This window comes from Pelodiscus sinensis, chromosome 4 (assembly GCF_049634645.1).
Source record: "Pelodiscus sinensis isolate JC-2024 chromosome 4, ASM4963464v1, whole genome shotgun sequence".
Lineage (NCBI taxonomy): Eukaryota > Metazoa > Chordata > Testudines > Trionychidae > Pelodiscus > Pelodiscus sinensis.
The window spans coordinates 132,357,202-132,428,711 of record NC_134714.1 but is presented as its reverse complement, the minus strand read 5'-3'; the positions used below and the strand labels follow the sequence as shown (position 1 = coordinate 132,428,711).

Below are 71,510 nucleotides of genomic sequence, written 5' to 3'. Positions count from 1 at the left end.
TCCAGAGGCAAGATTGAACCCATTGATTTTGGGCAGAGGCAGGGACTGTCTAAGAACCATGACTATTTCTAGCGGAGCTCTGTATTCACAGCACTGTGTCTTTCCTGAAGTAGCGGCTTCTAAAGCAGCTTCCATGAGCCCTTTCCCAGTAAGAAAGCAGTCTTCGCCTGAACACAGCATACCTTTTATAGACCAGGGGGGTAAGCTGTTCTTAAGTGACCAGCATGGGGCGTGTGTTCAGCATGAGAGGATGGGAGACGTAGAGAAATGAAAGCTCAGTTGACTCCAGTCCTGAATCTTTTCGGAGGAACGGGAAATCCCTGGATGGATGGTCCCTGGTGTGGGCGGGGGGGGACGACAACTCTCTGAAAAGGTTTACTGTGTTAGGGGAGTGCTATGTCATCTGTAAAGAAAACAGAGCAGCAAAGTGCCCTCCTGTATGGCTTGGCCCTGGTAAGAAAGGAACATCAGCAGGTGGCCTTCTTAGTCTGAAAAACAAAGGGATGTGCCCTCCATCGAGTAGAATTGGTGAACCTATCTGTCCGATTTCAGGGAGTGACATAGCAAGAGAAAGTCATAGAACATCACAGTCCCCAATGGATAGACGGACAGAGAGATCGGGAGGACTGCAATATATCTTGTAGGTCTCACACTCCATCAGTTGGGGACAATGAGGCAATTCTGAACCTAGGAATGCCTGAGAAGATGTCAGTGGTTTTCAATATGTCTCAGGCTTTTAATAAAGACCCATGTGATATAATTAGTGAGTTCCAGCTCTGTCTCACATTTGTTTCCTTTGGTTGCAAGTTTAGTGCTACAGCTGGTGGAAAAGTTTCTTGAAAAGATTTGATGGAAATGTTCAAGAAATTACCTTTTCCATCATAATACCAATCTTCCTCTCCCCTCAGACTGTGGCTGTGGGACTCTGGTGGTATTCCAGGACAGTTCAGCAAGAGGAGAGACCATCATGCATTGTGGGGGATGGAGTTCAGCCTGGAAGCCTGGCCCATGGCAGACAATATTGGGATGCAGTAGCTGAGACACATCTATGGTATTTTCAGCCAAAACCTCTCAGTCTGCACGAACAAAGCCTTTTCTGATCAGCTTGACACTGTCCCAGGAAAACAGGAAGATGAAATAAACACTCTGTATTTGCATGGAAGGGTACAGCAAAGTGCTCCACTTAGGAAGGAACAATCAGTTTCATACATACAGACTGGGAAGTGACTGTCTAGGAAAGAGTACGGCAGAAAGGGGCTTAGGGGTTTTAGAGGACCAGAGGCTGAATATGAGTCAGCAGTGTGATGCTGTTGCAAAAAAAGCAAACATGATTCTGGGATGCATTAACAGGTGTGTTGTGAGCAAGACCCGAGAAGTCCTTCTTCCGCTCTACTCTGCACTGGTTAGGCCTCAGTTGGAGGATTGTGTCCAGTTCTGGGCACTGCATTTCAAGAAAGATGTGGAAAAATTGGAGCGGGTCCAGAGAAGAGCAACAAGAATGATGAAAGGTCTAGAGAATATGGCCTATGAAGGAAGGCTGAAAGAATTGGGTTTGTGTAGTTTAGAAAAGAGAAGATTGAAGGGGGACATGATAGCAGTTTTCAGGTATCTAAAAGGGTGTTATAAGGAGGAGGGAGAAAACTTGTTCATCTTGGCCTCTGAGGATAGAACAAGAAGCAAGGGGCTTAAACTACAGCAAGGAAGGTTTAGGTTGGACATTAGGAAAAAGTTCCTATCTGTCAGAGTAGTCAAACACTGGAATAAATTGCCCAGGGAGGTCGTGGAATCTCCATCTCTGGAGATATTTAAGAGTAGGTTAGATAAATGTCTATCAGGGATGGTCTAGATAGTATTTGGTCCTGTCATGAGGGCAGGGGACTGGACTTGATGACCCCTCGAGGTCCCTTCCAGTCCTAGTATTCTATGATTCTACTGTGTTGTACAGTGTAACTCTGATAGAAATTGCATCATTTAGTAACACGGGATGAAAAAGTGCACCAAATTAATCCTCAGGGTATGAGTTACACCCAGGGTGACTTTGCTTCACTCAGTAGCTTAATTAGGTGTGGTGCCTCTCTGAGCTCTGTTATTCATGGTTACTTAAGGGATCATATCCCATGGATCACAGATCTAGGTATAAAACTTTATCAAACACTCAAAATTGGCATTTTCTTTCAATGGGGAAACAACACATCTCTCTCCTCTCAGCAGGTATGTGCTGTTGTCCTGCATCACAGTTACACACGCATATAGATACCATGGTGATCAGGAGATACAGAATTCATGACCTACACAACCAAAAGGATCAGCCCACCCCGAGCTAAACAAATAACTCACATAATTGGAAATAATACACAATTACATAGTCCCTGAAGCCTGTGGTTTCGAGTATTTCTCAGGATTTTATTAGAGAACTGTGTAAATGCTATTTCACAGGCAAAAAAGCTTAATTAGCACAGCACACAAACTTTACGCCAGACATGCTGATACACAGAACTCCCCTTGCCCAAAGAGGGTAGAGAGATTGACACTCATTTACTCTCACCCCTTTTTGAACTAAGCAATGGTCTCATCACACTGACATGTTTTCACCCTGATTCTCTCACAGCAGAGTCAAAAGTCACTGCTTGCTGCTCAGACTAGTGAATAAGAATTTGTGGCGCGATTAACCTGTGTGTCCTTGTATTTTGACAGAATGTGCATTGTATGGAACAACTGGAATGACCAGATGTGAACATCTGCCTCTCTGGACTAAGACCTTCATTGAGCTGGTACTAGTGCCATTAAAAAATCAATCTCAATTTTTCTTCATTTAAGTTGTTGGAGAGAAGGGTTAGGTTGACTGAGCCATCCACGGGCCCACACCACTGTAGCTGCCTGATCTCTGCTCAGAGGAGATGGAAGAGGGAAATCACTCTGTGGTGACTGAGTTCATTCTCTCAGGACTAACAGATCGTCCGGAGCTGCAAATCCCTCTGTTTGTGCTGTTCCTACTGATTTATCTTATCACCCTGGTTTGGAATGGGGGGATGATCTTGCTAATCATGATTGACCCCCAACTACACACACCCATGTACTTTCTCCTCCGGAATTTGTCGTTCTGTGATCTGTGCAGTTCCACAGTAATAGCCCCTAAGATGCTGCAGACTTTCTTAGCTGAGAGGAAAAGCATTTCGTACATTGCCTGTGCAGTGCAAATGTATTTCTTCCTTGTTTTTGTAGATGTTGAGTGTCTCTTGCTGGCTGTGATGGCGTACGACCGTTATGTGGCCATCTGTAACCCGCTGCTCTATATGGTTACTATGTCCAGGCAGCGCTGTAACCAGCTAGTGGCTGGATGCTATTTTGTGGGCTTGGTGGATGCATTGATACTCACATGTTGTACATTTCGGTTGTCATTCTGCCACTCCAACCTCATCAGGCATTTCTCCTGTGAAATCCCCCCTTTATTAGCGCTCTCCTGCTCTGAAACAAACATCAATGAGATTGTGCTGTTTGCTTCTATGTGCTACACTGTAGTAATCAGCATTGTGACCATCCTCCTGACCTATGTGTATATCATCTCCACCATCCTGCAGATCCGCTCTCCTGAGGGCCGGCGCAAAACCTTCTCCACCTGCACTTGTCACTTGACAGCAGTGGTCCTGTTTCATGGCACCCTCCTTTTCATCTATTTCCGACCCACCTCCAGCTATTCCTTGGACACAGACAAAATGGCCTCTGTGTTCTACACGCTGGTCATCCCCATGTTGAACCCCCTCATTTACAGTCTGAGGAACAAGGAGGTGAAGGACGCCATGAGGAAAATAATAAACTCCTAAGCAATTCTTGATTCAGTTCATCTCAGTGCTGGTTGAGCAATGGGGAGTGGAAACAGGTGAATTAATTTCCCAATCCATAGTGATGTCATTTTGGAAAGAGCATGGTAGAATGGATAATTATTGTAGGGTTCTTTTTATTAATTTCTTTGTATATCAATAAGACCTATAGGTCCCAACTTAGATCCGTGCTTCAGGGATTCACTCAGCTATTATCCCAGCAAAATTAAAGGAGGCACCAGTTTCACATATCTGAGCATATAAGTATTGGACATTTTCTTTGCGCCCATTGATCTGAATGTATCTGGTGAGAGGGGGACGGCATCAAATGTCCACTTGTTAGTAGCTGGCTTAGTTTCATTATGACATGTTTGATTTCTATGGCTGAAGCAAAGGGACTTGTTGTAGAGATTTTCCCCTGGATTCTCTCCATGCTGTATGAGGAAAAACATCATTTCCATCACAACGTCCTTCACTTCACCTTAAGGGAGCAACAAAACAAATAGGACCTGGGTGTCTAAGAGAAAGCATGGTGTGTGTGAATCCTCTTTGACAGTTTGCACTGAACAGAATGCAAAATAGCACCAAAAGTGTGAGTTTTCCCTACAACATAAATTAAACTCTAGATATTTATATATATTTAGTACGTTTGCTGTGAGTTCTTGCCCTTAGTTCTCCTGGGATGTATTACAGACTTGGGTTGTTAAATTGAGAGTAACTGATAAACTTGAATGGTCGATGCATTTTGCATCAACTACTTAATTAGCCGATAGCGGGCCTTCACCTTTGAAGTGTAGCAACCGCCCTAGGGTTGCTACACTTCAAAGGCAAAAGCACTGCATGGAGCCAGGGTCAGCTGTGGACTCCACTGACCCTGGGCTTTGTGCGGCACTGCCGCTTTGAAATGCCGCAGGGACACCCCAGCCGGCCCCAGGCTGTTCGCAGCATTTCAAAGTGGCAATGCTACATGGAGCCCGGGGTCTCGCTCCAGGGTCTATGCGGTGCTGGAGTTTTGAAGTACCCTGTCCTCTTCCTCCCCACTCCTTGCTGCCTCTTTCTGAGAGAGGCAGCAAGAGAAGGAAAGCGACTAGTCGACAAGCTTTTCGACTATCCAATAAGCATTTGCTTATCAGAGAATCGACTAGTCCTTCACATTCCTATTACAGCTTGTAAAATGTAGGAATTTGGGGATGGGTCCACAGAATGTGAATGAAGAAATGGAGGAAATCTGAAAATTGCCTAAACTTTTGGCAATATGATAACATTGACAAAAATGTCCTTTTGGGAGCAAGCAAACACTTGATGACCTCCTGAGGTCTCTTCCAGCTCCGTGATTCTATGATTCTATGATTTTACATGACCAGAAATGGTGCATGTCTTTTCCTTCCTCATTCTGCTTCAATGTAAATGGAAAGCCAGTGATGGGCTAGCCTGGCAAAATGGATGGGAGTGGAAGAGGCGGTGATGCTGCAGATTGCCACGTAGACTTCAATCCGGTGATCAGAGTACTCATGTGGGATGTGAGAGACATGGGTCAACACCTGTCTTGTGTACTGAAGCAATTTGAAAGTGTGTCTCCCACACTGCTGGGGTACGCCCTGGTGACTGGCTGTGTCATGTTGTGGATCTTCCTCAGGGCTGGGCAATGCTCACGGTGTATGTTGATTTAAGTTATGCTACTGCAAATTAATGTAGTTTAGTTTGACGTGCAGCCGTGCCCGCATCTTGTGCACACTGTGCTGTGTCAATAGGAGAGCTATGGAACTGAACCAATGTCACTTAGATCACCTGGCAGGATCAGTGTTCACCAGCCTTGGGAAATATCCTCTAAATGCCCTGGGTACAGATGTAGATGGACAACTGATGCCCCATTGATCTGATGTGTCTCCATCAGACGTGCCAGACAAACCTAGCTTCATTTCTGGCAACAGTGCTGATGTAGCCAGTCATGGCCTGCTGGAGCCGTGGTGTTCCTGAGAGCCCCAGGCAGAATCACAAGGCCAGGCAGACAGAATGATTCTGTTGATTAGTTGCCAGAGGCACCCACCTATGGTGTGTCTAGACTACATGACTCCTTCGACGGAGCCATGTAAAGTAGTTTACTTGGCATAGTCAAAGAAGTGGGAATTTAAATAATCCCCGCTTCATTAAAATGGCTGACAATCAGCTGATCTGGCACAGCACGGCAGTCTAGATGTGGCGCGGTCGATAAAGGAAGCCTTTGTCGACTGCTCCGGTAAACCAAAGCATGGCAGCCATTTTTATGTTAATGAAGTGGGGCCTATTTGAATCCCCACTTCTTTGACTATGCCGAGTAAACTATTTTACATGGCTACAGCAACAGAACCATGTCATCTAGATTTGTCATCTAGTTTGTGTGTTTTTGTATTCATAGTATCATAGAATCATAGAGCTGGAAGAGACCTTAGAGGGTCATCACGTCCAGCCCCCTGCCCTAGGCAGGACCAATCCCAATTAAATCAACCCAGCCAGGGCTTTGTCAAGCCGGGACTTAAATACTTCTAGGGATGAAGACTCCACTACTTCCCTAGGTAACCCATCCCAGTGCTTCACCACCCTCTTAGTGAAATAGTTTTTCCTAATATCCAACCTGGACCTCTCCCACCACAATTTTAGACCATTGTTCCTTGTTCTGCCATCTGTCACTACTGTGTATTGAAATATTTGGGAACATCTTGAGAAGAAGATTAGCACAGGCCATTTTCTATTAATAAAACGACAGACTTTATATGATCTGGTGTTGTCCAGGAAGGTGCTGGACAGTACCAGACACACATTCCATACAGCATCACTAGGCCCTGTGATCTAGTGCTCTCTGCTTTCAGGCTGAAAAGCTGCCAGAGTAGGAGCCCAGAGACTGAAGTACAACCTTGCAGTATGGTACAGCATGTGGGACTTGGCCTCACTCTCTTACCTATAGGTTTTGCAGCCCTGTTCCTCTATTGCCATGAGAAGGAAAAATGCTCTATAAGGAAGAGGAGTGTCTATCACAATTTGGGCTTTGTTCCTGGCTCAACCACAGGCCTCTTGTGTGATGCTGAATCAGCATGTTGACTCTCTCTGTGATGGAAGTTGTGACAATAAATAGAATAAACTTTGCAAGGTGTTCAGAGACGCTACATTGATGACATGTAATAGCCCTGAGAGTGACCTCCACCACGGCTTTTTAGGGAGTTTTGCTTATGTACAGTTTAATTGCTCTGCCTCATTAAAGGTAATGTTTAAGTCAGTAATTGGGACAACCAAAATGGAGTCTGTGACCCTGACCTAAGGATTCATGTGGGATCTCCTCAGGCAATGAGCACTCAGAGACCGGTCTAAACTAGATTTTCCGGCTAAATGCTCACAAGGTTTCCATTCCCCTCAGGCTTTCCCTGCCCTTGTGGCTTTGTAAGGGCTTTGTTGCTTCATCCTCAGCTGCTATCCGCCATAGTGGCAGCTCCACCCCCTGAGCACCAGGGGCAGCCACAGTCGCACCTTCAGGAGTGGGGGGGCAGGGTATTTTACTATCTGCACCCACACACAGCCTGCTTATAATACGTCCAGCCTGCGGGTCCTCTGAACCCCCCAGTGTGGGACAAGACATCATGAAGGGGAAAGGAGTCCAGGAGCGCAAGCAGTATTTAAAGAAGGCTTATTAAAGACACAGGCCGAAACCATCCCGATGCCCAGTAAGAAAAGCAAATATAGTAGGCGACCAGATTGGCTGACTGGGGACATCCTTGATGAGCTTAAACACAAAAAGGAAGCTTACAAGAAATGGAAACTTGGACAGATGACTAGGGAGGAGTATAAATATATTGCTTGAGAATACAGGGAAGTTATCAGGAAGGAGGAAACACAATTGGAATTGCAGCTAGCAAGGGATGTGATGAGTAACAAGAAAGGTTTCTATAGGCATGTTGGCAATAAGGGGTTGATCAGAGACGGTGTGGGGACCTTACTGGAGGAAGGGGGTAATCTAGTGACAGATGATGTGGGAAAAGCTGAAATACTCAATGATTTCTTTGCCTCTGCCGTCACAGACAAGGTCAGCTCCCAGACTACTGCACTAGACAACTCAGAGACACCTTTGCCTGGCCCTGCGTCATGGTTCAGGCAAACCACACACAGTTCTGGAAAATCGTTGCTGGTACAAGTGATGCAGGAACTGACCAGAGGCTGTGTGCAGCTTGACCTGCTGCTCACAAACAGGGGGGAATAAGTAGGGGAAGTAGAGGTGGGTGACAACCTGGGCAGCAGTGATCATGAGATGGTAGATTTCAGGTTCCTGAGAAAAAGAAGAAAGGAGAATAGCAAAATACACACCCTGACATTCAGAAAAGCAGATTTTGACTCCTTCAGAAAACTGATGGGCAGGATCTCCTGGGAGCTAACATAAGGGGAAAGGAGTCCAGGAGAGCCGACAGTATTTTAAAGAAACTTTATTAAAGACACAAGAAGAAACCATCCCAATGCGCGGTAAGAAAAGCAGGCGACCAGATTGGCTTACTGGGGAAATCCTTGGTGAGCTAAAACACAAAAAGGAAGCTTATGAGTGGAAACTTGGACAGACTCCTGAGGCCTCTGCCAGCCCTCTGATTCAATTATCCTCCTTAACAGCACAGGGTCTGCCTGATTGGAGGTGAGATAGTACTACGGTGTCCTGGAAAGCCACCTCTCAGCCTCCCCTTAGCTCCTCTAAATCAGCCACTCTATCTTCCAAAGCTTGTTCACTGTCTCTGAGGGCCAGGATCTCCTTGCACTGAATGCACACATATGCCGCCCACCCACAAGGCAGGTAATCATACATGTTATATTGGGTGCAATAAACAGGATAGCCCCAACTCTGCTGTTGGACTTCTGCCTACATGCTCTCCTATAGCTAATTAGGCTATTGATAGGGTTTTTATTTAAATCGGGTAGTTTTGGTTTTACTTCAGTTTAAAAGCTTTAAAGAATGACAAGAGTACCTGCCCCCCTTCCAACTCCCCTTCTAAATTCCCTCACAAAAATCCCTGTTAGCTATCCCTGGTCGCTTACTAACAGTAAGACTTGGTGGTATTTCTGAAGGGATCTATTGTGTTTTCAACCAAAAGCTTTCTGACTCCACAAACAAAGCTTTGCTGATCAGCTCGACACAGTCCCAGGGTTGAACTTCGAAAACAGGTAGATGAAATAGACGCCCTGTTGTACTGTGTAACTCTGATAGAAATTGCATCATTTAGTAACACAGGAGGAAAGAGTGCACCAAATTCATCACCAGTGTGATTTTGCATCACTCAGTAGCTTAATTAGATGTTGTGCCTCTTGAGATCACTTATTCCCAATTACTTCTGGGAGCATGTCCCATGGATCACAGTTCGGGGTATAAAACTTCCTGCATACTCAAAATTGGCACTTCTTTTTAATGGGGAAACACCACATCTCCCTCCTCATCAGGTATGTATTATTGTCCTTCATCAGTCACACACATACAGACCACCAGGGCGATTACCTACTATGGAATTCATGACCTACAACACTAAATGTCTCAGCCCTATCTTAGCTATAGAAACAACCACATGATTGGAAAATATAGGCAAGGGAATAGTCCCTGAAGTCCCTGGTTTCCACTATTTCTCAGGATTTTCTTACAGAACACCGTAAATGACATTTCAACTGCAAAAAGGCTTAATTAGCAGAGCACACAAGCTTGTCCCCAAACACACATGCTGAGCCACAGAGCTCCCCTGGCCCAAAGAGGGTTAAGACTGACACTACTCTCACCCTTCCATGAGCTAAGCAATACATTTTTCACACTAAGATGGTTTTCACCATGAATCTCCAAAAGCAGATCAAGAAGTCACTGTTTGATGCTCAGATCAGTGAAGAGGAGAATTTATGTGTGTGTGTCATGATTAACCTGAGTGTCCTTGTATGTGTAGTGTGTGCATTGTATGGAACAACTGGAATGACTAAGTGTGAACATCTAGCTCTGTCCACTAAGCCCATCCCCAGTTGAATACAGGTGCCCATTAAGAAACGGATCTCCACTTTGCTTCACTTACTTCATTACAGAGAAGGGACAGATTCTCAGAACCAACCGATCCACCCACATCCCTGATCTTGCCTCAGAGGAGATGGAAGAGGGAAATCACTCGGTGGTGACTGAGTTCATTCTCTCAGGACTGACAGATCGTCCGGAGCTCCAGGTTCCCCTGTTTTTGTTGTTCCTACTGATTTATGTTACCACTCTGGTCTGTAATGGTGGGATGATCTTGTTAATTACAATTGACCCACAACTTCACACCCCCATGTATTTTTTCCTCAAGACTTTGTCTTTCTGTGATCTCTGCTGTTCCACAGTAATAGCCCCTAAGATGCTGCAGACTTTCCTAGCTGAGAGGAAAGACATTTCGTACATTGCCTGCGCTGTGCAAATGTATTGCTTCCTTGTTTGTGTAGCTATTGAAAGCCTCTTGCTGGCTGTGATGGCGTATGACCGTTATGTGGCCATCTGTAACCCACTGCTCTATACAGTCACTATGTCCAGGCAGCGTTGCAACCTGTTGGTGGCTGGGGTGTTTGCTGTGGGGTTGGTGGATGCAACGATACTCACATGTTGTACATTTCAGCGGTCATACTGCCGCTCCAACATCATCAGGCATTTCTTCTGTGGCATCGCCCCATTGCTGCCACTCTCCTGCTCTGACACCCGCATCAATGAGATTGTGATGTTTGCTTCTACGTGTTACACAGTAGTGATCCCCACTGTGACTATCGTCCTTTCATATGTCTGTATCATCTCCGCCATCCTTCAGATCCGCTCTGCCGAGGGCCGGCTCAAAGCCTTCTCCACCTGCACTTCTCACTTGACTGCAGTGGGCATTTCTCATGGCACCCTCCTTTTTATATCCTTCCGGGCAACCTCCAGTAATTCCATGGACAGAGACAAAACAGCCTCATTGTTCTACACACTGATAATCCCCATGCTGAACCCCCTCATCTACAGCCTGAGGAACAGGGAAGTAAAGGACGCTCTGCGGAAAGCCATGAAAAAAGTCCCAAGGAATTCCTGACTTTGTTCATTCCTCTGCACGTTGACTGATGGGGAATGGAAACAGAGGAATTCAATTCCTAGCCCCATACTAATGTCATCTCGTAGAGCTCACAGTAGTATTGTTCATTATTACATTGATATTATTATTTGTTTGTTTATATCCCAAATGAAGTCTGTAGTCCCTAATTGAAATCAGTGCTTTGTTATGCTATTACTCCAGCAAAATTAAAGGAGGCAGCTGTTTCACATGTGTGGGTATGTAAATATACATAATTTGCTTTGAATCCACAGACCTTCTTGCATTTGCAGCGAAGTGGGGGGGATTCAAATGTCTCTCTTCTTTCTAGCTGGGTTGCTTTATTTGTAGCTAGCTTGGTTTCATTAGGATGTGTGTAATTTCTATGGCTGAAGGAAAAGGAGTTGTAGCAGAGTTTGTCTCCTGGTTTTTGTCCATGTACTATGAGGAAAAACATTATTTTCATCACAATGTCCTTCACTTCATCTTGAGGGAACAATAAGAGAAATAGGAGCACAGTGTATGTACATCCTCTGTGACAGTTTGCACTGAACAGAATACAAAATAGCACAAAAGAATGAATTTTCTCGACAACATAAATAAAATAGAGATAAAATCCGACACCAGATATTTACTTCCCATCAGCAGGTTAATTACGCATTCTTCCTCTTAGATCTCTTGGGATGTATTATAGACTGGGGAGGGTAGTGGTTCTGGAAATTTTATGGGTGTGGAGATTGTGCGGGAGAAATGGATGAAACTGCAAACATAAATGTTTTTTAGTTCACGGTTGCTTAGAAACTATTCACCTCTACCCGATCCTTATCTGAAAATTCCCTATACATTGAGCAAATTGAAAATATTTTTTGAAAAATAAAATATCTGTTGGTGGATCATTAACATCCGTAAGTCCTTATATAGCCCTCATTAACGGATTTCTGTATTATTTTGATTGTCATAACTTCAATGTTAGATCCATTTTACAAATGAGGGACAGAGAAATTAATGTCCTGCTGCAAGGTTACATCAGAGGTCTGCAGGAAACCCAGGAACTAAGGCCCAGATTAATGAATTCCAAATTAATGCTCTACCTACCATTAGATGATCTTTCCTATTCTTAACAATAAAGGAAGTGTATAATATTTATGTAAAAGAGTGACAAAACAGCTCTTTTTTTCTCTACACCAGCTCATAATCTGCTGATCATCATTGTTCTGGTAAAATGTGTGTGATAACATTATATGTAAAATGAGAAGATTCTGCTGCATGATGTATTGAACTGTTTCATGTTAAGAAAAACATGGATTAAGCAATTCCTCCGAGAAAAAAGGGAAATTGGTGCTTCAGCCAGGTGTCAACCAAGTTAAATGATATCTTGCCGGGCGAAGAGGCCATCCTTGGGCAGGAAGAAGGGTATGAGTGAGAGATCTATATTTTGGTAAGGAAATGGCTGAGTTTTGCTGTCTCCTCAGACATTGTCTCCAGAATCTCAGGCTGATGATGATTCTTTGCAATAGAGAATTGTTGAACAAAGGCAAATACCTGAAAGGTACCATCCATCCCTTTCTTTCTGGATTGAATGATTAGTTGACAAGCAAGCGAACATTTTACATGACCAGAAATAGCATGTCTTTCCTTCCTCATTTTCCTTCAGTGTAAAGGGCTAGCCTGGCTAAATGAATGGGCGTGGAGGAGGCGGTGATGCTGCAGCTTGCTGTGTAGTCTTCAACCTGTTGACCAGAGCACTCACGTGGGATGACATGGGTCAATCCCCCTCTGTCTGGTGTGTTGAAGCAACTTGGAAGTGGGGAGCATCTTAGTGACTGGCTGTGTCGTGTCCTGGGTTTTCCTTATCGCTGGGCAAGGCTCACACTGTGCATTGATTCCAGTTATGCTACTGCAAGTTCATGTAGCTTAGTTTGACGTGCAGCGCTGCCCACATCCTGTGCTCACCATGCTGTGTCAATGGGAGAGTTATGGAACTGAACCCATGTCACAGAGATCACCTGCCAGTATCAGTGTTCACCAGCCTTGGGACTGATCCTCTGCGCGCGCTGGGTACAGATGTCACTGGGCAATTGCTGCCCTATTGATCTGATCTGTCTCCACCAGACATGACAAACAAACTTGGCTTCATTTCTGGCAACAGTGTCCATGTTACCAGTGGTGCAGCTCTGGCCTCAGTCTCTCCTGCTGGAGCCGTGGTGTTCCTGAGAGCCCCAGGCAAAATCACAGGGCCAGACAGAGAGAATGATTCTATTGACTGGTTGCCAGGAGCACCCACCGAGAGGGGGAGCTGCTCAGTTTCCTGTCCGTGTTCCAATGGGTCTGTCATTTGTGTTAGACCATAGAACCACTTTGAAAGGAGAGATTGAGAGCGACCCAGACAGGAATAGCTCATTGCTCTGTGGCTGGGATTCTCTCTGGAAAGGCAGGAAACCAAAGTGCACATCTTTCCCTAGCTTTGAACAGACAGGGGTATTGAACATAGGTGTGTTACCTCACAGGGGAACACCCTGACTATTTGCCAAACAATTACAAAGCGAGAGTGCACCACTGCCTCCTTACTTCGGACTCAATGGGTAGGTCTAAACTACATGGCTCCGTCAATGGAGCCATGTAGATGAGAGTTGTAAGACATAGGAAAATGAAGTGGCGATTTAAATAATCGCCGCTTCATTTACATCAAAATGGCTGCCGCGCTGTGCCGATCAACTGTTTGTCAGCACAGCGCAGTAGTCTGGACCCGTGTATAGTGTAAGACATTAGCTTCAGAAAGTTAGTAAAAGTCTTGAGGACTATAATATCTAAGCAAATAAGCTTTCTTCAGACTTATAGAATAATGAAACCACCCCTTCCCCCCCGAGATATTTGAGAGTAGAAAAGAGAAATCAAGTACATTCGTAGATGTAATGTCTTTAATACAGACATTGTTCTGTGTGGACTGCTGGAAGAGGAGCTACAAAATAGGTAATCATCGTCATTATACGTGGTGAGGCTCACTAAGTGAAAGACTCTGGTTACCTACAGTAACCGATGGCCAATTTTGCTTGGTAACCAATCAATGTAGGTACCAATATGTCTCCCATGGAGTGTCCTGATACAAATCCAAATTTCTCTATTCCTCCAAAATATCCTAATTTTGATAGGGAACCAAGCTACTTCCCTTATTTCACTAGGATTACATTTAAAGACATTGTTAGCTCATAAAGAGATCCACTTCATAGTAATTACTAATGATATGTATAAAGCAAAAAAAGCTATTTCCCCAATTAATAAAGGAAGTTAATGAGTTTTTCTCAGTCCCTGATGTGGATGATAGATTTGTATCCTGGAATCATGAGAATAATCTCAATAAATCCCTGAACTATAACCCATTTTTACAATCCAACAGGTATAAGCAAAGATCTGGACAGATACCATACTATATCTATATCTATACCTACATCTATATCTATGGAACACAACCCAGAAATATAGCAAGAGTATCATCTGTATGGGTATGTCTACACTACCCCGCTAGTTCGAACTAGCGGGGTAGTGTAGACATACCCTATGATACTCCTCCTCTACTCCAAATTTGGGAAAAATATTGATGAAACCATCCCTACAAATGTTGGGTCAATTACATCCGTAGCAGTGTGAAAGGGTTCATTTTACATTTTACCCCATCAAAGGGGTGGGTTTCCTATAGGGCTAACCTCCTTGCTTGCTATAGATATATAAATGTATGATTTCCTTATGGGTTTGATTATATCTTCATTATAATAAGTTCCAGTAGGTTTATATTGGCAGTTTGGGACTTACAGGCCACATCCTATATGTTGAGCTAAAGCCAAGCTAGCCTGCACATGCCTGGGGCCTTTCACCTAGATTGCAAAGTCAATGAACATATATTCAAGCCATTTCACATAAATAAAACAATCTTCAGTGGCATACGGGCTTCCAAGAAAGTCTTCAAACTTAGCAGATACCTCATTACTTAGAAAAACTCAAAATAACCAGTTAAGACCAGATCAAATAACCAGGTATAATTGACACATAAGATAATAAGTTGAAATCAATGATATAATCCACTAAATTCCCTTGATTATTTCAAACATCAGTACTGGGAATTATGACAGACACAAGGAGAACCTGAAAAAGGCTGCATTACAGTACAGAATGAGGGACTGGGTTGCTATTTCTTACCTCTATGGCTGTGTCTAGACTGGCAAGTTTTTCCGCAAAATCATCTGCTTTTGCAGAAAAACTTGCCAGCTGTCTACACTGGTCGCTTGAATTTCTGCAAAAGCACTGACGATCTCATGTAAGATTGTCAGTGCTTTTGCGGAAATACTATGCTGCTCCCATTTGGGCAAAAGTCTTTTTCCGAAAAACTTTTGTGCAAAAGGGCCAGTGTAGACAGCAGAGATTTCTTTTCCGCAAAAACGCCCCGATCGCGAAAATGGCAATCGGGGCTTTTTTGCGGAAAAGCACGTCTAGATTGGCCACGGACGCTTTTCTGCAAAAAGTGCTTTTGCGGAAAAGCGTCCTGCCAATCTAGACACGCTTTTCCGAAAATGCTTTTAGAGGAAAACTTTTCCGTTAAAAGCATTTCCGGAAAATCATGCCAGTGAAGACATAGCCTATAGGTTTTGCACCGCTGTTCCTCTATTGCCACGAAAAGGAAAAATGCCCTATAAGGTAGAGCACTCGTCTAGTGCTCTATAATTTGGGGCATTGGTCCTAGCTCAACAATGGGCCTCTTGAATCAATACGTTTACTTTCTCTGGGATAGCAGTTGTGACGATAGATAGAATAAAGTTTGCAAAGTGCTCAGAGATCCTACTCTGATGACCTGTAATGGAGCTAAGGCTGATCCCATGTTAGCTCCTGCTGGGATTTAACTCTCCAACAGGGCACCTTGCTCAGATGGTGCCTCGCCACCGTCACTTCTGCTCCATACCATGACCCATATTATTCTCCAAACCACAGTGACCTTTTCTGGGCACAGTGCCCCACCCCGTTAGCTTCCCCCTTCTAGGGCAGCAGCAGTTCTAACGCCCATCACTTGCCTCAAGGGACAACTGCAGTCTAACGTTCAGTCCCAGACTTCCGGGGTATGATGAAGTCTGGATACCAGCCACTCTCCTCATTTTCAAGTGGGGTGAAAAGAAGGAGGAACTCAGGCCTGCCTGCCACGCTGAATTGCAACTGAGGGACATTATAATCACCAACCAGCCACTGACCCAAAATCTTCCTGATTTCTTGCATCATCTACCCGTAGCCTAAATCCCTTCTGTCTCTCTCTATCAGGGCTTCAGTCTGTCAGCTACTTCGGCAGTAGCTCCCCTTTGCTCCCTTGACTCCATAGACCCCTGCTTTGGCTGTGGTGCTCCTATCCAGGCAACCAATCCAGGCAACATTCCACGGGGCCTTCTGTTCAACATTCCTTCTTATATGTTCCAGCCTGGCCCTGATTGGCTGCTCCACGGGTTGGCTCAGTAAGTCCTCTTCCAATTGGCTGGGTTCTCTCCAAGGCTGCCTTCACCAATCTTCCCCTGTGTGGCTCAAGGACATGTCAGCATTTACAAACATTCATGAACCCTATCGAAAGGCACCTGAGGAGGGTCACTCCCATTCAGAGATGCGCAGACAGCGAAGAAAGAATTTAAGACCCACATTTTCACAGGAGTCCATAGGCTCACGGAATTAGTGAATGCTTTGGAAAATGCTGCTTCCAGGGGCATGGAATGAGAAGAGGCCACTACAGACCCTTTCAGAATGGCCATTTCTAGCTTTCCAGGGAAAGGCCCAATTAACAATGGAGAACAGATGTCTGTGGTCACTTCCTATGGTCTCCATCAAGCACAATGAGTGCACATATGTGGCCTATTTCAGGGAGTGACATAGCCAGAAAAGGACATAGAATATCATTGTGATTGGTCTGCAATAGAGAGAAATTGCATCACTTAACACCGTAGGAAAGAGTGCAGCAAATTAATCCCCAGGGCATAAGTAACACCAGGGAGACATTGGTTCACTCCGCTCATTAATTAGGTGTGGTGCTTCTCTGCGCTCAGTTATTCCTACTTACTTCAGGGAACATTCCCCAAGGATCAGTTCTCAGTATAAAACTTCTGGAATGCTCAAAATAGGCAATTTCTGTCGATGGGGAAACCCCACCACATCTCCCTCTTCTCAGCAGGTAGGTGCTCCTGTCGTGCATCACCGCCATACTCAGACAGCCCTCCATGGTGATCAGAACATTTTTCATTCATGGTCTCTAATGCTAAAAACTTCTGTCCAGAACCTACCCTTTGAGGTACAGACACACCATCTTAGGCAATTATGTAGCCATTGAGGCGGCTGGTTTCTGGGTATCTCTCAAGGTTTTCTTACAGACCAATGGAAATGCCATATCAGATGGCGGGGGGGTGGGGGGAAGTACAGAAAGCATGTTTTACCCCCAACTGACATGCTCAGCTAGAGAACTCCCCTTGCGCAAAGAGGGGAGAGAGCATGAAATTCATTTACTCTCACCCCTTCCTGAGCTAAGCAATCATCTCTTCAATCTGAGATGACTTTCAGCCTGATTCTTTCACAACAAAACCACAAGTCTCTGTTTGCTACTCAGATTAGTGAAGAGGAGTGTTTGTCAGTGTGGCACGATTAACCTCCATGTCTTTGTAGATATACAGTACGTGGATTGCACGGGACAACTGACGTAACCAGTGTGAACATCTAGCTCTGTGGACTAAGCTCTTCCCTGATCCTGTACTGATGACCATTAAGAAGCTGCATTTTTCTTCCTTTAATTTGTGACAGAGAAGGGATAATTTCCCTGTGCCATCCGCCTGCCCACTTCACTGTAGCTGCCTGATCTCAGCTCAGAGGAGATGGAAGAGGGAAATCACTCGGAGGTGACTGAGTTCATTCTCTCAGGACTGACAGATCGTCCAGAGCTGCAGCTCTCCCTATTTTGTGTGTTCCTATTGATTTATGTTGTCACCCTGGTAGGGAATGGAGGGATGATCTTGTTAATCATGATTGACCCCCGACTCCACACCCCCATGTACTTTTTCCTTGGTCATTTGTCTTTTTGTGATCTCTGCTATTCCACAACAATTTCCCCCAAGATGCTGCTGAATTTCTTAGTGGAGAGGAAAAGCATTTCCTACACTGCCTGCGCTGCGCAAATGTATTTCTTCATCGCTTTTGCAGACCTTGAGTGTCTCTTGCTGGCTGTGATGGCGTATGACCGTTATGTGGCCATCTGTAACCCACTGCTCTATATGGTCACTATGTCTAGGCAGCGCTGTAACCAGCTGGTGGCTGGGGTGTGTACTGTGGTGTTGTTGGAATCAATGATACACACATGTCTGATATTGCGGCTGTCATTCTGCCGCTTCAATATCATCAATCATTTCTTTTGTGATTTTCCTGCACTGCTGGCGCTCTCCTGCTCTGACATCCACCTCAATGAGATTGTGATGTTTGCCTTTACATGTTTCATTACTTTGAATAGCGCTCTGATCATTCTCTTCTCCTATGTCTGTATCTTCTCCACCATCCTGCGGATCCATTCTGCTGAGGGCCGGCGCAAAGCCTTTTCCACCTGTGCCTTCCACTTGATTGCAGTGGTCATATTATATAGCACTCTCCTTTTCATCTATTTCCGACCTACCGCCAGCCAATCCATGGACACAGACAAAATGGCCTCCGTATTTTATACACTGGTGATCCCCATGTTGAATCCCCTCATCTACAGCCTGAGGAACAGGGAGGTGAAGGACGCCCTGAAGAAAGCCATGAACAAACTCCTAACCCATTCCTGAATCTGTTCATTTCAACAAAGGGGAGCGGAAACAGGTGAATTCGTTTTGCACAGCTCGTGGTATTTTTGCTCATTATTATACTGTTCTCATTATTAATTTGTTTACATATCAATAAGTCCCCCAGTCCTCCACTGAGCTCTATTATCGTATGACTGCAGCAACATTAAAGGAGACACCTGTTTCACATATGTCACTAGCTTTTAAGCATGGAGCTGTTTGTACTTTGAAAGTACAGGGGGACCTCAAATGTCCCTCTTCTTTGTAGGTGGGTTGGTTTAATTATGACATGTGTGATTCCTATGGCTGAAGCGAAGGGATCTGTTGTAGAGATTGTCCCCTGGTTTGTATTCGTGCACTAGAAGGAAAAATATCATTTCCATCATGACGTCCTTCACATCATCTTAAAGGAACAACAAGGCAAACAGGAGCATGATGGCTAAGAGAGAGGACGATGCGTGTGCATCCTCTGTGACACTCCGCACTGCACACAATACAAAATAGCACCAAAAACGCGAGCTTACTCTGCAACATGAGTTAAAACAGAGATAAAATCAGACTCTAGTTATTTACACCTCATTAGTAGGTTACCTGTGTGTTCCTGTCTTAGTTCCCATGAAATGTGTTATAGACTCTAAAGTATAGGGATTCTGAGACTTGTATGGCTCCGAGGACTGTCAGTGAGAAATGGAGGAAGTTTTGCCCATAACTGACTTTTTATATCATGGCTCCCTATAAAATATGTATCTCACCTTGATCCAAATCTGAAAATTCCCTAAATATTTGGAATAATTGAAAACATGGAGCATAATGTCCTTTATAGAGGGGAGAAAACTTTTTACATGACCAGAAATGGCACGAGTTTTCCTGTCTTTTTCTGCTTCAGTGTAACCACAAAGCCAATGCAGGGCTAAACTACCAAAATGGACGGGAGTGGAAGAGGCGGTGCTGCTGCTGTTTTCTTTGTAGGCGTCAATCCCATGCTCAGAGCACTCACGTGGGTATGTGCGAGATACAGGTCAATCCCCTTCTGTCTGGCATGTTGAAACAATTTGAAAGTGGGTCTCCCACACTGCTGGGGGGCGCCCTGGTGAATGGCCATGTTGTTTTCTGGATCCTCCTTAGCACAGGTCAATGCTCATGCTGCACGTTGATTTACATTATGCTACAGCAAGCTGGTGTAGCTTATTATGACTTACAGTGACGCCTGCACACTGTGCACACTGTGCTGTCAATGAGAGACCTGTGGAAGTGAACCCATATAATTTAGATCACCTGCCAGTATCAATGTTCATCTTGGGATAGATCCTCTGAGTGCTCTGGGTACAGACGTCGCTGGGCAATCGCTGCCCCATTGATCTGATGTGTCTTCACCAGACATGCCAAACAAACCTGGCTTCATTTCTGGCAACAGTGTCCATGTTACCAGTGGTGCAGCTCTGGCCTCAGTCTCTCCTGCTGGAGCCGTGGTATTCCTGAGAGCCCCGGGCAGAATCATAGAGACAGACAGAGAGAATGATTCTATTGACTGGCTGCCAGTGGCGCCCACGGAGAGAGAGAGCTGCTCAACTTCCTATCCCTGTTCCAATGGGTCTGTCATTTGTGTTACACAGTAGAACCACTTTGAAAGGAGGGATTGAGAGTGACCCAGACAGGAATAGCTCATTGCTCTGTGGCTGGGATTCTCTCTGGAAAGGCAGGAAATCTAAGTGCAGATCTGTGCCCAGTATTGTGCTTCAGTCTGTCAGTCACTCAGGCTGTAGCTCCCTTTCCCTCCCCAGACCTTATCCACCACTGCTTTATCTGTGGTGCTCCTATCCAGGCAACCAATCCAGGCAACATTCCAGGGAGCATTCTGTTCACCAGCCCTTCTTGTATGTGCCAGTCTGTGTGGGTCAGCCATACCACTACAAGGCCATAATAGGACTTCCAATATCCTTACATTTTTTTTATAAGGCACATAATTAGGGTTACTCCCATTCAGAGATGGGCAAACAGAGGCAGAAAGAATTTAAAGGCCCCCTTTTTCAAATAGGTCCATAGGCTCGCAGAATTAGTTAATGCTTTTAAAAATGCTGCCTCTGGAGAGACCCTTTCAATGGGTTCATTTCCGCTATGCAGAGAAGCAAGGAAATTAATAATGGAGATCAGATGTTTGTGGTCATGTGCTGAGCTTCTCTGGTCACCATGGGTATGCCTACACAGCAGCATTATTTCAGAAGAATTGACATTATTTCGAAATTATATTGTGTGCGTCTACACTGTAAGCCTTTACTTCAAAATAATACCAAATTCAAGGACTTCTTACTCAAACTCCTGTAACCCTCATTTCACGAGGGGCAAGGGAAGGTGAAGGAAACGTGTGCTTCCCTTGACTTCCTGCTGTGTAGACAGCACCAAAAGCCAAATTAGGCTATTTCAACTTCAGCTTCGCAATTGAAGTTACATATCTTAATTCAACTTTTGCTCTGCAGTGTAGATGTACCCCATGTGTCTTCTATCAAACAAAATCAGTGAACCAATCTGTCCTATTTTGGGGAGTGACATAGCAAGGGAAAGGCATATCATAGGCTCCATCAAGACTGCAAGCCTATTTCGAGAAAGCATCTAAACTGCAACCAGTACTTTCAAAAAAGCAAGGAGCTTTTTCAAAAGAGAGCACCCAAGCAGTTTGGATGCTCTCTTTTGAAAAAGCAGTTTTCATTATATAGCGCCTTTTTTCGAAAGAGCACTTTCAGAAAAAAGGCATTTTTCCTTGTAAAACAAAGTTTTCCACGGTCGAAAAAACTACCACGTTCTTTCGATTTACTTTTGAAAGAATGCAGCAGCAGTCTAGATGCAGGGGAAGCTTTTTCGAAAAAAAGACCACTTTTTTTAAAAAACCCTGTAGTCTAGACACGCCGATAGATAGATAGATAGATAGATAGATAGATAGATAGATAGATAGATAGATAGATAGATAGATAGATAGATAGATAGATAGATAGATCAGGAGGACTCCAATATATCCTACAGATTTCACGTGCCACCTGTTGCGGACAATGGGGTGATTCTGAACCTAGGAATGTCCGTGGTTCCCTGTCAATGGTTCCCAGTATGTCTTGGACTTTTCATACAGACTAAAGTAATGTAATTAGTGAGCTTCAGCTCCATCACACATTCTGTTCCTTTAACTGTGTGGTTTTTGTTGTTGTTGTTGTTGTTTTGTTAAAGTTGGTAGAGAAGGTTCCTGAAAACATGTTAATGGGATTTTTCAAGCAATTATATTTTTCATTGACTTTGTAATCTTTCCATCAAAATACCAATCACCCTCCCCCCTCCTCAAACTCTGTCTGTGGGACTCTGGTGATATTTCAGGGCAGTTCAGCAAGGGAAGAGTCTATCGTGCATCATGGGGGATGGAGTCCAGCCGGGGATCCTGACAATATTGGACTGTGGTGACTGAGGCATCTCCGTGGTATTTCTGAGGGGATCTACTGTGTTTTCAGCCATAAGCTTTCAGTCTCCACAAACAAAGACTTTGCTGCTCAGCTCGACACAGTCCCAAGGTTGAACTTTGAAAACAGTAAGATGAATTAAACACTCTGTTGTACTGTGTACCTCTGATAGAAATTGCATCATTTAGTGACACAGGAGAAAAGTGTGCGCCAAACTAATCCCCAGGGAATGAGTTACACTCAGCACCGTAATTAGGCTTTCTGCTGCTCTGAGCTCAGTTATTGCTAGTTACTTCAGGGAGCATGTCCCATGGATCGAAGATCTGACTATAAGTTATCAAACGCCAAAAATTGGCACTTTCTTTTGATGGGGAAACACCACCACATCACTCTCTCCTCAGCAGGTACGTGCTGTTGTCCTTCATTACAGTCACACACTCATGCAGACACCATGGTGAACAGCAGGTACTGAATTCATGACCAACAATACCACAAAGTCACAGCCCAACCTGAGCTATAGAAACAAACCACATAATGGGAAAAAATAGGCAATTAGATAGTCCCTGAAGCCTGTGGTTTCCATTATTTCTCAGGATTTCCATATAGAATCATGTAAATACCATTTCACAGGTAAAAAAAAATCTTACTTAGCTTAAGACGGGGTGAGAGTAAATGGGTGACAATCTTTCCACTCTCTTTGGGCAAGGGGAGCCCTGTGGCTTGGCATGTGTGTTTGGGGTAACACTTGTGTATTGTGCTAAGGAATAGCCCTCCTCACACTGAGATGATTCTCTCACAGCAGTGTCACAAGTCAGTGCTTGTGTGTGTGTGGCACAAATAACTTGTGTGTCTCTGTATTTGTGTAGTGTGTGCATTGTATGGAACAACTGGAGTGACCAGCTGTGAACATCTGGTTCTGTTAACTAAGCCCATCACCAATTTTATTGTGGTGCCCATTAAGAAACTGATCTGCATTTTTCTTCACTTAATTTGTTAGTGAGAAAGGACATGTTGCACGAGCCATCTACTTTCCCACTTCACTGTAGCTGCCTGATCTCGATTCAGAGGAGATGGAAGAGGGAAATCACTCCGTGGTGACTGAGTTCATTCTCTCAGGACTGACAGATCGGCCAGAGATGCAGGTCACCCTGTTTGCATTGTTCTTACTGATTTATGTTACGACCCTTATCTGTAATGGGGGGATGATCTTGTTAATCACAATTGACCCCCGACTCCACACCCCCATGTACTTTTTCCTCCGGAACTTGTCTTTCTGTGATCTCTGCTGTTCCACAGTAATCGCCCCTAAGATGCTGCAGAATTTCTTAGAAGAGAGGAAGAGCATTTCCTACACTGCCTGTGCTGTGCAAATGTATTTCTTTTTTGTTTGCGCAGACACTGAGAGTCTCTTGCTGGCTGTGATGGCGTATGACCGTTATGTGGCCATCTGTAACCCACTGCTCTATATGGTCAATATGTCTAGGCAGCGCTGTAACCAGCTGGTGTCTGGGGTATGTGCTGTGGCGTTGGTGGATGCAATGATACTCACCTGTTGTACATTTCGGCTGTCATTCTGCAGCTCCAACATCATCAGGCATTTCTACTGTGAAATGCCCTCTCTGATGGCACTCTCCTGCTCTGACACACACATCAATGAGATGGTGATGGTTGCTTCTTTGTGCTACACCGTAGTGATCACCACTGTGACTATCCTCCTCTCCTATGTCTACATCATCTCCACTATCTTGCAGATCCACTCTGCAGAGGGTCGGCGCAAAACCTTCTCCACCTGCGCTTCCCACTTGACTGCAGTGATACTGTTTCACAGCACTCTCATTTTCATGTGTTTACAACCCACCCCCAGCGATTCCATGGGCACTGACACAGACAAAATAGCCTCCTTGTTCTACACGCTGGTGATCCCCATGTTGAACCCCCTCATCTACAGCCTGAGGAACAGGGAGGTGAAGGACGCCCTGAGGAAAGCCACGAACAAACTCCTCAGCAAGTCTTGAATCTGTTCATCCCAGTGCTGGTTGAGTGATGGGGATTCGAAACCAAAATTAAATTCCCAGCCCATAGTGATGTCGTCTTATAGAGCTCGTGGTAGTATTGTTCATTATTACATTGATATTAGTATGTGTTTGTTTGTATTCCAACAAGGCCTGCTGGCCCCAACTGAGATCGGGGGTTTTTTAATGCTATTATTCCAGCCAAAATAAAGGAGACACCTGATTCACATGTGTGAGTATGTAAATATACATTATTTGCTTTAAAACCATGGATCTGTTTGTATTTGGAAGGAAGTAGGGTGGGAATCAAATGTCCCTTTTCATTCTAGCTGGGTTGGTTTCATTATGATGCATGTGATTTCTATTGGAAAGGGAGTTGAAGAAGTTGTCCATGCATCATTTTCATCACATCATCCCTTACTTCATCATAAGGGAAAAACAAAACAAATAGGAAGCTGATGTCAAAGGCTGTGTCTATACTGTAAAGAAAAGTCAGAAAAAGATACTCAAATTGCGAATCTTTTTCCTATTTTCTTTCAGAAGAGGCTTTTCTGAAATTTGGTGGGTCTGCATGGTGCCACATTTAAAAAAAAAGTCCTCTTTTGGCACATCCCTTCTTCCTTGTACAACGAGATTTACAGAGATGGCAAAACAGCACGTCCACTTTTCCAAAAAAATGTTTTGGAAAAGTGGACACATTCCTTGGGTATCTACGGTATCCTGGAGCTGCAGTGCAGACATAGCCTAAGAGAGAGCATGGTGTGTGTGCATCCTCTGTCACAGTCTGCACTGAATAGAATATGAAAGAGCATAAAAATGTGAATTTCCTCTACAATATGAATTAAACAGAGATAAAATCAAACACCAAATATTTACACCTCATGAGCGAGTGAGCTATGCGTTCTTGCTCTTCATTTTCTTTGGATGTATTATAGACTGTGAAGGGTAGTAGTTGTGGTAACTGTATAGCTCCAGGGTCTTTCAGTGAGAAACGGAGGAAGCTGTGCCCAAAATTGATTTTTTCGTTGATGGCTTATTAGAAAGTATTCATCTCAATCTGATCCAAACCTGAAAATTGCTTCAACATTTAACAAACTAAAAACATTGACCAAAATGTTATTTGAGGAGGAAAGGAGGATTTTGCATGGCCAAAAATGCTACGTCTTTTCCTGACTCCTTCTGCTTCAATGTAAATGCAATGACAAGGAGGGGATAGGCTGGCTAAATGGATGGGAGCGGAAGAGGTGATGATGCTGCTGTTTGCCTTGTAGGCTTCAATCCAGTGCTCAGAGCACTCATGTGGGATGGGAGATTCGGGTCAATCCCCGTCTGTCTGGTGTGTTGAAGCAATTTGAAAGTGGGTCTCCCACACTGCTGGGAAGCACGCTGGAGACTATCTGTGTCACCTCCTGGGTCTTCCTTAGGGCTGGGCAATGCTCACACTGAATGTTGATTCAAGTTATGCTACTGCAAATTGATGTAGCTTAGTTTGACGTGCAGCGCTGCCCACATCCTACACACACCATGCTGTGTCAATGAGAGAACTATGGAACCGAACCATTGTAACTTAGATCATCTGCCAGTATCAGTGTTCACCAGCCTTGAGACAGATCCTCTGCGGGCGCTGGGTATAGACATCGATGAGCAATTGCTGCCTCATTGATCTGATGTGTCTCCACCACATGACAAACAAACCCGGCTTCATGTCTGGCAACAGTATCAATGTTACTAGTGGTGCAGCTCTGGCCTCAGTGTCTCCTGCTGGAGCTGTGGCATTCCTGAGAGCCCCAGACAGAATCTCAGGGCCAGGCAGAGAGAATGATTCTATTGACTGGTTGCCAGACGCACCCACCTAAAGAGGAAGATGCTCAACTTCCTGTCCCTGTTTCCATGGGTTGGTCATTTGTGTTACACAGTAGAACCACTTGGAAGGAGAGATTGAGAGCGACCCAGACAGGACTAGCTCATTGCTCTGTGGCTGGGATTCTTTCTGGAAAGTCAGGAAACCCAAGAGCACATCTGAGCCCAGTATTGAGCAGACAAGGGAATTGAACCTGGATCTCCCACCTCACTGTTGAACAGCCTGACTACTGGCCAATATATCACAAAAGGCACCTCTGACTTCTTATTTTGGCTACATTTGTCCAGAACCGAAATCCTTCCCCAAAGACATGCTCATGGTTTTGGGACAAAGCTTTCTTGAGAATTTCTAACATATTTGTGAATCGTTTCAAGTGATCCAAAGATTCATTTTTTTACAATAATTTATTAGTCCATAAGAAATTCAGCCCTTTCCAGAGACATTTGTGTAATGGTCACCGCACTGAATGTTGGCATTGAAAAGACTGGGTTATGGAGCCACTGATTTCAAGGCCTTGTCTGTACGCTGGTATCAATAGACTAAGGGAGTGGAGCCTCATAACTCCGGGTATGTCTAGACTACATGGCTCCGTCGATGGAGCCATGTAGATTTTTTTTTTTTGGCAAAGGCAAATGAAGCCGCGATTTAAATGATCGCATCTTCATTTAAATTTACGTGGCTGCCCTGCTGAGCCAACAAACAGCTGATCAGCTTTGATGTCGGCAGGGGAGCGTCCAGACTAGCACACTGAGCGGACAAACAGCTGATCAGCTGTTTGTCGGCTCAGCGCAGCAGCCATGTAAATTTAAATGAAGACGCGATCATTTAAATCGCGGCTTCATTTGCCTTTGTCTACAACCCTCATCTACATGGCTCCATCGATGGAGCCATGTAGTCTAGACAGAGCCTCCCTGACTAGGTGATCTTAGTTTCCATAGGCAACATTAACAAACTGATAACATGCTCCACTCTTTGCTGATAATCACAATAAAGACAAATAGATACTTCAAACCCAAGCTCTCCCATTATTCCACACACTATAAATAAACAATGAAATAACAACCGTATGGGTCAGCAACTTGATTTTCACTTTTCATGTTCCATGATGAAAAAATTAAAGATATCTTTTGAGAATGCGGGGATTCTTTGAAATATGAAACACCTATCAGTATGTACAATAATGATTGTTTTCCCCATTCCAATTATTCGGAAGCAGGATTTTCAGAAACTTTCACTTATTCAGGGTGTCTGTGGACCAGTATGAAAATATGGATCTTTAATTCTCTCTGTGCCCACCTCTGAATTTGAGTACTCATACTTGCCTGCCATGTACAAAATTTATTAAAATTTGTAGGTCCTTATATACACCTCTTCAACAGTCTACCTCTGAGCACCTGAAAAACTTTGTTTTGATTGTCATAACTTCCATTTTAGGTAGCATGATATTATCTCCATTTCAGAAATGATGAGCTGAGGCACAGAGAAAGTTCATGTCTTGCTTCAAGGTCAGACAAGAGGTCTGCAGTAAAGCCAGGAACTAAGCCCCAAATTATAGAGTTCTAAGGTAATGCTCTACCTACTAGATAATGCTTCTCATGCCAATAGAGAAACAGTTGTGTAAAACCATTGTGTAAAAGAGTTGTGACACAGCTTCTCTTTCTCTGAAGAAAGCTCATAATCTGCTGATCATCATTGTTCTGGTAAACTGTGTGTAGCAACATTCTATATAAAATTGTAAGATTCTACTGTAAAATGAATTGAGCTGTTGTGACTTCAGAAAAGCAGGGACAAAGCGTTTTCTTAGAGTCAAATATCAAATTGGTGCCTCGGCCAGGGGTCAACCAGGTTCAATGATATATCGCCTGGTGAAGAAGAAGGGTTTGAGTGAGAAATCTACATTTTGACTAACAGGCAGCTAGAGTTTTCTTTCCATTCAGACATTGTCTTAAGAACCTCAAGCTGAAGATGTTTCTTGCAAAAGAGAAATGACCATGAGAAGCAAACGCACATACCTGAAATGTACTATCCCTTCCTATCTCTATGCTCACAACATCAAAAACAATCTGGAGTAAAGGATTTGGACTGTAACATTGGACTAGAGAGTGCTGGTTGAAAGGCATTCAACTGGTGTTGCAGCAGTAGGTAGTGAGAGAAATCTTTGCTCTGAATTCCTTTAGCCTGTTGATTTAGTAGTTAGTTGCATTTTACCTTGTATTCCTTTGTATCCAATTCTGTGCCTCATTATTTGCAATCACTTTAAAATATTTCTGTAGTCAGTAAATCTGTGTTATTGTTTAATGGACGCCTGTGTAGTCTTGTATTGAAATATTTAAGAATCTACTTGAGAAGAGTACATGCCATGCTATATTAATAAAATGACAGACTTTATATGAGCTGGTGTTGTCCAGGGAGATGCTGGACAGTCCAAGGCACATAGTCCTCTCTGCATCACTAGGCCTAGAGGTGAGGTGTGAGTTATTTCCAGGTAATGAGGAAAAGGAACAGCGGAACAAAGTTTACATAATAAGTACAGAACGGAAAGTGTGAAAGTCACAGTGGCACACACAGCATTTATAATCTATAGCTCTCAAAGCACTTTACAGCTGCCTGATCATTTCATATTATTCATTGTCCTAGTAGAGTTCCTCACATAGAAGGGTTTTAAGGGATTTGCATAGAATTGCTCAGTTGGGGGTCTGTCTACACTAGCCTCCTAGTTCGCACTAGGGAGGCTAATGTAGGCATTCGAAATTGCAAATGAAGCCCAGGATTTAAATATCCCGGGCTTTGTTTGCATGTTCCCATCCGGTTGCCATTTTGAAATTCCACTAGCCCGAAGTAACTGCCTTAGTTCGAATTAACTGTTACTCCTCCTGGAATGAGGTGTGGTTTTGAGAGCTGAATCCAAATCTTATTCACAAGGGTCTGGTACGTGATTCAGTGGGTATGTTATGGGCAGGAGTGGCCCAAGCCAGGCTGAGGCAGCTGGTGCCCCAGGCGGAACGCGCAATCTGCATCCCCGCCTGCACGGCCATCGATGGGCCGTCAGTGGGGTGACGTCATCATGGGGCGCTGTTGAAGGCGATGCCCTAGGCGACGGCCAAGTCGGCCTATAGCCATGGGCTGCCCCTGGTTGTGGAATGGTCTGATTCTGAGCTAGTTTACAACAGGCTCCAGATGAACTCTTATGGCATTATTAGCATTCCTCTGGAGTGATACCAGTGAAACTGTGTTTTCTGGACATTTAATAATTATTGCTGCTCTTCCCTGGACCATCTCCAATTCATCCTGAATTAATCCTGAATTGGAGTGCTACCAGAAATGGACACAACACTGTAGTTGAGGCCTATTCAGCCCAGAGCAGAGTGGAGGAATTACTTCTCATGTCTTACTTAGAACACTGCTGTAAATACATCCCAGAATCATGTTTGGGCTTTTTTTTCCAGCAGAGTCACACTGTTAACTCATATTTAGCTTGTTGTCCTCTATGATGTATAGGTCCCTTTCTGCAGTACTCCTTCGTAGGCCGCCATTTCCCATTTTATATGTGTGTAACTGATTATTCCTTTCTAAGGATATGTCTATACAGCAACATTATTTCAAAATAACCAGTGTTATTTCGAAATAACTTAGTCCGCATCTACACAGCAGGCAGTTATTTCAAAATAATGTCAAAAAACGGTCAAGCTGGAGGAGTTCTTACTCCAACTCCTGTAACCCTCATTGTACAAGGAGTAAGGGTACGTCTATACTGCATTTTTATTTCGGGTTACCAGAAGTATCCTGAAATAGCAATGCCACCTCTTTAAAAGCACCCACTATTAGACAGTGCCAAATTTCAAAATAAGCTCTTTCGACTTAGACTTGGAATAAGCTATGCAATTTGCATAGTGCAAATTGAGTAGCTTATTCCGACACAAGGGCTGTGTCTAGACTGGCAAGTTTTTCCAGAAAATCAGCAGCTTTTCCGGAAAAACTTGCCAGCTGTCTACACTGGCTGCTTGAATTTCCGCAAAAGCACTGACAATCTCATGTAAAATCATCAGTTCTTTTCCGGAAAAACTATGCTGCTCCCATTCGGGCAAAAGTCTTTTTCTGAAAGACTTTTGCCCCAAAGGGCCAGTGTAAACAGCATAGTTCTGTTTTCCACAAAAAAGCCCCGATCGCGAAAATGGCGATCGGGGCTTTTTTGTGGAAAAGCGCGTCTAGATTGGCCACGGACGCTTTTCTGCAAAAAGTGCTTTTCCGGAAAAGCATCCTGCCAATCTAGACGTGCTTTTCCGAAAATGCTTTTAACGGAAAACTTTTCTGTTAAAAGCATTTTCGGTAATTCATGCCAGTCTAGACGTAGCTAAGGTGTCTAGACGCACCCTAAGTGAGGTACTTTGCATTTGTCCTTCTTGAATTTCATCTTATTTACCTCAAACCATTCCCAGTTCTCTGATTCTGTGAATGGCCCATTCTTGTTTCAATTGAGGGGCAAAAACCTTTCAGACTATCCCATTTGCCCATGAATTGGGTGGTACATCTTTGTTTTTCCTTCCATCATCTTCAATGAGTTCAGAAGGATGGAAGCAGAACCAAGTGAGAAACCTAAAATCAGCTTCGGAGTCAAACCTTTCCCTGTTTGCTCATCATGCCCTTGTTACCCTTGGAGCCGCTGCCTGAGGGAGCTGAGGTTAAATTTGCCTTTGATTGCTCTCAGCTTTGCTCCCTGGAGCATCTTTGCTCCCAGGACAACAGTTGTGCAGAGGACATGCCATTAATGTTGTTGCCACATCTTTCCTTGTGGATATCAAGCACAGAGGACAAGATCTCCAGATGGTGTAGAGCACTGTAACCCACATCAGGGCATTTGAATATGGGACAAAAATGAGGTCAACGGAGTCCACTTTTTTGGTTGGCTGCTTTCACCAGAGGAAGGCCAATCCTTTCAGCAGAGTTAATCTGGAGTCTGTTGCAGCCTAGCTCAGAATCAGACTAACAACATACCTAGTGTATCGTTGTGCATAAAATGTGGGACCTGTTCTCAACATAGCTGCTCCCCAACTAGCTATTTTGGGCTAATCCCTTAATCTGAGGAACTCTATTAGGACAGTGGATTATATGAAATTAACAGACAGCTGTATAGTGCTTTGAAAGCTATATATTATTAATACTATGTGCTACTGCAACTCTTTCACACTTTCAGTTCTGCGCCTATTGTGTAAAATTTCTTCACAGTTTCTTGTCTGCTTCACCTTCAAATAACTCACACTTCAGTCACTGGGATCTACCTATGGTAGCTTCCTGACAAAAGAATCCCCAGCTGCTTTTCAACACAGAGCACTAATCTCTAGGTCACAGGTTCTAGTGTTGTGTCTGCTAGGCTACGTCTACACTGGCCCCAAATTCCAGAAAAGTGATGCAAAGCAGGTAAGTCAGAATAGGGAAATCCGCGGGGGATTTAAATATCCCCCGCGGATTTAAATAAACATGTCCGCCGATTTTTTTCCGGCTTGGGGAAAAGCCGGAAAAAAGCGTCTAGACTGGCGCGATCCTCCGGAATAAAGCCCTTTTCCGGAGGATCTCTTACTCTTACTTTCAGCTCAGTACTTTATACAATAAAGTGTTTTAATATTCCATATAATGCTGCCATACATTTTTAACCAGAACGATGATGATCAGCAGATTATGAGCTTTCTGAAGAGAAAGTGGGGCTGTATAGTCATTCTTTTACATAAAGGTTTTACTTAATTATTTCTCTATTGTTATGAAAAGGAAAGACTGTCCAGAAGGTAGAGCATTAGCATAGAACCTATAGCTTTGGGCTTAGTTCCTGGCTTTAATGCAGACTTCTTGTGTGGCCTTGAAACAGGTCATTAACTTTCTCTGTGCCTCAGCTCATCATTTCTGAAATGGAGATAATAAAGCAGTACCTAACACGGAAGTTCTGATAAAACAATAATGATTTTGAGGTGCTTAGAGGCAGTATGTATATGGGGACTTACCTGCGTTATGGCAAAGTTCATTAAAGTTTGTAAGTACTGTATGATTATTTCCATTTAGAGGTGGGCAGAGAGAATTAAAGAGCCATATTTTCATTCTGGACTATAGCCTCCCTGAATTAGTGAAGGCTTGTAAAAATATTGCTTCCATATAACTGGAATGACAAATGCAACTACATATTGAACACAGAGGCCAATGTTTCATATTTCAAAAAATCCCAACCCTCTTAAAGGATATCTTTAATTTTTTCATCATGGAACATGGAAAGTGAAAATCAAGTTGCTGACCCATACGGTTGTTACTTCATTGTGTATTTATTGTGTGTAGAATAATGAGAGAGTTTGGGTTTGAAGTATCTATCTGTCTTTATTGTGATTATCAGCAAAGAGTGGAGCTTGTTATCAGTTCGTTAATGTTGCCTATGGAATTTAAGATCAGCCAGTGTAGGGATTATGACACTCCACTCCCTTAGCCCTTTGTGATCAAAGGACTATACAAAGGGCCCTGAAATCAATGGCTCCATAACCCAGTCTTCCCATAGTCAACTTTCACTGTGGCGACCATTATACAAATGTGTCTAGAAATTTCTAGTGGACAGATATTTTATTATTCATAACAGTGTGAGCATTGCCGAGCCGTGAGGAAGACCACGACATGACACGGCCAGTCACCAGGGTGCTCCCCAGCAGTGTGAGAAGCCCAATTTCAAATTGCTTCAACACACCAGACAGAGGGGGATTGACCCGTGTCTGCCACATTGCATGCGAGTGCTCTGATCACTGGATTGAAGCCGATAAGGGACGCAGCATCATCACCCCCTCTTCCTCTCCCATCCATAAGAACGGCCGTACTGAGTCAGACCAAAGGTGCATCTAGCTCAGTAGCCTGTCTGCTGACAGTCCCCAGGTGCCCCAGAGAGGGCAGACCAAAGACAATGATCAAGCGATTTGTCTCCTGCCATCCCTCTCCAGCCTCTGATAAACAGAGGCCAAGGACACCATTTTATCCCCTGGCTAATAATTTCATGGAGGTTAGGTTCATAAAAGACTATCTAGCTTCTCTTTAAACTCTATTATAGTCCTAGTCTTCACAGCCTCCTCTGGCAACGAGTTCCACAGGTTGACTACATACTCCAATTTGCCAGTCTAGCCCTTCATTGGCGTAGAGTTTACATTGAAACATAACAAGGAAAGAAAAGACATTTGCCATTTCTGGACATGTAAAATGTTTACTTTTGGTCAATGTTTACAATTTGCCAAATGTTTACGGAATTTTCAGACTTAGATTTCATTGAGATGAACATTTTCTAAGCAGCCGTGAATTTAAAACATCAGTTGTTGATGCAGATTCATGAATTTCTCACCCACAGTCCTCTGAGCCATAGAATTCCCCAAATCCCTACACCTCAGATTCTGTAATACATTCCAAGAGAAGAGCAAGACACAAAGCAAACCTGCTGATAAGATGCAAATACCTAGTGTCTGTTTTTATCTCTGCATTTACTTTAAGTTGTAGAGAAAACTCACACTTTCTATGCTATTTTGTATTCCATTTAGTGCAGACTGTCACAGATATACACACACACCTCGTGCTCTCTATTACAAACCACACTCCTATTTGTTATGTTGTTCCCTTAAGTGAAGGACATTGTGAGAAGAATCATGTTGTTCCTCATGGTACCTGGACACAAAACTAGGGGATAATCTCTGCAAAACCCTCCTTGGGTTCAGCCATAGAAATCACACACATCATAATGAAATCAACCCATGAACCAAGAAACCAACCCAGCAGGAAATACAAATAGCTCCATGGTTTCAAAGCAAATGACATATATTTATTACTCACGCATGTGAACCAGGTACCTCCTTTAACGTTGCTGGAGTAATAGTATAATACAGCCCTGATCTCAGTTAGGGCCTACAGGACTTATTGGAATATATACAAATTAATAATAAGAACAATATAACCATGAACAAAACCACCATGAGTTTTGCAACATGACATTGTTATGGGCTTGGAAATGAGTTCACCTTTTTACACACAGACACACAAACAGATGAACTGATTCAAGCATGGGTCAGGAGTTTATTCCTGGCTTTTCTCAGAGCATCTTTCACCTCCCTGTTCCTTAGGCTGTAGATGAGGGGGTTCAACAGGGGGATCACCAGCGAGTAAAAAACTGAAGCTATTTTGTCTGTGTCCATGGAATAGCTGGAAGTGGGTCGCAAATATATAAAAAGGAGGGTGCCATAAAATATGACCACTGCTGTCAAGTGGCAAGCGCAGGTGGAGAAGGCTTTGTGCTGGCCCTCGGCAGAGCGGATCTGCAGGATGGTGGGAATGATATAGACATAGGAGAGAAGGACAATCACAACACTGCTGACTATAATGATGCATGTGCAGGCAAACATCACAATCTCATTGATGCGTATGTCAGAGCAGGAGAGCGCCAGTAGTGGGGGGATGTCACAGAAAAAATGACTGATGATATTTGAGTGGCAGAATGACAGCCGAAATGTCAGACACGTGTGTATCATTGAATCCACCAGACCCATGGCACACACCCCAGCCACCAGCTGGCTACAAAGCTGTCGGGACATGGTGACCGTATAGAGCAGCGGGTTACAGATGGCAACATAACGGTCATATGCCATCACAGCCAGCAAGAGACACTCAATATCTGTAAGAGAGACAGAGAAATACATTTGCACAGCACAGGCAGTGCGAGAAATGCTTTTCCTCTTCGCTAAGAAATTCTGCAGCATCTTAGGGGCAACAGTTGAGGAATAGCAGAGATCACAGAAGGACAAATTACAAAGGAAAAAGTACATGGGGGTGTGAAGTCGGTGGTCATTCATGATTAACAAGATCATCCCCCCGTTCCACATCAGAGTGGTAACATAAATCAGTAGGAACAACACAAACAGGGGAATCTGCAGCTCTGGACGATCTGTCAGTCCTGAGAGAATGAATTCAGTCACCACGGAGTGATTTCCCTCTTCCATCTCCTCTGATCTGAGATCAGGCAGCTATAGTAATGTGAGGAGGTGGATGGCTTGGGGAAATTATCCCTTCTCTGTAACAAATTAAGGGAAGAAAACTGGAGATCAATTTCTTAATGGACACCAATTCAGGATCAAAGAAGAGCTTAGTCCACAGAGCCAGATGTTCACAGTTGGTCATGTCGGGTGTCCCATTCACTGCACACATTGTACGCATACAAGGACACCAGGTTAATGGTGTCCCACTCCTCTTCAATAATCTGAGCAACAAAAAGTGACTTGTGAGTTTCTTGTGAGAGAATCAGGCTAAACACCATCTCGGATTGCTTAGCTCAGGAAGGGGTGACAGTAAGGGTATGTCTAAACTACATGGCTCCGTCAACGGAGCCATGTAGATTTGTTGTTTTGGCAAAGGCAAATGAAGCCGCGATTTAAATGTCTCTATGAAAACCGTAAGAGACACTGGAAACCACCCACCTCAGTGACTATGTAATTGCCTAATGTGTTGTGTCTTTAGCTCAAAGGATGGGATCCGAACAGAGGCTTTTAATGCTGGAGACCGTGAATGAAAAATCTTCTGGTCACTGTGGGGTCTGTCCGAGTGTGCCGGTGATGCAGGACAGCAGCACCTACCTGCTGAGGAGGAGATGTGGTGGGGTTTCCCCATCGAAAGAAAGTGCCTCTTTTGAGGGCTCAATAAGTTTTATACAGAGATCTGTGCTCTCTGGGACATAGTCTCTAAAGTAAGTGGGAATAACTGAGCTCGGAGATGCACAGCACCTAATTAGAGAGATCAGTGATCCAAAGTCACCCTTGGTGTAACTCATGACCTGGGGATTAATTGGCAGCACTCTTTCCTCTTGTGTTCTTAAATTATGCAATTTCTATCTGTTGCAGACCATTCACTATGATGTTCTATGTCCTTCTCTAGCTACGTCACTCTCGCAAAAAGGCCAAACAGTCTCACTCACCTGCTCTCTATTTTTAATTGGGCATTTTTCTGTAAAGTTGAGAGGACCTATAGTGGCCTCTTCATATTCCACATGTTTGCCAGCAGCATTTTCCAAAGCATCCACTAATTCAGTGAGCCTATGGGCTAAAAAGAAAAGGTGGGTCCTAAATTCTTTCTGCCTCTGTTTGCCCATCCTGGAATGGGAGTAACCCTGCTTATGTGCATTTCAGTAGGCTTCATGAATATTTGTAAATCTCGATATGGCCTTGTGGTGGGGGTGCCCGAGCCTCATCGGTTAAAGCAGCCTTAGAGATAACCCAGCCAATCAGAACAGGTCTTACTGAGCCAACCTGTAGGGGGAAGGCTTAGTGCAACAGCCAATCAGGGCCAGGCTGGCCCACATAAGAAAGACTGAAGCCTTGAGACAGGGATAAAGAAGGGGCTGAGACCATGAGGAAGTGGCTCAAGGCAACTGGAAGATGTTGGAAAAAGGTCAGTTTGTGGCTGACATTTATAGGTTAACTGAGTCACAATCCAGAGAAGCAGGCAGGCCTGGTTCCCCCCTCGTTTGCATGCCACTTGCAAATGAGGAGAGTGGCTGGTATCTGCTCAATTTTGCCTTTGTAGTAAGTTGAGAGTCAGTAACATGGAGTCAGGAGGCCTAAATAGAGGCCTGTAACATGAAAACAGCAACAGGCCTGCAATCTAGTGAGCAAGACTTTGGTTCAGTAACACAGGAGCCAAGAAAGAGGCCCTACTGATAATTGTGTGATTGTGTAAGTTAGGTAGAGCATGGAAGGATACAGGGAGGCACTGGGTTCAGACTGTAAGCAAAAGTGGAGTAACAGAACATCTTAATAAGAAATGTCTTGGTACAAAGACTCTCTAAAAACTAATGCACATACCGACCTAGGTTCAGGACCAGGTCGAAATTGACAGCATGAAAGATAGTAAGTAAGCCCCCTTTCCGTAAGGTGAGGGGTGGTAACTAGGCAACAGAGGGTGGTAACCTGGTACGTAAAGAAGTGGGCTACGTCTAGACTGGCCCCTTCTTCGGAATAGGCATGCTAATTTCGAACTTTGGAATAGGGAAATCCACGGGGGATTTAAATATCCCCCGCGGGATTTAAATAAACATGGCCGCTGCTTTTTTTCCGGCTTGGGGAAAAGCTGGAAAAGAGTGTCCAGACTGGCGCGATCCTCCAGAATAAAGCCCTATTATTTAAATCCCCGCTTCATTGACTATATCAAGTAAACTACTGTACATGGCTCCATCGATGGAGACATGTAATCTAGACACACTGTAGGAGGGTTGGGATATGTTGGAGGGTAGGGAAATGATCCAGAGTGACCTAGCTAAATTGGAGGATTGGGCCAAAAGCAATCTGATGAGACTCAAAAAGGACAAGTGTAGACTCCTGCACGTGGGACGGAAGAATCCCAAGAACTGTTACAGGCTGGGGACCGACTGGCTAAGTAGCAGTTTGGCAGAAAAGAACCTGGGGATTACAGTGGATGAGAAGTTGGATATGAGTCAACAGTGTACCATCATAGCCAAGAAGGTTAATGATATATTAGGGTGCATTAAGAGGAGCATTTCCAGAAGATCTAGAGGAATGATTATTCCCCTTTATTCGACACTGGTGAGGCCATGTTTGGAGTATTACATCTAATTCTGCCCACTCCCGCCATTACAGAAAAGATGTGGATGCATTGGAGAAAGTCCAGCAGGGGGCAACAGAAATGCTCAGGAGGCTGGAGCACATGACCTAGGAGGAGAGGCTGAGGGATTTGGACTTGATTAGTCTATGGAAGAGAAGAGTGAGGGGGGATTTGATAGAAGCCTTTCGCTACCCAAAGGGGGGTTTCAAGGAAGATGGCGAGAGGCTGTTCTCAGTAGTGGCAGATGGCAGGATGAGGAGCAATGATCTCAAGTTGCAGTGAGGGATGTCGAGGTTGGATATTAGGAAAATCTACTTCCCTAAGAGGATGGTGAAACACTGGGATGGGTTCCCTAGGGAGGAGGTGGAATCTCCATCCCCAGACATTTTTAAGTCTGAGCTTGACAAAGCCCTGGCTGGGATGATTGAGTTGGGGTTGGTCCTGCTTTGGATAGGGGGCTGAACTTGATGACCTCCTGAGATCTCTTCCAGCCCTGTGTTTCTATGACTCTATGAATTAGTGAACGCTTTAGAAAACACTGCCTCCGGACAGAGCATTTCAACAGGTTCATTTCCACTTTACCGAGAAGCACCCAATGAACAATGGAGACTAGATGTTTGTGATCACGTGCTGAATTTCTCTGGTTACCATGTGTCGTCCATCAAGTAAAATCAGTGAACCTATGTGTTCTATTTTTTGGATTGACATAGCAAGAGAAAGACAAAGAATATCATAGTCTGTGATGGATTGATAGAGAGAGAGAGAAAGAGAGAGAGGCCTCCAATATATCATACAGGTTTCGCATTCCACCTGTTGGGGACAATGAGGCGATTCTGAACCTAGAAATGTCTGAGAAGATGTCAGTGGTTTCCAGCATGTCTCAGGCTTGTTATATAGACCCGTGTAATATAATTAGTGAGCTTCAGCTCCATTTCACATTCTGTTCCTTTAGCAAAACTACTGCTAAAGCTGGTGGAAAAGTTTCTTGAAAAGATTTTTATGGAATTTTCCATGACATTATCTTTTCCATGGAAATGTTCATCTTTCCATCAAACTACCAAACTCTCCCCTCCCAAACTGTGGCTTTAGGACTCTGGTGATGTTCCAGTGCCGTTCAACCTTGCTCATGGCAGAAAATATTGGGCTGTGTTTTCAGCCAAGCTTTCAGCTGCTACAAATGAAGCCTTTGTTTCTCAGCTCAACACAGTCCCAGGGTTGAACTTTGAAAACAGGAAGCTGAACTATACGCCCCGTGTAACTCAGGTAGAAATTGCACCATTCAGTAACACAGGAGGAAAGAGCACACCACATTAATTCCCAGAGTATAAGTCACACCAACAGTAACTTTGCTTCACTCAGTAGCTTAATTAGGTGTTGTGCCTCTTGAGATCAGTTATTCCTGGTTACTTCAGGGAGCATGTCCCATGGATCTGGCTATAAAACTTCCTGAACATTCAAAATTGGAACTTTCTCTTGATGGAGAAACACCACATCTCTCTTCTCAGCAGGTACGTGCTGTTGTTTTGCATCGCAGGCACACACACCTACAGACTCCATAGTGAACAGCAGGTATTGAATTCATGACTAACAGCACCAAAAGTCACCGCCCAACCTGAGCTATAGAAACACAACACATAATTGGGAAAAAAAGGCAACTACATAGTCCCTGAAGCCTGTGTTTCCATTATTTCTCAGGATTTCCACATAGAATCATGTAAATGCCATTTCACAGGCAAAAAAGCTTAATTAGCAGAGCACACAAGCCTTTCCCCAAACACACAAGCTGAGCCACAGAGCTCCCCTTGCCCAAAGAGGGTGGAAAGATTGACACTCATCTACTTTCACCCCGTGCAGCTAAGGAATGTTTCCACCCTGATTCTCTCTCAGCAGAGTCACAAGTCAGTTTGCTGTTCGGATTAATGAAAAGGAGTGTTTGTGTGTGTGTCACGAATATCCTGTGTGTCCTTGTATGTGTACTGTGTGTGCATTGTATGGAACAACTGGAATGAGCAGCTGTGAACATCTAGCTCTGTACACTAAGCCCATCCCTAGTTTTATACAGGTGCGCATTCAGAAACTGATCTGCATTTTTCTTCCCTTAATTTGTTAGGGTGAAAGGACATGTCACCTGAGCCATCTTCCTGCCAATTTCATTGTAGCTGCCTGATCTCGACTCAGAGGAGATGGAAGAGGGAAATCACTCGGTGGTGACTGAGTTCATTCTCTCAGGACTGACAGATCGTCTGGAACTGCAGGTCCCTCTGTTTGGGATGTTCCTACTGATTTATGTTATCATCCTGATCTGTAATGGGGGGATGATCTTGTTAATCACAATTGACCCCCGACTCCACACCCCCATGTACTTTTTCCTCGGGAATTTGTCCTTTTGTGATTTCTGCTGTTCCACTGTAATAGCCCCTAAGATGCTGCAGAATTTCTTGGCTGAGAAGAAAAGCATTTCCTACACTGCTTGTGCTGTGCAAATGTATTTCTTTCTTGTTTGTGCAGATATTGAGAGTCTCTTGCTGGCTGTGATGGCGTACGACCGTTATGTGGCCATCTGTAACCCCCTGCTCTATACTGTCGTCATGTCTAGGCAGCGTTGTAACCAGCTGGTATCTGGGGTATATTCTGTGGCATTGGTGGATGCATTGATGCTCACCTGTTGTACATTTCGGCTGTCATTCTGCCGCTCCAACATTATCAGGCATTTCTCTTGTGAAATCCCTTCTTTGATGGCACTCTCCTGCTCTGACACCCGCATCACTGAGATTGTGATGTTTGCTTCGACTTGCTACACAGTAGTGATCACCAGTGTGACCATCCTCCTCTCCTATGTCTTCATCATCTCCACCATCCTGCAGATCCGCTCTGCCGAGGGCCGGCGCAAAGCCTTCTCCACCTGCACTTGTCACCTGATTGCCGTCATCCTGTTTCACGGCACACTCCTTTTTATGTGTTTCCAACCCACCTCCAGCGATTCCATGGGCACAGACAAAATAGCCTCAGTGTTCTACACACTGGTGATCCCCATGTTGAACCCCCTCATCTACAGCCTGAGAAATAGGGAAGTGAAGGATGCCCTGATAAAAGCAATGAATAAATGCCTAGCCAATTACTGAATCTGTTCATTTCAATGAAGGCTGAGTGATGGGGAGCAGAAACAGGTGAATTCAATTCCCACCCTATTTCAATGTTATTTTGCAGTGCTCATGCTTGTATTGTTCATTATTACATGGATATTATTATTTGTTTGTTTGTATTTCAAGAAGGCCTACAGGCCCCAAGTGAAATCAGAGGTTTTTATGCTATTACTCTAGCAAAATTAAAGGAAGCAACTGTTTCACATGTGTGAGTATATAAATATATGTCATTTGCTTTGAATCCATGGATCAGTTTGTATTTGCAATGAAGGGGAAGTAGGAGTAACAAATATCTCTCTTTGTAGCAGAGTTGTTTCTTTGTACCTGCTTGGATTCCTTTTGATGTGCATGATTACTGTGGCTGAAGCAAATGGTGTAGTTGCAGAAATTGTTGTCTGGTTTGAGTCCTTGCACTAAGAGGAAAAACATCATTTCTATCACAATGTCCTTCACTTCATCTTAAGGGACCAATGAAATGAAGAGGACCATGTTGTCTAAAAGAGAACATGGTGTGTATCCTCTGATCATCTGAACTGATCTGAATATAAAGTAGCACAAAAAGCGTGAATTTTCTTTACAACATAAATTAAACAGAAAGGTAAAATCAGACACTAGCTATTTCCATTTCATCAGCAGTTTTGCTATGCGTTCTTGCTCTTAATTCTCTTGGGATGTATTATAGATAGCCAAGGGTTGGGATTTAGGGAATTGTATTGCTCCAGGGACTGTGAAGGAGAAATGGAGGAAACTGTGCCCATAATTGATGTTTTAGTTCGTAGTTGCTTAGGAAATATTCATTGCAACCTGATCCAAGTCTGAAAAATCCCTAAATGCTTAGGGAATGGCAAACATTGACCAAAATGTCCTTTGAGAAGGATGGAAGGATTTTACATTCAACACCAATGAGAAGACTGAGTTATGGAGCCATTTATTTCAAGGCCTTATAGCTAGGTTGTTACCAAATGTTTATGGGAGTGGAGGCTCATAACTCCTAGACTGGGTGATCTTAGCTTCTATAAGTAACATTAATGAATTGGTAAGATGCTCCAGTATTTCCTGATGCTCACATTAAAGGAAGATGGATAGTTCAAAGCCAGGCTCTCTCATTCCATTCATTATAAATACACAATAAAAAAAATAACCAAATGTGTTAGCAACTTCCATGTTGGATGGCACAATATTATCTCCATTTCACAAATGATGAGATGAGGCACAGATAAAGTTAATATCCTGCTTCAAGGCCACACAAGAGGACTGCAGTAAAGCCAGGGACTAAACCTAAGCCCCAAACTACAAAGTTCTATGCTAATACTCTGCCTACTGGAGAATTTGTCTTGTGACAATACAGGAACAGTTGTGTAAATACAGCCCCTCTTTCTTTACATAAAAGCTCATAATCTGCTGATCATTGTTGTTCAGGTAAAATGTGTGTGACAACATATGTAAAATTCTAACATTGTACTGTATAATGTATTGCTCTGTTCTGAGTTTAGAAAAGCAGGAATAAAGCAGTTCATTAGAAACAAAAGGCAAAAGTGATGTGTCAGCCAGGGGTCAGCCAAGTTAAATCACGTCTCGCCTGGTGAAGAGGCCATTCTTGACCAGGAAGAAGGGTGTGAGTGAGAAATCTACTTTTTGAGAAACAAAGAGCTGGGGTTTTCTGTCCACTTGGATGTTGTCTCCAGAACCTCAAACTGGAGACGATTCTTACAAAAGTGAAATGACCATGAGAAGCAAAGGCAAATACCTGAAAGCTACTATCCCTCCTTTTCTCTCTGCTCACAACATCAAAAACAATCTGGAGTAAAGTGAAGGAAGCATTAAACTGGAGGGTCCTGCCAATAACACTGCAGCTGCCGGGGGTGAGAGAAATCTTTGCTTTGAAATCCTATACCTTAGAATCATAGAATAATAGGACTGGAAGGGACCGCAAGAGGTCATCGAGTCCAGCCCCCCGCCCTCAAGGCAGGACCAAGCTCCGTCTACACCATCCCTGACAGATGTCTATCTAACCTGTTCTTAAATATCTCCAGAGAGGGAGATTCCACCACCTCCCTTGGCAATTTATTCCAATATTTGACCACCCTGACAGTTAGGAATTTTTTCCTAATGTCCAATCTAAACCTCCCCTGCTGCACTTTAAGCCCTTGTCTCCTTGTCCTGTCCTCAGTAACCAAGAGGAACAAATTTTCTTCTTCCTCCTTGTGACACCCTTTTAGATATTTGAAAACCGCTATCATGTCCCCCCTTAATCTTCTTTTTTCCAAACTAAACAAGCCCAGTTCATGAAGCCTGGCTTCATAGGTCATGTTCTCTAAACCTTTAATCATTCTTGTCGCTCTTCTCTGTACCCTTGTTAAGTTAGGCATGAGTTGTATTTTACCTTTTATTTCTTTGTAGCCAATTCTCTGCTTACTTTGTTCTGTAATCAGTAAATGTGTTTTATTGTTTAATTGAGGCACACTTTTTTGTATTGAAATATTTGGGAATCTCTACTTGGGAAGAAGTCTTGCACATGCCATTGTCTAAAAGGAGAGCCAATACATGAAGTGACGTAGTCCATCGGGGGCTAGACAGTACCAGACACACATTCCATTCAGCATCACTAGGCACTATCGCCTAGTGCTTAGTACTCTGTGTTGTCAGGTTAAAAAGCTGCCAGAGGTAGAGCCCAGAGTTTTAGGTGCAAGTTAATTGCTGGGAAAGAGGAAAAGAAACTGTGCAGAAAAGTTTACACACCAGGTGCAGAACTGAAAGTATGAAATGTAATCAGGAATAGTCAACATGGATTCACCAAGGGCAAATCATGCCTTACCAATCTGATTAGCTTCTATGATGAGGTAACTGGCTCTGTGGACATGGGAAAGTCAGTGGATGTGATATACCTTTACTTTAGCAAGGCTTTTGATACAGTCTCACATAATAGTCTTGCCAGCAAGTTAAGGAAGTCTGGATTAGATAAATGGACTGGAAGGTGGATAGAAGATTGGCCAGATTGTTGGGCCAACAGGCAGTGATCAACAGCTCAATGTCTGGCTGGAGGTCAGTTTCAAATGGAGCATCCCAAGGATCGGTTCTAGAGCCGGTTTTGTTCAACACCATTATCAATTACCTTGATGAGTGAATGGATTACACCCTCAGCAAATTTGCGGATAACACTAAACTGGGGTAGAGGTAGATAAGTTGGAGGATGGGGATAGGATCCAAAGTGAGCTAGCTAAATTGGAGGATTGGGCCAAAAGCAATCTGATGAGGCTCAACAAGGACAAGTGTAGAGTCCTGAACTTGGGACAGAAGTAACCCAAGCATTGTTACAGGCTGGGGACCGACTGGCTAAGGAGCAGTTCAGCATAAAAGGAACAGGGAATTACAGTGGATGAGAAGCTGGATATGAGTCAACAGTGTGCCCTTGTAGCCAGGAAGGTTAATTACATATTAGGGTGCATTAAGAAGAGCATTTCCAGCAGATCTAGAAAAATTATTATTCCCCTTTATTCGACACTGGTGAGGCCACGTTTGGAGTATTACATCTAATTCTGCCCACCCCCGCCATTACAGAAAAGATGTGGATGCATTGGAGAAAGTCCAGCAGAGGGCAACAGAAATGCTTAGGAGGCTAGAGCACATGACCTAGGAGGAGAGGCTGAGGGATTTGGGCTTGATTGGTCTATGGAAGAGAAGAGTGAGGGGGGATTTGATAGAAGCCTTTTCACTCAAAGGGGGTGTCAAGGAGGATGGTAAGAGGCTGTTCGCAGTGGTGGCAGATGGCAGGATGAGGAGCAATGATCTCAAGTTGCAGTGGGGGAGGTCTCGGTTGGATATTAGGAAACTCTATTTCCTTTTGGGGATGGTGAAACACTGGGATGGGTTCCCTACGGAGGAGGTGGAATCTCCATCCCCAGACATTTTTAAGTCTGAGCTTGACAAACCTGGGCTGGGATGATTGAGTTGGGGTTGGTTCTGCTTTGGGCAGGGGGCTGAACTTGATGACCTCCTGAGATCTCTTCCAGCCCTGGGCTTCTATGACTGTATGAATTAGTGAACGCTTTAGAAAACACTGCCTCCGGACAGAGTATTTCAACAGGTTCATTTCCACTTTACAGGGAAGAACCCAACTAACAATGGAGACTAGATGTTTGTGATCAAGTGCTGAGTTTCTCTGGTCACCATGTGTCCTCCATCAAGTAAAATCAGTGAACCTATCTATTCTATTATGGGGAGTAACATAGCAAGAGGAAGACAAAGAATATCATAGTCTATGATAGATCGATCGATAGATCGATAGATCTATAGAAAGATCGATAGATCGATAGATAGATAGATCGATAGATAGATCAGGAGATCTCCAATATATTGTACACGTTTCACATTCCACCTGTTGGGACAATGAGGTGATTCTGAACCTAGGAATGTCCGAGAAAATGTCAGTGGTTTTCAGTATGTCTCAAGTTTTTTATACAGACCCGTGTAATATAATTAGTGAGCTTCAGCTCCATTTCTCATTCTGTTAATTCAGCAAATTTATTTCATGAAATTATCTTTTCCATGGAAATTTTCATTTTCCACCAAACTCTTTCCCCGCCCCCTCCGTCAAACTGTGGCTGTGGGGCTCTGGTGATGGTCCAGGCCAGTTCAGCAAGAGGAGAGTCCATCATGCATCGTGGGGACGGAGTTCAGCTGGGGAGCATGGCCCATGGCAGACATTAATGGGCTGTGGTAACTGAGGCACCTCTGAGGTATTTCTGAGGGGATCTATTGTGTGTTCAGCCAAAAGCTTTCAGAGTCCACAAACAAAGCCTTTGCTGCTCAGCTCGACACAGTCCCAGGGTTGAACTATGAACACAGGAAGATGAAATATACGCCCTGTTTTACTGTGTAACTCTGATAGAAATTACATCATTTAGTAACATAGAAGGAAAGAACGTGCTAAATTAATTCCCAGAGTAAGAGTCATACCAAGAGTAACTTTTCTTCACTCGGAAGCTTCATTAGGTGTTGTGCCTCTTGAGATTAGTTATTCCTGGTTACTTCAGGGAGCATGTCTCATGGATCACAGATCTGACCATAAAACTTCCTGAACACTCAAAATTGGTGCATTTTGTGGATGGGGAAACACCACATCTCTCTCTTCTCAGCAGGTACATGCTGTTGTCCTGCATCACAGTTACTCACCCTTTTGAACACCATAGTGAACAGCAGATACTGAATTCATGACCAACAGCACTAAAAGCCTCAGCCCACCTTGGGCTATAGAAACAAACTACATAATTGGAAAAGGTAGGCAACTACATAGTCTCGGAAGGATATGTTTCCATTGTTTCTTAGGATTTCCATATAGAATCATGTAAATGCCATTTTACAGGCAAAAAAGCTTAATTAGCAGAGCACACAAGCTTTTCCCGAAACACACATCCCAAAACAGAGAGCTCCCCTTTCCCAAAGAGGATGAAAAGATTGTCACTCATTTACTCTCACCCCATCGTAAGCTAAGCAATAATTTCATCACACTGAGATGGTTTCACCCTGAGGGTACGTCTAGACTACAGGCTTCTGTCGACAGAAGTTTTGTCGACAGATACTGTCGACAAAACTTCTGTCGACAAAGAGCGTCTAGACTACATTGAGTTCTGTCGACAAAGCAAGCTGCTTTGTCGACATGGTAGAGTAGACGCAAAGGACAGTTTACATACAATAACACCTTCTGTCGACAGAAACTCTGTCGACAGAAGGCGTTATGCCTCGTAAAATGAGGTTTACCAGCGTCGACAAAACTGCTGAGTTCTGTCGACGTTATGTCGACAGAACTCAGCGGTAGTGTGGACGCAGGTATAGTTTTGTCGACAAAAGTCCACTTTTGTCGACAAAACCCTATAGTCTAGACACACCCTGATTCTCTCACAGCAGAGTCACAAGTCACTGTTTGCTGCTTGGATTAGTGATCAGGAGTATTTGTGTGTGGGTGGCATGATTAACCTGCATATACTTGTCTCTGTGCAGGGTGCGCACTGTATGGAACACCTGGAATGAGCAGCTGTGAACATCTGGCTCTGGACACTAAGCCCATACCTGATATTATACAGGTGCCTATTGCCAAGCGGATTTCCATTTTTCTTCACTTCATTTGTTAGTGAGAAAGGACATGTTGCTTGAGCCATCTAGCTGCCCACATCTCTGTAGCTGCCCAATTTCTGCTCAGAGGAGATGGAAGAGGGAAATCACTCAGTGGTGACTGAGTTCATTCTCTCAGGACTGACAGATCGTCCGGAGCTCCAGGTCCCCCTATTTTGGATGATCCTGCTGATTTATGTTACCAACCTGGTGGGGAACGGGGGGATGATCTTGTTAATCATGATTGACTCCCAACTCCATACCCCCATGTACTTTTTCCTCAGGAATTTGTCTTTCTGTGATATCTGCTGTTCCACAGTAATAGCCCCTAAGATGCTGCAGAATTTCTTAGCTGAGAGAAAAAACTTTTCTTACATTGCATGTGCTGTGCAAATGTATTTCAGTACATTTTCTCAAGACAGTGAATGCCTCTTGCTGGGTGTGATGGCATATGATCGTTATGTAGCCATCTGTAACCCGCTGCTCTACATGGTTACAATGTCCAGACAGCGCTGTAACCTGCTAGTGGCAGGGGTGTATCTTGTGGTGTTGGTGGAATCAATGATAATCGTAAGTCTGACATTTCAGCTATCATTCTGCCATTCCAATGTCATTAATAATTTCTTCTGTGATATGCCCACATTGCTGGCACTTTCTTGCTCTGACATCCGCATCGGTGAGATTGTGATGTTTGCCTTCACGTGTTTAGTTAATCTGGGCAGCTTTGTGACCATCCTCCTCTCCTATGTCTGTATCTTCTCCACCATCCTGCGGATCCGCTCTGCCGAGGGCTGACACAAAGTCTTCTCTACCTGCACCTTCCACTTGATTGCAGTGGTCATGACATATGGCACCCTCCTTTTCATCTATTTCCGACCCACCTCCAGCTATTCCATGGACACAGACAAAGTGGCCACGGTGTTCTACACGCTGGTGATCCCCATGTTGAACCCCCTCATCTACAGCCTGAGGAACAGGGAGGTGAAGGATGCCTTGCACAAAACCATGAACAAATTCATAAGAAAGTCTTGAATTTGTTCATCTCCATGCAGGTTGAGAGATAGGGAGTAGAAACTCATGAATTTAATTCCAGGCCATTGCAATGACATTTTGTAGACCCTTATGGTATTATTGTTCCATGCTATATTGTTTTTTGTTAATTTGTTTACATACCAATAAGTCCTGCGGACCCTATCTGAGATCTGGCTCTATTATGCTATTACTCCAGCAACATTCAAGGAGTCAGCTTTTCCACATGAGTGAGTACATAAATATATGTCACTAGCTTTGAAATCATAGAGATGTTTGTCTGTGGAAAGAAGAGTGGGGGGCATCAAATGTCTCTCTTCTTTGTAGCTGGCTTGGTTTCCTTATGATGTGTGTGATTTCTATGGCTGAAGCAAAGGGAGTTGTTGCAGAAACAGATTCTCACCTGGTTTATGTCTATGCACTACGAGGAAAAACATTGTTTCTATCACAACACCCTTCACTTCCTGTGAGGAGAACATCAAAACAAATAAGAGCCAGGTGTCAAAGAGAAAGCACACTGTGTGTGTGCACACTGTGACAGACTGCGCCGAACACAATGCAAAAGTGTGAGCTTTCTCTACAATCTAAATTAAATGCAGAAGTAAAATCAGACCCCTCCTCAGCAGGTTAGCTGTGTGTTCTTGCTCTTAGTTCTCTTGGGATGTACTATAGACTGGGAAGTGTAGGGGTATGGGGAATTGTAGGGCTCTGGGGACTGGGAGCACAAAATGGATGGAGCTGCACCAATAAGTGATTTTTTTTAGGTCACTGCTTCATAGAAAACATTCATCTGAACCCAATCAAAGTCTGGAAATTCCCCAAAAGGATGAGAAAACTGAAAACCATGTCTGAAATGTCCTTTTGGGAGGAAGGAAACTTTTCACATGACCAGAAATGGCACATGTCTTTTCCTTCTTCCTTGGGCTTCAATGTAACCGCAAAGCCAGCCAAGGGCTAGCCTGGCAAAATGGATGGGAGTGGAAGAGGTGGTGATACTGCTGGTGCCTCCCTTGTAGGCTTCTATCCAGTGATCAGCACTCACGTGGGAGACATGGGTCAATCCCCCTCTATCTGGTGTGTTGAAGCAATTTGAAAGTGGATCTCCCTCACTGCTGAGGAGCATTGTGGTGACTGGCTGTGTCGTGTCCTGCGTCTTCCTTAGCACTGGTCAATGCTCACAATGAAAGTTGATTTAAGTTATGGTACTACAAATTGAGGTAGCTTAGTTTGACGTGCAGTGGTGCCTGCACCATGTCCACACCGTGCTGTGTCAATGGGAGAGTTATGGAACTGAACCAATGTCACTTAGACCACCTGCTAGAATCAGTGTTCCTCAGTGGACACTGGGTACAGACGTCAATGGGCAATTGCTGCCCCATTGATCTGAGGTGTCTCTACCAGACGTGCCAGACAAACCCGGCTTCATTTCTGGCAGCAGTGTCCATGTAGCCAGTGGTGCAGCTCTGACCTCAGTCTCTCCAGCTGGAGCCCTGGGCAGAATCACAGGGCCAGACAGAGAGAATGATTTTACTGACTGGTTGCCAGGGGCACCCACCGAGAGGGGAAGCTGCTCAACTTCCAATGGGTCTGTCATTTGTGTTACACCGTAGAACCACTTTGGAAAGAGAGATTGAGAGAGACCCAGACTGGAACAGCTCATTGCTCTGTGGCTGGGATTCTTTCTGGAGAGGCAGGAAACCCAAGTGCACATCTGTGCCCAGCACTGGGCAGACAGGGGGATTGAACGTGGATGTCTCACCTCACAAGTGAACAGTCTGACTATGGGCCAATAAATTGCAAAGGGTGAGTGCACCACTGCTGCCTTGTCTTGGCTGCTTTGTCACTGGTGCCTAAATCCTTCCCCTGACACACACACATGGTTTTGGAATAGTGATAGAAATGTAGCCGTGTTAGTCTGGTGTAGCTGGAACAAAAAACAGGACTATGGAGCACTTGAAAGACTAACAAGATGGTTTATTAGGTGATGAGCTTTCATGGGCCAGATCCACTGAGGAAGTGGGTCTGGCCCACAAAAGCTCATCGCCTAATAAACCATCTTGTTAGTCTTTCAAGTGCTCCATAGTCCTGTTTTATGGTTTTGGAACAAAGCTACAAGTACACTTTCTAACATTTTGTGAATAGTTTCAAGTGATCCAAAGATTTTGTTTTATTATAAAGAAATAAGAAATTCGGCCCTTTCCAGACCCATGTGTGTGTAATGGTCACCACACTGAAAACTGAAAATTCAAAGACTGGGTTACGCAGCCATTGATTTCAAGGCTCTATCTATAAGTTGGTACCAATGGACTCATAACTCCTAGACTCGGTGATTTTAGATTTTATGGGCAACATTAATGAATTGATAAGATGTTTCAATATTTGATGATGTGCACAGTAAAGAGAGAGAGATTGTACAAACCCAGGCTCTCTCCATTCACTATAGATAGACAATGAAATAATAACTATGTGGGTAAGTAACTTTATTTTTACTTTTCACATTCCCTGATGTACACTTACAGGTACCCTTTAAGAAAGCAGGAATTTTTTAAAGTATAAAACATCTGTCAGTGTGTATAATATGTAGGTGCATTTCTCATTCCAATTATATGGAAACAGAATTTTGAAAAACCATCTCTAATTCAGGGTGCCAATGGACCCGTATGAAAGTATGGATCTTTAATTCTCTCTCCCTTTGCCCACCCCTGAAAGGGAGTAATCATATTTGCCTGCCTTATAACAAGGACCATTATCATTTGTAGGTTCTTGTATGCCCTTTATCAACATTCCACCTGTGAGCAACTCTGTGATGGGGTGCGATGGCAGAAGATACCATGTAGGGCCTTGCTGGGGTGCTGAGACAGCCACTGATACTCCCCCCCTTCTTGCTTTCTGGGGCTTCTCACCACCCTGTCCTGTTGGGCCAGATCACCTGGGCTATGTCTACACAGCTGCGTTATTTCGGAATTACTAATGTTATTCTGAAATAACATAGTCCATGACTACATACACACAGTTATTTTAACATAATGTCGAAACAATGTCGAGCTGGATGACTGCTTACTCCAACTACTGTAACCCTCATTGTAGAAGGAGTAAGGAAAGTCGAGGGAAGAGTGCTTTATCTCAAAATAAGTGCTGTGTAGACAGCTACTCAATTAGCGTAGCTCAAGTTGCATAGCTTATTTCAAGTTTAGCCCTGCTGTATAGATGTGCCCCTGGTCTGCAGCCAAGGCACAGAGCTGAGACCACCAACCCCTGAGAAGCAACACGGACACTGAAACTCTTCAGTTCCAAGGAAAATGCAGTTTTGGTCCCAGCTACCAAAAGGGGATCAGAACTGAAAATGAATTATTTAGGGAAGCCCCCTTTAACAATGAAAGGAAGAATGGACACATTCATTGCTCCCCCAGATAGCAAAATTTTTACACAGAGCTTGATAGTAAATAAAAGTGATGTTATTAAGTACAAGCAGTAGGACGTAAATGACTGCAAGTGAAAACAGGAAGAGCAAAGTAGATTACAAATTTAAAATAACAATAAACACATAGCTAGTTTCAACACATAATTCAAACTTATTGCAAAATGTTTTTTATTCCACCTAAGCCTGCAAACCAATGAAGACCTTTTTTCCCCCTAAGGTGTTTGGTTCATTCTTTTAGGAGTAACTTGCCAGACAAAGACAAATAACTGAAAAACTTTGCCTCTTAAATAGCCTTTCTTTCAAGCAGTAATTCTCAGTTTTATATTCTCCCAGTCCATGGAAAATTACCTGGTCAGCCTCTACCAGATGAGAAGGTCACATGACTTCCCAAGACCAGTCACTTTTAAGACTTAAAGGACAAAAGAGCTGTTTATAGGTGATCACCCCGACATTGAGGGAAACCTTTGATGGCTTTCATTTGCACATGTAAAACCACAAACCATTCCATACCCCATAGCTCCAACTTTACTTACAAGAGTGATACATGCACCAAAATAAGATACGCAAATCCAGAAGATCAAGACATTAAAACTGATGGGATGCATGAGGTATTTTATCCAAAGCATCTTTGAGTTATGCATATTTGTGTCCACAAGTCAATTTCATAAAGCATGGGAGGAGAGTAAAACCGTCACAACCACAAAATGTTTGTTGTTTTGATTGTCCTAACTTCCATGTCAGATAGCACAATATTATCTCTATTTCACAAATGATAAGTTGAGGCACAGAGAAAGTTAATGTCCCTATTCAAGGTCACACAAGAGGTCTGCAGTAAAGTCAGGAACTACCTCCAAATTATAAAGCTAAGCTAATGCTCTATATACTAGACAATCTTTCCTTATCATGACAATAGAGAACAGTTGTGTAAAACCTTTGCGTAAAAGAGTGGTGACAGCCCCTCTTTCTCTAAAGAAAACTCTGTAGTGGAAATGTGGAAGATGTTTGAGATATCGAGGAGACTAGGTGGTGTACAGCAATCATTCCTTTCATGCCTGCATCTCCTTGGATGCCCTAGGCAGCCATTTGTGCTTTTTGTTTCTCATTATTCTCTCATCATTCTCAAAGAGTTAGCTGTTTGCTCAAGATGGTACAGTTTAGGAATTCACTGTTTATTCTCAACAAGTTCTGGGACGGGTCCCAAGGCCATCCACCTAGTATGGGAGTACGGGAGTGTTTGGGATGATCACATAGTTATGCTGAATGTCTGCCACCTGCTACAGCTAATTATTTGACCTGTGAAAATATCCAATGTATCAACAATCTTGCCAGGTTCTCAAAACAACAGCTGTGAGTAATGTAGATACAACATTATATAAATGTAGGGGATATTCCTAACATCAGATCCTCGGCATAGACCGAAGCCATGGGAGGTGCTATGTACCGGCCATTGGGGTCCATCCACTGTCCTTCTTCAGGGGGTTCCTGGCAGCAGAAGGGACATAAGCATTGTATTTTATTCTGAGATTTGCTTAATAAAGTCTTTAAGCCTTCACTCAATTTGTGTGCTTATTGCCTCCGAATCCTTTAAGAAAAGCACCATTGCCTCTTGGCAACACAAACTCATAAACTGCTGATCATCGTTGTTCTGATAAAATGTGTGTGGTAACATTATGGCTGTGTCTACATTGGCATGATTTTGTGCAAAAACATGCTGCCTGTCTACACTGCCAGGGAGCTCTTGTGCAAGAACACTGACATTCTACTGTATGAAATCAGTGCTTCTTGCGCCAGAACTATGATGCTCCCGCTAAGGAAAAAGCTCTCTTGCGCAACTGTTCTTGCGCAAGAGGCCAGTGTAGACAGGCAACATGAATTTCTTGTGCAAGAAAGCCCAATGGCTAAAATGGCCATCAAAGCTTTCTTACGCAAGAGAGAATCTACACTGGCACGGATGCTTTTGCACAAAAGCACATCTCTTGTGCAAAAGCACATGCCAGTGTAGATGCTCTCTTGCGCAAATACTTTAACGCAAAGACTCTTCATTAAAAGTATTTGCACAAAATCTTGCCAGTGTAGACGTAGCCTATATGTTGTAGCTGGTAGGCTAGTTTGCCTTTGTTATATTTAGTGCTACTGTATGCAGCTTCATTATATTCATTGTTACATTTTATACTGCATTGCATTAGATGCAGCAGATGCAAGTAACCTACAAGTTATAAGGTAGATAAGTGGATCTAGCACTCTGTAATTTTGGGCTTTGTTCCTAGCTCAACTATAGACCTCTTGTGTGACCTTGAATCAAGACATCCATTTCTTCCGTGATTTAAGTTGTGACACTAAATAGAATAAAGTTTGCAAGGTGCTCAAAGACGCTACACTGATCTCGATCATGTCGACAGGTAATGAAACTGAGGCTGATCTTGATGGCACTTTCTCTGCATCAGTGCACCCTCCCCACTTCGGACCAACCACACTTTAACCCACATTATTCTCCAGATGGCAGCAATCTCTTCAGGGCACAATGCTGCGCTCTGTTATTTCAGCCTCTCTGTAGGACCAACCTCTTAATCCTGCCACTTACCTCAGTGGCCAAATGCAAACCAAGGTTCAGTCCTGACCACAGAGGCATTATGGATACTAGATAGATTGGAAACCAGCCAGCCACCTCATTTGCAAGTGGGATGCAAAGGTGGGAGGAAGCAGGCCTGCGTGCTACTCTGGGTTGCAACTGAGGGATCCTATAGACGTCAGCTACCCACTGCCCCTTTTCCAAAATATCCCTGTTTCCTTGAGCCATTTCCCATATGCTTAGCCCCTTATTTATCCCTGCGTCACGGCTTCAGTCTGTCAGTCAGTCAGGCTGTGGCTCCGTTTAGCTCCCCCGACCGCACCCACCCCTGCTTTGGCTGTGGTGCTCCTCTTCAGGCAAACCATCCAGTCAGAATTCCAGGGAGCCTTCTGCTCAGTACCTCTTCTTATATGGTCCAGTCCACCTGATTGGCTGCTCCACTAAGCCTTCTCCCTACAGGTTGGGTCGACAAGCCCTCTTCTAATTGGCGAGGTTCTCTCCAAGGCTGCCTTAACCAATCTCCCACTGTGTGGCTCAGGCAACCCATCAAAAGGCCATATCAAGATTTCCAAACATTTGTGAACCCTATTGAAAGGCACATGAGTAGGGTCACTCCTATTCAGAGATGGGCAAACAGAGGCAGAAAGAATTAAAGACCCACATTTTCATTAGAGTCCATAGGCTCAGTGAATTGGTGAATGCCTTGGAAAATGCTGCTTCCAAACGCATGGAATGAGAAGAGGCCATTACAGACCCTTTCAGCTGGGTTATATCCAGCTTTACAGAGAAATGCCCAATTAACAATACAGAACCGATGTCAGGGGTCACATCCTGTTGTCTCCACCAAGCACAATGAGTGAACCAATCTGGCCTATTTTGGGAAGTCCGTAGTGAGAGAAGGACATAGAAGATCATAGTGACTGGTCTTCAATAGAGAGAAATTGCATCATTGGATAATACAGAAGGAAAGAGTGCAGCAAATTAATCCCCAAGGCATGAGTTACACCAGGAGAAACTTTGGTTCACTGAGCTCATTAATTAGGTGGGTGCCCCTCAGAGTGCAGTTATTCCCACTTACTTCAGGGAACATGTCCCATGGAACAGATCTCAGTATAAAACTTCTTGAATCCTGAAAATAGGCAATTTCTGTCGATGGGGAGACTGCACCATATCTCTTTCTTCTCAGCAGGTAAGTGTACTGTCCTGCATCACAGTCACGTTCAGAGAGACCACATGATGACCACAAGGTTTTTCATTCATGGTCTCCAGCACTAAAGGCCTCCATCCAGATCCTACCCTTTCAGATAAAGACAAATTAGGCACTTACGGAGTCACTGAGGCAAGAGGTTTCCAGTATCTCTCAGGGTTCTCATACACACCAATGGAAATGCGATTTAAGATGCTTCATAAGCAAGTTTTATCACCAACCGTCATGCTGAGCTATTGATGTATCCTTGCCCAAGTAGGGGTGAGAGAGTGAAACTCATTTACTCTCACTTTCCTGAGTTAAGCAATTGTCTCTTCAGTCTGAGATGACTTTCAGCTTGATTCTCCCACAACAAAGTCACAAGTTGGTGTTTGCTACTCGGATTAGTGAAGAGGAGTGTTTTTGTGTTACCATCTATCTATTCCTTGATCCTGAACTGGTGCCCATTAAGATATTAACATCCATTTTTCTTTCCTTAATTTGTTACAGAGAAGGGATAATTTCCCTGAGCCATTCATCTGCCGACAACTCCGTAGCTGCCTGATCTCAGCTCAGACGAGATGGAAGAGGGAAATCACTCGGTGGTGACTGAGTTCATTCTCTCAGGACTGACAGATCGTCCGGAGCTGCAGCTTCCCCTGTTTTGGGTGTTCCTCCTGATTTATGTTATCACAATGGTGGGGAATGGGGGGATGATCTTGTTAATTACAATTGACCCCCGACTCCACACCCCCATGTACTTTTTCCTTAGTAATTTGTCTTTCTGTGATCTCTGCTATTCCACAATAATTTCTCCTAAAATGTTGCAGAATTTCTTAGCGGAGAGGAAAAGCATCTCTTACAATGCCTGTGCTGTGCAAATGTATTTCTTCATCGTTTTTGCAGATCTTGAATGTCTCTTGCTGGCTGTGATGGCGTATGACCGTTACGTGGCCATCTGTAACCCACTGCTCTATACCGTCACCATGTCCAGACAGCGTTGTAACCAGCTGGTAGCTGGGATGTATCTTGTGGTATTGGTGGAATCAATAATACACACAATTCTGACATTGCGGCTGTCATTCTGCCGCTCCAATATCATTAATAATTTTTTCTGTGATGCTCCCTCACTGTTGATGCTCTCCTGCTCTGACACACGCATCAATGACATTATGCTCTTTTTCTTCACATGCCTCATTACTCTGAATAGTGCTGTGGCCATTCTCCTCTCCTATGTCTATATCTTCTCCACCATCCTGCGGATCCGCTCTGCAGAGGGCCGGCACAAAGCTTTCTCCACCTGCGCTTTCCACTTGACTGTGGTGGTCATATTATATGGCACCCTCTTTTTCATCTATTTCCGACCCACCTCCAGCTATTCTATGGACTCCGACAAAGTGGCCTCAGTGTTCTACACGCTGGTGATCCCCATGTTGAACCCCCTCATCTACAGCCTGAGGAACAGGGAGGTGAAGGACGCCTTGCACAAAGCCATGAATAAACTCCTAAGAAAGTCTTGAATCTTTTCATCTCAGCACAGGTTGAGTCATAGGGAGCGGAAGGAAGTGAATCCAGATCAGGTCATTTTGCAGACCCTGTGGTATTATTATTCATTATTATGTTATTCTTATTAGTAAATTGTTTACATACCAATAAGGTCTGCAGGTCCTACCTTAAATTAGGGCTCTATTTTGCTATTACTCCTGTTCCACATGTATGAATAAATAGTTATATGTAAGTACCTTTTACACCATGAGATGTTTGCATTTGGAAAGAAGAAGGGGACTTCACATGTCCCACTTCTTTGTAGCTGACTTGGTTTAATTATGACCTCTGTGAAGTCTATGGCTGAGGCAAAGCAAGTTATTGCAGAGATTGTCACCTGTTTTGGGTTCATGCACTATGAGAAAAAACATGCTTTTCCTCACGTCTGTCACTTCATCTTAAGGGAACAACAAAACAAATAAGAGCGTGGTGTGTAAGAGAGAACACGGTGTATCTGCATCCGCTGTGATGGGCTCAACTGAACAGAATGTAAAATAGAACAGAAAGGGTGAAGTTTCTCTATAACAGACATTAAACACAGAAATAAAATCAGATGCTAGATACTGACAGGTTAACTGTGCGTTCTTACCCTCTGTTCTCTTGGGGTGTGTTTCAGAATGTGAAGGGTAGGGATTTGGGGAATTATATGGATCCGGGGACTGTGAGTGTGAAATGGACTAAACTGTGACTTTAACTGAATTTTTACTTCATGGCTGCTCAGAAAATGTTCATCTCAATGCTTCTAAGCTTCAGTCCAGTAACCAGAGCACTCATGTGGGATGTGGCAGACACGGGTCAATCCCCCTGTGTCTGGTGTGTTGCAGCAATTGGAAAGTAGGTCTCCCACACTGCTGAGGGGTGCCCTGCTGACTAGCTGTGTTGTGTCCTGGAGCTTCCTTATTGCTGGGCAATGCTCATGCTGTACGTTAATTCAAGTGCTACTGCAAGTTGATGTAGCTTAGTTTGACATGCAGTGGTTCCTGCACCCTATGCTCACCGTGCTGTCTCTATGGGAGAGTTATGAAACTGAACCCATGTAATTCGATCACCTGTCAGTATCAGTGTTCGTCAGCCTTGGGACAGATCCTCTGAGTGTGCTGGGTACAGACCTCGCTGGGCAATTGCTGCCTCATTGATCTGATGTGTCTTCACCAGACGTGCCAAACAAACCCGGCTTCATTTCTGGTAGCAGTGTCCATGTAGCCAGTGGTGGATCTCTGGCCTCAGTCTCTGCTGCTGGAGCCATGGCGTTCCTGAATCACAGGGCCAGACAGAGAGAATGATTTTATTGACTGATTGCCGGGGCACCCACCTAGAGGGGGAGCTGCTCAACTTCCTGTCCCTGTTCCAATAGGTCTGAAATTTGTATTACGCAAGATAACAAATTTGGAAGGAGAGACTGAGAGCAATGCAGACAGGAAAAGCTCATTGCTCCGTGGCTGGGATTCTGTCTGGAAAGGCAGGAAATCCAAGTGCACATCTGAGCCCAGCATTGGACAGATAGGAGCATTGAACATGGATCTCCCAACTCACAGGTGACCACTGTGGCAACTGGCTATTAAATTACAAAGCACAAGTGCACCACATCATCAGGAGAATTTCTAACACAGTTGTGAATTGTTTGAAGTAAAGTACAATTTCATTGTTATGGACAATAAATTCTTTGTTGATAAGAAATTCACCATTTCTAGACACAATTATATAATAGTCACTGCACTCAATGTTGACAAGAGGACTCTTCACCTCCTTCTTGTCCAATATTAAAATGACTTGATGGGAGATACAGTGCTCCACACTGTATGGTGCTCTTGTCCTGTGTGCTCCATATCCACAAGGAAAAATGCGACAAAAACATTAATTACATGTGCTGTACAAAACTGTTGTCCTGGGAAAAACGGTGCTCCAGGGAGGAAACCTGAAAGCCATGAAAGCCAAATTTAATCTCAGCTCGCTCAGGCAGCAGCTCCAATTCTAGCACTGGTATGATCACAAATTGGGGAAAGGTTTGACTCCGATACTGATTTTAGGGTTCTCACCTTGTTCTGCTTCCGTCCTTCTCAACTAATTGGAGAAGAGGAGGAAAGAGTGTAGGAAATTAATCCTCAGGGGAGACTTTGGTTCACTGAACTCATTAATTAGGCATGATGTCTCTCTGAACTCAGTTATTCCCACTTACTCCAGGGAGTGTGTTCCATGGATCAGATCTCAGTATAAAACTTCTCAAACCCTGAAAACAGGCAATTTCTGTCGATGTGACAACACAACCACATCTCCTTCCTCTCAGCAGGCAGGTGCTGTTGTCCTGCATCACTGTCACTTTCAGAGAGACCACATGATGATCAGAAGATTTTTCATTCACGGTCTCAAGCACCGAAAGTTTCAACCCCTCTGAGGTACAGAAACAACACATTAGGGGATTAGGCAATTACATAGTCACTGAGGCAGGTGTTTTCCAGTTTCTCTCAGAGTCTTCTACAGACCAATGGAAATGTCATTTCAGATGCAAAAAAAGCTTCATAAGCAAGTTTTACCGCCACACGACGGCTACGTCTACACTGGCCCCTTTTCCGGAAGGGGCATGTTAATTTCAGCTATCGTAGTAGGGAAATCCGCGGGGGATTTAAATATCCCCCGCGGCATTTAAATAAAAATGTCCGCCGCTTTTTTCCGGCGTTTAGAAAAGCCGGAAAAGAGCGTCTACACTGGCCCCGATCCTCCGGAAAAAGCGCCCTTTTCCGGAGGCTCTTATTCCTACTTTGAAGTAGGTTAAGTACTTTCAAAGTAGGAATAAGAGCCTCCGGAAAAGGGCGCTTTTTCCGGAGGATCGGGGCCAGTGTAGACGCTCTTTTCCGGCTTTTCTAAACGCCGGAAAAAAGCGGCGGACATTTTTATTTAAATGCCGCGGGGGATATTTAAATCCCCCGCGGATTTCCCTACTACGATAGCTGAAATTAACATGCCCCTTCCGGAAAAGGGGCCAGTGTAGACGAGCCCGACATGTCGAGCTACACAGCTCTCCTTGCCCAAAGACGGGGGAGAGAGTGACATCAAAGGCATTTGTTGACCATCCAGGTATGCCTCCTGGGATGAGGTATACCTGGGTGGTCGACAAATGCCTTTGATGTCGACACCCGCGCGTCCAGACTACCGCACTGAGCCGACAAACAGCTGATCAGCTGTTTGTCGGCTCAGCATGGCAGCCATGTAAATTTAAATGAAGCGGCGACAGCCATGTAAATTTAAATGAAGCGGCGATTATTTAAATTGCCACTTCATTTTCCTATGCCTGGTAGCCTTATCTACATGCCTCTGGTGACAGAGGCATGCAGTCTAGACGTTACCCTAAGTCAGTGGATTATGGGCTTTCAAATGATACCTCACAAAATGTGATTTCTACAACATTTATCGTGGTCTTTCAGAAGGGATGAGAACAAGGGTATAAACTGTCATGATGGGAAAAACATTTATTTTCCATCCTATTTGCTTGTGGCTGCTGTCTTTATTTTATGAAGCAGCTAAAGGACGGAAAGTGAAGGAATCTTTTGATAGAGGGCTTTGTATGGGTAACTAAAATATAGGTTGATCTGCACCTATATAGGTTGTTTTGGCTGTGCATGTAATTGGCAGTGTATCTTCAAAGAGGGATCCCAACAAGTTCCCTTGCATTCTTCAAATGTCTGTAGTAGAAACTACTACATCCTCAGCTGATTCATGAGACATATTCAGTAAATATCAAAAAGGCTTCAATTCAGTACAGAATGAGGGACTGGTTGCCACTTTCTTACCAGAATAGCTTTTCTGCCACTGTTCCTCTATTGCCACAAGAAGGAAAACTGCTCAAGAAGGTAGAGCACTGATCTAGCATTCTGTAATTTTGGGCTTTGTTCCTAGAGCATCCACAGGCCTCTTGTACTACTTTGAATCAAGACATTTCCTTTCTCTGTGATGGAATTTGTGACTATCACTTACATTATTCCCCAGATGGCAGCAACCTCTTCTGGACACAGCGCCTCACGCTGTTATCCCTGCCCCTACAGGGGAACCGACCGTTCTTAGTCCTGCCACTTGCCTTAGTGGCCAACTGCAGTCCGAGGTTCAGTCCCTGATCTCAGGAGCAAAATGCAGTCTGGATACCAGCCACTGTCCTCATTTGCAAGAGGGGTGTACAGGTGGAGGGATCCAAACCTGCCTTCTAATGGGTTGGAACTGAGGGATCCAGTTGCCCCATTCTCACATGTCCCTGATTCCTTCAGCCACTTCCCCATAGATTCAGCTCCTTCTTTCTCCCTGTATCAGGGTGTCAGTCTGTCAGTCAGTCAAGCTATAGCTCCCTTTCTCTCCCCTCACCCCACCCATCCTTGCTTTGGTTGTGGTGTTTCTCTCCCGGCAACCAATCCAGGCAGCATTCCAGGAAGCCTTCTGCTCAGCATCCCTTCTTATATGGTCCGGCCAGGCCCTGATTGGCTGCTCCACTAAGCCTTCTCCCTGCAGGTTGGTTCAATAAGCCCTCTTCTGATTGGCTGGCTTCTCTACAAGGCTGCCTTAGCCAATCTTTGCCTGTGTGGCTCAGGTACCCCACTCAAAGACCATGTCAGGATTTACAAACATAGACCAATCCTATTAAAAGGCACATGAGTAGGATTACTCCCATTCAGAGATGGGCAAACAGAGGCAGAAAGAATTTAAGACCCATAATTTCATATGAGCCAATAGACTCAATGAAATGGTGAATGCTTTGGAAAATGCTGCTTCCAGGCACATGGAACGGGAAGAGGCCACTACATACTTTTTTAGAAGGGTCCAGCTTTACAGGGAAATACCCAATTAACAACGTATAGCAGATATCTCAGGTCACATCCTGTTGTCTCCATCAAGCCCTGTGAGTGAAGCTACCAGGCATATTTTGGGGAATATGGAGTGAGAGAAAGTAATGAAATATCCCAGGGATTGGTCTGCGATAGATAGAACCTGCATCACTTAAGAGCACAGGATGAAAGAGTGCACTAAATTAGTCTCCAGGGGAGACTTTGGTTCACTGACCTCATTAATTAGGTGTGGTGCCTCTCTGAGCTCAGTTATTCCCACTTACTCCAGGGAGTGTGTCCCATGGATCAGATCTCAGTATAAAACTTCGCAAACCCTGAAAATAGGCAATTTCTGTCGATGGGACAATCCGACCACATCTCCTTCTTCTCACCAGGTAGGTGCTGTTGTCCTATATGGCTGTCACTTTCAGAGAGACCACATGGTGATCAGATGATTTTTCATACATGGTTTCAAACACTGAAAGCTTCAACCCTTGTGAGGTAGAGACACAAACATTAGGCGATTAGGCAATTACATAGTCATTAAGGAGGATAGTTTTCATTTTCTCTCAGAGTCTTCATACAGACCAGTGGAAATGTCATTTCAGATGCAAAAAAAGATGCATAAGCAAGTTTTACCCTCACCCGAGATGCCAAATTACAGAGCTCTCCTTGCCCAAAGAGGGGAGAGAGAGTGAAACGCATTTACTGTCACCCCTTCGTGAGCTAAGCAATCGCCTTTTTAGTCTGAGATGGTTTTCCACCTGATTCTCTTACAACATAGTCACAAGTCGCTGATCAGATTACTGAAGAGGAGTGTTTGTCTGTGGGGTATGATTCACCTGCATGTCCTAGCATGTGTACAGTGTGTGCATTGTATGGGAAACCTGACATCACCAGCTGTGAACATCTGGTTGTGTTGCCTAAGCTCTTCCCTGATCCCGAACTGGTGTCCATTAAGAAACTGATCTCCAGTTTTCTTCCCTTAATTTCTTACAGAGAAGGGATAATTTCCCCAAGCCATCCAACTGCCCACATCCCATTAGCTGCGTGAGCTCTTTTCCAAGGAGATGGAAGTAGGAAATTGCTCGATGGCGACTGAGTTCATTCTCTCAGGACTGACAGATCGTCCGGAGCTGCAGGTCCCCCTGTTTGTGTTGTTCCTACTGATTTATGTTATCACCCTGGTAGGGAATGGGGGGATGATCTTGTTAATCACAACTGATGCCCGACTCCACACCCCCATGTACTTTTTCCTTCAGAGTTTGTCTTTCTGTGATTTCTGCTATTCCTCCACAATTGCCCCTGAGATGCTGCAGAATTTCTTCACTGAGAGGAAAAGCATTTCCTACACTGCCTGTGCGCTGCAAATGTATTTCTTCATCTCTTTTGCAGATACTCAGTGCCTCTTGCTGGCTGTGATGGCGTACGACCGTTATGTGGCCATCTGTAACCCGCTGCTCTATACGGTCACCATGTCCACGCAGCTTTGCAACAGGCTGGTGGCTGGGGTGTGTGTTGTGGGGTTAGTGGATTCAATGATACACACCTGTCTGACATTCCGGCTGTTGTTCTGCCACTCCAATGTCATTAACCATTTCTTCTGTGATATTCCCCCACTGCTGGCGCTCTCCTCCTCTGACACTCATATCAATGAGATTGTGATATTTGCCTTTGAGTGCATCATTAATGTAAATAGTGCTGTAACAATACTCCTCTCCTATGTCTGGATCATCTCCACCATCCTGCAGACCCGCTCTGCCGAGGGCCGGCGCAAAGCCTTCTCCACCTGCGCTTCTCACTTGACTACTGTGGTCATATTGTATGGCACAGACCTATTTATGTATTTCCGACCCTCTTCCAGCTATTCCATGGAAACGGACAAAATAACCTCCGTTTTTTACACGCTGGTTATCCCCATGTTGAACCCCCTCATCTACAGCCTGAGGAACAGGGAGGTGAAGGACGCGCTGAGAAAAGCCACGAATAAACTCCTAACCAAGTCTTGAATCTCTTCATCACAGTGGAGGTTCAGGGATGGGCAGTGGAAACAGGAGAATTCAATTTCCAGCTGAATGAAATGACATTTGCAGAAGCCCCTTGTATTATTGGTCATTGTCATATTGTTCTTATTATATTGTTATTCAAAAGCGGCGAGGAGTCCTGTGGCACCTTATAGACTAACTGAAGTGTAGGAGCATAAACTTTCGTGGGCAAAGACCTATGTACATGCATCTGACGAAGTGGGTCTTTGCCCACGAAAGCTTATGCTCCTACACTTCAGTTAGTCTATAAAGTGCCACAGGACTCCTCGCCGCTTTTGCAGATTCAGACTAACACAGCTAACCCTCTGATTATTATTCAAGACATTCTTGTAGGCTCTGTTTGAGACCAGGGTTTAGTATTACCCCAGCAAAACTAAAAGAGGCACCTGTTTCACATGGCATACTATATAAATATATGTCATTACATTTTAAACCATTGAACTGTTTCTATTTGGAAAGAAGGGGGCAGCAAATATCCCTCTTCTTTGTAGCTGGGCTGGTTTCTTTGCTGCTGGAGTGGTTTCACTGTGACATGTGTGATTTCTATGACTGAAGCATAGAGTTGTTGTAGAGACAGTCACCTGATCTGTGTCCATCCACTATAAAGAAAAACATGATTTCCCTCACAACGACCATCACTTCATCTTAAGGGAACAACAAAACTAAGAGAGAGCACAGGGTGTGTGCATCCTCTGTGACAGTCTGCACTGAACACAATACAAAATAGCACAGAAAGGGTGAAATTCTCCTATATCAATTAAACTGAGATATGAAATCGGACAGTAAACATGTACACCTCCTTGACAGTTTTGCTCTGTATCCTTGCTCTGAGATCTGTTGGAATGTACTGTGAACTGGCAAGGGTATAGATTTGGCAAGTTTTTGACTCCAGGGACTGTAAGCGCCACATAGATACATCTGTGCCCATAACTGATTTTTTAGTACACAGCTTCTTAGAACACGTCTCAACCTGATCCAAGTCTGAAAGTTCCCTAAACATGTTGCAAACTGAAAACATTGAGCAAATTATGCTTTGGGGAGGAAACAAGGGTTTGGTAGGACCAGAAATGCTACATGTCTTTTCCGGACTCCTTCCGCTCCAATGTAAATGCAAAGCCAGTGAAGGGTTACACTTACAAAATGGATGGGTGTGGAAGAGGTGGTGATGCTGCTGCTTGCCTTGTAGTCTTCAATCCAGTGATCAGAGCATTCACGTAGGATGTGGGAGACATGGGTCACGGGTCAATCTCCCTCTGTCTGGTGAGTTGAAGAAATTTGAAAATGGGCCTCACGCTGCTGGGGAGCGTCCTGGTGACTGTTTGTGTCATGTCCTGGGTCTTCCTCAGGGCTAGGCAAGGCTCATGCTGCACAGTGATTCCAGTTATGCTACTGCAAGTTGATGTAGCTCAGTCTGATATGCAGTGGTGCCCGCACCCTTTGCACACCTTGCTGTGTCAATAGGAGAGTTATGGAGCTGAACCAGTGTCACTTAGATCACCTGCCAGGATCAGTGTTCACCAGCCTTGGGACAGATCCTCTGCAGGCGTCAGGTACAGACCTCGCTGGGCAATTGCTGCCCCATTGATCTGACATGCCATTGCTGCCCCATTGATCTGACGTGTCTCCACCAGACGTGCCAAACAAACCTGGCTTCATTTCTGGCAGCAGTTTCAATGTAAGCAGTGGTGCAGCTCCAGCCTCAGTCTCTGCTGCTGGAGCCGTGGCATTTGTGAGGGCCCTGGGCAGAATCACAGGGCCAGGAAGAGAGAATGGTTCTATTGACTGGTTGCCAGGGGCACCCACCTAGAGGGGGAGCTGCTCGACTTCCTGTCCCTGGTTCAATGGCTCTGTGATTTGTGTTACACAGTAGAACCACTTTGGAAGGTGAGACTGAGAATGACCCAGACAGGACTAGCTCATTGACTAGCTCATTGCTCTGTGGCTGGGATTCTTTTTGGAAAGGCAAGTACAGACTTGACCATGGATGTAACGCCTCACAGGTGAGCACTTTGGCAACTGACTATTAAATTACAGAGTGCGAATGCACCTCTGTCTCATTATTTGGGCAGCTTTGTGATCAGTACCAACAATTCTTCCCCTGACACACACATATGGTTTTGGGACAAAGCCCTCAGGAGAATTTCTAACACGGTTGTGAAATGTTTGAGGTGAACCACACTTCCATTGTTATGGGCAGTAAATTATTTATCTATAAGAAATTCACCATTTCTAGACAGAATTGTGTAATGGGCACCACGCTGAATGTTGACAGGTGGACTCTATGAACCTCATTCTTGTCCCATATTAAAACAGCCTGATGGGGGATACACCATCTGGTGCTCTTGTCTTGCGTGCTCCATATCCACACGGAAAGATGTGGCAATAACATTAATTATGTGTGCTGTACAAAGCTGTTGTCCTGGGAATAAAGATGCTCCAGAGAACAAATCTCAAAGCTATCCAAACCAAATTTAACCTCAGCTCCCTCAGGCAGTAGCTCCAATGGTAACTGGCATCATGAGCCAATGGGGAAAGGTTTGACTTCAATGCTGAGTTCACGGTTCTCACCTGGTTCTGCTTCCGTCCTTCTCAACTTGTTGATGAAGGAAGCAAAAACAAAAGTACCACCAAGTTATGGGCAAATTGGTTCGTTTGAAAGGATTTTGGCCTTCAACTGATATGAAAATGAACCAGTCACAGAATGATAGAAGTGGAAGGGACCTCAAGACGTCATCCCTAAGTCCAGTCCCTTGCACTCCTGGCAGGACCAAGCACCATCTAGACCAGGATTTCCCAACTTATGGGTTATGACCCAAATATGGATCATGAATACATTTCAAAAGGGTCACCAAGTGTCTCCTCAGATGGCCCTCTTAAGGAGCCATTCATACATTTGAAAAGCTCCCCCGCTGGTCATCACCACAGCTGGCTTAGTCTTAAGGAGCCATTCACCAGACTTGGTAGTCAACTTAATTGGTATAACAACCTTCAGGCAGTTAAACCAATCAATTGAATTGAATACCATTTCAGTGACTCAGAGCAGACTAGGCAAATATCCCTGGACCTGGGAGGGGGCGGGGAGAACTTAGAACTCTAGGGAACACAGAGAAGAAGCGGCACCCAGCTCAGGTAGGTGGGGGTGGGGAGCCAGGTGTTCAGTTGACAGGTCTCCAGCTGCCCCGGCCGGGTTTCCACAGCTGGCGATGGCCGGCCCAGGCTGAGTCCAGGCTGGCTTACAGCTGTGGGGGGGGGGGTGTCACTTGTTGCCCCTACTGAGGTTACCGTGACTGGTGTTGGCTGGCTCAGGCTGAGTCCAGGCTGGCTTGCAGCCGCTAGGTGTGAGGAGGGGTGTCACCTGCTGCCCTGAATGAGGTTCCCACAACTAGCTGGCTTGCAACTGCAGGGGGGGCAGGACCCCCTGCCTCAGCTGGAGTTCGTGTGGCTGGCATTGGCCAAGCAGAACTCTGCTCTTGCCAGCTTGCAGCTGCGGGGGGCTAGGGTCACCCGCCACCCCCGCCGAGGTTCCCGTGGCTTGTGCTTGCCAACCAGGACTCTGCCCTGACTGTGAGACTCCCAGCTCCTCCAGCCCGAGTGTGACTCTCAGGCCCTCCAACCACTGTGTGTGACTCCTTCAGTCTCTGAGTGTGGGGTTTAAGTCAGGGTGGGAGGGTGGTTTGGGGATGAGTGTCTTTCCCCCGCCACAACTCAAATAAAAGTAGTGTTATTTTACCATTGTGGAGGCAGGAAAAGGGACTAAGGGAATTTGTGTGCAGCCATCTTGGTCTTGATAACAAGAGAGCAAGAGTCAGGCTAAGTCTGTGGCCTGACAATGCGAGATCTGTAATTAGACGCTGCCTTTGCCTCTCGCCTCTATACGGAGATAAGGATAGAACGCTGACTCTGGAAGGGACCTTGAGATAAGGAGCATCTGGGTGGAACTAAATAACTGTTAACCATTGCTGTTTGTAATGGGAAGGAGACTAATTGTTATTGTTATTATATGTAATGGATGGTATATAAACTGCTTCATAATTGTTTGTATTTGAAGATCTGCCTCGGAAGAGGGAGTCCCCCCCCATCCGAACCAGTTTTTCCCTTGCTGCAGCGCGTAATAAAACTGCCTCTGGCTACCTGTTGCTTACAAATGCAGAGTGAGGACAATGTTTTCTTCCACATCATTAATGTATCTTCAGTTTTTCTATGAAATAACTACTATGAATATATAATAAACAGGAGGGAGCATAATTTTATTTTCTTTCCTCAGGCGCAAAACTAGCTAGTTATGGCACTTACCCCTCTTCCACCCCCCAGATTTCCCCCTCCCTCATTCTTGAATTGCCTTGGGTCACCAAGTATCCCTGAATTGTCAAAATGGTTCCCCATCTGGAGAAGGCTGGGAACCACTGATCTAGACCATCCTGACAGGTGTCTGTCTAAACAGCTCTTAAATATCTCTAGTGATGGAGATTCTACAATCACCCTAGGCAATTTATTCCAGTGGATCACCATGACAGTTTTTTTAATAGCCAACCTAAGCCTCCCTGTTGCAATTTAAGACATTTGCATCTTGCAATATCACCCAAGTTTAACGAAAATAATTTTTTTCTGCAGGACTGCTTCCTATGTAGGCATTTCCCATTTTCTGGCCTGGTCTACAATAGACCAGGCAGGTTGACTTAAGGTACGCAATCCAGGTATGTACAATGCCCAGCTGTATTTGGCCTCCCTCAAACCAAGCTGCCGGAGTATCTACACTGTAAGGGTGTGTCTAGACTACATGGCTCCATTGAGTGAGCCCAGTAAATTAGTTTAAATAACCCCACTTCATTAAAATAAATATGGCAGCCGTGCTGGCCAACGATCAGCTGATCCGGCACAATGGGACAGTCTAGATGCAGCATGATCGACAAAAGAAGCCTTTGCCGACTGCTCCGGTATGCCTTGTGTCTAGCCGTGTAGTCTAGACACACCCTAGGATACTGCACACACTCCCGACGGCTTCCCTTACTCCTCATAGACTGAGGAGTACAGGACACTGGCATGGGCTGCCGTCACCATTCAGTTTGGGGGGTCTAATCTACACCTGCAAAATCCAGGGCTAGAAGATCAAATTCTGGAGGGTCCATCTTTTTGTTAGTGTAGACATGCCTTCGCTTTGTGGAGTTCTACTCCTTCCTAAGTGGAGTAGTATGATCTTGTTCTTCTTGAATTTCATTCAACTTACCACAGACCATTTCTCCAGGTTCTCCAGATCTTTTTGAATTATAAATCTTTCCCTCACCATCCCTGGCACTCACTGGATTTTTTTGACACCTGGCGGAGGTATCAATTTGCTTTTTCTCTCTGAGGAAATGCTTGGCCCTGCTTCTCTGCGCTCACAACAGCTCACTAATGTTACAGAGTAGAATATTGAAACTGTACACACAGTGCTGCTACACACACTGTGTCAGGACAATGATGTTCAAGGGATTATGGGCTATCAAATGATATCACACAAGGTTGCTTTATACAAAATTTATCCTTGTCTTACAAAAGGGGTGAAAACTAGGGTACAGACTATCAAAATGGGGAAAAAATTTCTTTTGCATCCTGTTTGCTTGTAGCTGCTGTCGTTAATTTATGAAGCAGCTAATGGACTGAAAGTGAAGGAGTCTTTTGAAAATGTCTGACACGTGAGATTATCTCAGCAAGTCAGGCCTTTAAACGTGTAACAAAAACGTAGGATGATCTGATGGCTGTGCATGTAATTAGCAGTGTATCTTCAAAGAGGGAGCCCAACAAGTTCTCATGTATTCTCATAGACTCATAGACTTTAAGGTCAGAAGGGACCATCTAGTCTGACCCCCTGCACAGTGCTGGCCACAGAATCTCACCCACCCCCTCCTAGAATAATTCTCTCACCTATAGCTCAGATATTGAAGCCTTCAAATACTTTGAAGACCCCAAGATGCAGAGAATCCTCCAGCTGTGACCTGTACCCCATGCTACAGAGGAAGGCTACTACGTCCTCAGCTCATTTATGAGACATACACAGTAAATCTCCAAAAAGGCTTCATTACAGTACAGAATGATGGACTGGTTGACACTTTCTTACCAGCATAGCTTTTCCGCCACTGTTCCTCTATTGCCACAAGAAGGAAAAATGCTCTGAGAGATAGAGTGCTGATTCACTGCTCTGTAATTTGGGAGTTTCTTCCTAGCATTACCAAAGACCACTTGTGCAACTTTGGATCAAGACATTTCCTTTCTCTGTGATGGAAGTTGTGATGGTAAATAGAATACAGTTTGACAGGTGCTGAAAGATCCTACACTGATGGCCTGTACTGGAGGCAAGGCTGACTGTTACCTCCACCAGGGCACCTTGCTCAGACGGTGCCTCACGACCATTACTTCACCTTTGGACCCATCAGACTATCATCTACATTATTCCCCAGAACACAGCAACCTCTTCTGGACACAGCGCCTCACTCTGTTAGCTCCCCCTACTGGGGAACTGACCTACCTTAGTTCTGCCACTTGCCTCAGTGGCCAACTGCAGCCCAAGGTTCTGTCCCTGACCTCAGGAGTGAAACGCAGTCTGGATACCAGCCCCCTCCACATTTGCAAGTGGGGTGTAAAGGTGGAGGGATCGGAACCTGCCTTCTATGGGTTGGAACTGAGGGACCCTATAATGGGCAGCTGCCTATTGCCCCTGTTCCAACATGTCCCTGATTCCTTCACCCACTTCCCCATAGACTCAGCTCCTTCTTTCTCCCTGTATCAGGGTGTCAGTCTGTCAGTCAGTCAGGCTGTAGCTCCCTTTTGCTCCCCTCACCACACCCACCCCTGCTTTGGCTGTGGTGTTTCTCTCCTGGCAACCAATTCAGGAAGAATTCCAGGGAGCCTTCTGCTCAGCAGCCCTTATATGGGCCAGCCTGGTTCTGATTGGCTGCTCCATTAAGCCTTCTCCCTGCAGTTTGGCTCAATAAGCCCTCTTCTGATTGGCTGGCTTCTTTCCAAGGCTGCCTTAGCCAATCTTCCTCTTCAGGTGCTCCACCATGTCAAGATTTACAAACATGTATAAACCCGACTGAAAGGCACATGAGTAGTGTTACTCCCATTCAGAGATAGGCAAACAGAGGCAGAAAGAATTTAACACCCACATTTTCATATGAGCCCATAGATTTACTGAATTAGTGAATGCTTTGGAAAAGCTGCCTCCGGATACATGGAATGGGAAGAGTCCACTACGGACTCTTTCAGAAGGGTCATTTCCAGCTTTACAGAGAAATGCCCAGATAACTATACAGAACAAGTGTCTTTGGTCACATCCTGTGGTCTCCATGAAGCATAATGAGTCCGGCCTATTTTGTGGAGTATCATAGCCAGAGAAGGACAGAATATCACAGTGATTGGTCTGCAATAGATAGAAATTGCACCATTTAATAGCACAGGAGGAAAGAATGCAGCAAATTAATCCTAAGGGTGTGAGTGACACCAAGGGTGACTTTGGTTCGCTGAGCTCATTAATTAGATGCAGGGCCTCTCTGAGCTCAGTTATTCCCACTTACTTCAGAGACCATGTCCCAGAGATCACAGCTCTCAGTATAAAACTGGAACGCTCCAAATTGGCACTTTCTGTCGATGTGGAAACCTCACCACATCTCTTGCTTCTCAGCAGGTAGGTGCTGCTGTCCTGTATCGACATCACACTCAAATCCCAAGATTTCATTCATGATCTCTAACACTGAAAATGTCAATCCAGATCCTACCCCTTGAGTTAAAGAAAGAACAAGCTAAGCAATTATGTGGCCACTGAGGCGGGTAGTTTCCAGTATCTCTCAAGGTTTTCAAATACACCAACGGAAAAGCCATTTCTGATGCAAAACGAAAGCTTCATAGACTCAGCAAGCAAGTTTTACCTGCACCAGGCATGAGGAGCTAAAGAACTCTCCTTGCCCAAGGAGGTGAGAGAGAGTGAAATGCATTTATTCTCACCACTTCCCGAGCTAAGAAGCTATCTCTTCTGTCAAAAATGGTTTTCCGGCTGATTCTCGCACCACAAAGTCACAA

General features: G+C 44.3%; 7 protein-coding genes and 1 pseudogene across 7 annotated transcripts; 7 read left to right on the top strand and 1 right to left on the bottom strand.

Annotated features, from left to right (window-relative positions):
* The first annotated feature begins 2,897 nt into the window (after positions 1-2,897).
* On the top strand, positions 2,898-3,821 carry LOC102459060 (olfactory receptor 5AR1-like). Its single transcript, XM_006117259.4, has one exon. It carries the CDS (start codon positions 2,898-2,900, stop codon positions 3,819-3,821), a length of 924 nt encoding a protein of 307 aa, XP_006117321.2.
* Positions 3,822-9,940: 6,119 nt separating this feature from the next.
* Positions 9,941-10,879, top strand: LOC102458817 (olfactory receptor 8D1-like). The gene has a single exon (XM_006117258.2). It carries the CDS (start codon positions 9,941-9,943, stop codon positions 10,877-10,879), a length of 939 nt encoding a protein of 312 aa, XP_006117320.2.
* Positions 10,880-17,757: 6,878 nt separating this feature from the next.
* LOC102458595 (olfactory receptor 8U3-like) lies at positions 17,758-18,696 on the top strand. The gene has a single exon (XM_006117257.2). It carries the CDS (start codon positions 17,758-17,760, stop codon positions 18,694-18,696), a length of 939 nt encoding a protein of 312 aa, XP_006117319.2.
* A 15,361-nt stretch (positions 18,697-34,057) lies between these two features.
* On the bottom strand, positions 34,058-39,653 carry LOC102462706 (olfactory receptor 5AR1-like). The gene is made up of 2 exons (XM_006133533.4): positions 39,645-39,653; positions 34,058-34,996 (listed from the first exon to the last, which is right to left on the bottom strand). Exons 1-2 carry the CDS (start codon positions 39,651-39,653, stop codon positions 34,058-34,060), a joined length of 948 nt encoding a protein of 315 aa, XP_006133595.3.
* A 224-nt stretch (positions 39,654-39,877) lies between these two features.
* On the top strand, positions 39,878-40,729 carry LOC142829338 (olfactory receptor-like protein OLF2). The gene has a single exon (XM_075928826.1). It carries the CDS (start codon positions 39,878-39,880, stop codon positions 40,727-40,729), a length of 852 nt encoding a protein of 283 aa, XP_075784941.1.
* A 6,573-nt stretch (positions 40,730-47,302) lies between these two features.
* Positions 47,303-47,890, top strand: LOC142829337 (olfactory receptor 5AS1-like; annotated as a pseudogene).
* Positions 47,891-55,644: 7,754 nt separating this feature from the next.
* On the top strand, positions 55,645-56,583 carry LOC102463423 (olfactory receptor 5J3-like). Its single transcript, XM_006133535.2, has one exon. The coding sequence runs from the start codon at positions 55,645-55,647 to the stop codon at positions 56,581-56,583; it is 939 nt and encodes a 312-aa protein (XP_006133597.2).
* Positions 56,584-62,465: 5,882 nt separating this feature from the next.
* Positions 62,466-63,422, top strand: LOC102463680 (olfactory receptor 8U9-like). The gene has a single exon (XM_006133536.4). The coding sequence runs from the start codon at positions 62,484-62,486 to the stop codon at positions 63,420-63,422; it is 939 nt and encodes a 312-aa protein (XP_006133598.3). The 5' UTR covers positions 62,466-62,483.
* The last annotated feature ends 8,088 nt before the right edge of the window (positions 63,423-71,510 follow it).

Excerpts from the sequence above, each read along its gene's own strand:
- LOC102463423 (XM_006133535.2), top strand. The coding sequence starts at position 55,645 with ATGGAAGAGGGAAATCACTCGGTGGTGACTGAGTTCATTCTCTCAGGA.
- LOC102463680 (XM_006133536.4), top strand. The coding sequence starts at position 62,484 with ATGGAAGTAGGAAATTGCTCGATGGCGACTGAGTTCATTCTCTCAGGA.
- LOC102458595 (XM_006117257.2), top strand. The coding sequence starts at position 17,758 with ATGGAAGAGGGAAATCACTCGGAGGTGACTGAGTTCATTCTCTCAGGA.
- LOC142829338 (XM_075928826.1), top strand. The coding sequence starts at position 39,878 with ATGTTCCTACTGATTTATGTTATCATCCTGATCTGTAATGGGGGGATG.
- LOC102458817 (XM_006117258.2), top strand. The coding sequence starts at position 9,941 with ATGGAAGAGGGAAATCACTCGGTGGTGACTGAGTTCATTCTCTCAGGA.
- LOC102459060 (XM_006117259.4), top strand. The coding sequence starts at position 2,898 with ATGGAAGAGGGAAATCACTCTGTGGTGACTGAGTTCATTCTCTCAGGA.